The 60,948-nt window shown below is 32.7% G+C and overlaps 1 protein-coding gene across 1 annotated transcript; it reads right to left on the bottom strand.

Moving 5' to 3' along the window:
• Nucleotides 1–28,554: 28,554 nt before the first annotated feature.
• On the bottom strand, nt 28,555–60,556 carry LOC127737984 (uncharacterized). Its single transcript, XM_052248961.1, has 19 exons — nt 60,536–60,556; nt 58,058–58,188; nt 57,310–57,475; nt 56,269–56,395; nt 55,596–55,666; nt 54,197–54,377; nt 53,511–53,672; nt 52,155–52,318; nt 47,742–47,862; nt 44,252–44,339; nt 42,845–42,928; nt 41,889–41,999; nt 41,208–41,301; nt 39,031–39,083; nt 38,508–38,616; nt 37,179–37,379; nt 35,031–35,193; nt 29,752–29,830; nt 28,555–29,017 (listed from the first exon to the last, which is right to left on the bottom strand). Exons 1-19 carry the CDS (start codon nt 60,554–60,556, stop codon nt 28,555–28,557), a joined length of 2,589 nt encoding a protein of 862 aa, XP_052104921.1.
• Nucleotides 60,557–60,948: the final 392 nt, after the last annotated feature.

A 60,948-nucleotide genomic window follows, 5' to 3' on the forward strand; every position in this document is an offset into this window, starting at 1 on the left:
TTAACTTGCGCCATCACTTGTTGTATGTCGTAAACTATTTCAAGAAACATCTCTGAAACTACCCGGGGTAATACTTCTTTTAACTGAATGTTCCTTAGGGTAACTGGTTTATAAATTGTATCAGAAGTTTTGATCCATTAACAAACATGGCCGCCATGGCTAAAACTAAAACATAGGGGTCAAATGCAGTTTTTGGCTTTTATCTAAAAAATTATAGCAGTTAGAGCAAAAGTGACATGTAGTTAAAGTGATGAATAAGTCTAGATCTATCTGCTATGAAATTTTCAGACCAATTGGACCACCCATTGTAGGGTTACTGTCCGAAATAGTTTATTTTTATGAAAAAAGTTTCAGCTAAGTAGGATCTACAAATAAGTCAAATGATCAAAATAGTCAATTGACTCTTTAAGGAGTTATTGCCCTTGAAACGTTTATTTTTTTACATTTTTTCGTGCAAGTCTCATTACTTTTTCAAAAATCTTCTCTGAAACTACTCGGCCAAATATCCAAACTTAAATTGAATGTTCCTTAGGGCATCTAGTTTATAGATTGTATTCGGCGATTTGATCCATTCAAAAACATGGCAGCAGTTTCTAAAAATAGAACATAGGGGTCAAATGAAGTTTTTTGCCTTCATCTCAAAAACTGAAGCAGTGAGAGAAAAACTGACGTAGGTGAAAGTGTTTAAACAGGTTTAGATCTACCTGTCCAGTAATCTTCATACCAATAGGAAAACTTATTGTTGGGTTACTGTGCAGAAATAGTTAATTTTTTGGAAATTTTAGTTTTATACGACCGCAAAAAATTGGTTTTCGCACAATAATTTTAGTTTAGGTGAATGCATCTCTATGAAATTTTACCATAAGGTTCAATACCACAAAAGGAAGGTTGGGATTGATTTTGGGGGTTAAGGTACCAACAGTTGAGGAATTACGGGCCAAAAATAAGCATTAAAAAATTTGTAACTTCCAGACAATAACTTCTGTGTTAGTGTATAGATCTCTCTGACATTGTACCACAAGGTTCCATATCACAAAGGGAATGATGGGATTGATTTTGGGGGTAATTGCCTCGAAATAATAGGAAAAAGGGGCCAAAAAACAAGCATTTTTCTAGTTTCACGACAATAACTTGTGTGTAAGTGTATGGATCTTTCTGAAAGTTCCATATCAAAAAGGAATAGCTGGAATTGAGTTTGTGGGTATTGCCCAAAACGTTTAGGAATAAGGGGTCAAAAATAAGCATTTTTCTAGTTTCCAGACAATAACTTGTGTTTAAGTGTATGGATCTCTCTGAAATTGTACTGCAAGGTACCATACCACAAAGGGAAGGCTGGGGGTAATTGCCTTAAAAGTTTAGGAATTGGGAGCAAAGAACAAGCATTTTTCTAGTTTCAGGACAATAACTTGTGTGTAAGTGTATGGATCTTTATGGCTTGCAAAGGGTATTTCATTTCATTTGTTTTCTATACTGAAATGGGGTCACTTTTCATGGGGTTCAAACCACTAATGATAAGTGAAATGATATTTGGTATGCAATAGTTGTAACATTTGCACACACCTACATGGAGATTATTACTCCCTAGCATTGCTCTAGAAATATTACATTTCAATTTTTTCCACGAACTAGTATGTTTCATACAAGGAAATTTTTGATTTATATTGGGACTGAAATCCAACAACAAAAATGAGACCTTTAGCATTCATGTTAAATAATTATAAAATCAGTGTCTCGAAAGCTAAATAAGGGACTCATTGTAAATCGTACCACATCTTATTTTTCGAAAATTGTTAACCGACACCTTTTAGGAGATTGGTGACGATTTTTACCCGTTTTGTCTGAATCCGATATCCATGGATGTGTTTACCTCAATTTCAGGGTTAATGTGTTAATAGTTCTGTTGGGTCTATATTATTGGGTATTGGAAGGAGTTCGTGTCTGCCTGACAAAAATTTGACATCGACATATTTTTGTCTCGCCTGCGACGGAAGGCGAGACGGAGATGTTGCGTTTCCGTCGGCGTCAACGATTGTTGAGGTTTCCGCTTAAGTTATTTTGATAGGAACGACGTGATGGATCAAATGAAATTTCTATTAGTTTGACGACTATTTCGAGGCACTGCCCCCGTAGGTTGTGGTCCAGTGACTCAATTATTTACCAATTTTCAATGTAAGTTTTCGGCTTGACTTGGCGAGACCTATCTCGGTGTTGATAGTTAATAAGGAGTTATTGGTCGATGTTCAGTTTTATTTGGTGTATGTGTTTGTTTATGGTTTTGTGGATTGGTCTCTTTCTCGGATGCTATAAGCAGTATGTGAACTTTATGGTGGTATACAAGTTCGTCTTTTTGCGTTCATCTAAGACCTATCTAACCTAGACCGTTACTTTAGTCATTGATACTGTTTTCAGTTTATATGATACTTGAAATTGAAAGCCTTTATCTTTTAGACCTTCAATATACCTTCCACCAGCAATGCAGGCGACACATTCTAGCGTGTGCACTCTTGAATTTTGTCAAAGGTTTCTTTTATATACATGAAACAAAAAGAATTGTATTTTATTTTTTTATTTAAATCGTAGCTAATGCCCGTTTATTGCAATAACTACGAGTTGTCCGCAGGTGGTCTGTTGCAAGACAGCATTTCTGTACTCGTCCAGCATACCGGAATTTGCCCTTCATCATGATAACTTTTACCTTGCATAACCTTTCTTTTGTGGTAATTTTACATTTCCTCTCGTTCTAAATTAGCACGAGATGATTGCCACTGGACGTTAAGCAAGTGAGCTCAAATTATTAATTGCCAATTGAACTTTGAACAGATTTTTTGCTGCCAATTTGCAGTGTTGTGTCATTTATATAACAAATCATACCACCACCCCTCGCGGCCTATTAATCGCTAATGGTTTCCCCTTGATTTAAGTCTTTATATCTGGACCATTTGTTCGGTGATATTGCTTTTCTTTAATTTGTACGTCCAATTTTTTTTTATGTAGGTGTGTGTTGGGCTGTTGTGACATGCTGTACTGTCCAATTTTTGTAATTTTCATATAAAACAGCAACGTTTTGCCAGTTGAGCGATCCAAGATCCTTTCGATTTATTTTTCATGATGAATCCAATGGTTGTAGTCGAAAACGTGGAAATTTAAGTTAGAATTTATACCTATGAATAGGGTATCATGACTCAAAACTCTTAAATGAATAAAAAGCAATGCCATACAGGCAGGGAAGCTCGTTCGTTCGTCAAGTAAGACGGACTTAGTCCGCCGGTTCATGTACAGGTGAACGAAATTTAAAACCAGACTTGTAGGAGTGCATTGGTAATAAATATCCCTTAAATACCCCTTAAAGTAACAACAAGTGCTTGTCAATACATATTTATGACGTAATTATAACTATGGCCTTGACTTTTAGCGTTGCAGTTTGTAAACAATGCGTACGTTGCAATTCTCAGATGTGCATATGGTGTACGACCTGAATAGGCAGTTTGGCTTATGGATCTAAGATTGAAACTTTTGAATATCAAAATGTAAGTCAAAATATTTTATTAATAAAACCTCAATTCTGGAAGGAAAAAGCTTATTGGTGTCATAAAATGTTGTGCAGTGATATGAAATGTGTAGAATCTAGGATGTAGTTAATTTTAGAAGGGTATATTTTAATGTCTTCAATCCGAATGTTATTTTATGGGTACAAACATACAAAATGATACTCCAGAGATCATTATCAAGTAGAGGCAACCCCAAAATACGGCCACAAAAAGCAATATACAACGTTAATCCGCAACCATTTTGACATCGCAGGTCATTATTAGCCAAAATGGCGCTCAATGGGATTCGAAGATGACATCAGTTCTTATAAAATATATTTGTATTCCATATCGTGAAATGACTGGCTAAAATGATTTCCAAACGATGGACAGGGTTCTAGAGAATATGTAAACAAACCTTTTTTAGGCCAGTTTTTATTCATTTTTGCTACATAGGATTCCCCCGCCTGAACATGAGATGCGGGGGTTGTAAAAAAAGAGTTTTTTAACAATTAAATTACCAAGACCTGATACTTACTGAACTAAATTTAGTCAACAACTTCTTGATGCTTGTCCGTTAAAAACTCACGATGACGTCATACGATAGACCACGACGTTTCGCGGAAAAAATGCAATTGACGGTAACTGGTAACTGACGGTAACTGGTCGTCGACCAGTATAGGTAATAAATGAAAACATGTATGTGATAATTAAATGACAAATTTTGACATTTTCTCAAAACATTTTTTTTAATGTCCGTTAAAACATATGAAAACATATGAAAATCATATGTTTTTCATATGTTTACAAACATATGTAAACATATTTTATAAAACATATGAAAACATATGTTTGCTTCCATATGTTTTCATATGTTTCAAAACATATGTAAACATATGTTTGTAAACATATGTTTTTCATATGTTTGGGACAAACATATGAAAAACATATGAAAATCATATGAAAATCATATGTTTTGAAAACATATGAAAAACATATGTTACAATTTTTCCTGTGTAGTAATCACATGTCAGTAACGCCACCATGTTTAGCATTGTATTATCTGCCATATTGTTGTAGCCAAACAAAACAAAACCAGGTTCAACCCACCATTTTCTTCTTAAAATGTCCTGTACCAAGTCAGGAAAATGACCATTGTTATATTATAGTTCGTTTCTGTGTGTGTGTTACATTTTAATGTTGTGTTTTTGTTATGTCGTTGTTCTCCTCTTATATTTGATGCGTTTCCCTCAGTTTTAGTTTGTAACCCGGATTTGTTTTTATCTCTATCGATTTATGAGTTTTCGAACAGCGGTATACTACTGTTGCCTTTATTTGCTTCGTTTCCCGAATTCATAACTATCTTTCTTTCTGTAAATTGGTTTTAATCGACAGTAGGATAAACTTTTAGGCTTTTTAGTCTGATTCAATAACAATGTGTTTCCTCGGATATATGTTAATTCTTTCCTATCGTCACACGTATCGGCTTCTTTGTTTAACTTTAAGAGATGCTTGATGCTTATATGAAACGGATTCACATTTAGAATTTTACATTTTTCAGAATCGACTAGAAATTTCCCTGTTTTAGAGGACCATTTTTTCAAAGAAACAGTTTCAGCCGCCGCCGGCACGGTAAACAATTTACCGCTCCCATTAAATGAGATTTGTCTGTTCACATTAGAATGGAAAAGACTACGATAACCATAGTTATCATATAGCAGTATAACAGAGAGACAAAGAACAAATACTAGTACTGTAACGCGTTTTAACATCCTCGTACATGACGCTCTAAAAACAGGGAGCATTTTGTATTCAATGTACAGTCCTTTTGAATTTCCTTCAGATTTAAACCTTATATATGTAAAAGCTGACCCAAATCAGATCTCGCACTCTGCTCCGTTGATTTTTATGTTTATGTTACTCACAGTAGTAACGTTGATATCTGAACACATCTCATTAGGGGTCATGTGCAGTGACTTTTCAGCAGCCAATCAAATGTCTCCCATAAAAAAGGTTTCGGTATTTTTTTTATACTGTGGTCTATCAAAAATATTGTCGGGTAAAATGCGCAATATTTCCGAATATAGTCTGGAAACTCTGTTCTAACCATTTAATTTCATGAATTAGTTCTGATCGTATGCACAAACCTGTTGTAAACATTTCTCAACCTAAGAAAACAATAATGATTCATCGTTTTATTCAACTTTATAAATATCTCATCATCAATATAATGGTGAAATCTGTTAATCTTTGATGCGGTGAAAATTTTACCGACCATGAAAAACAAATCCAACGGAGCAAACTGACAAATCTGAGTGATATTGGTTTGAAATTTATATAACTTTGTGACATAATGTTTTCAATTGATTTGTAGATAAAAGTCAAGATCTTTAACTGTAGTATTCTTTATTTCAAGTTTGAAAGAATAGATGTGATCAACATAGTCGCCAAACAAAAGTTAGAGGATAATGGTAGCTCATTTTCATTTATCTTGAGAAACATGAATAAATATCCGTCAAAAGAGATTATATTTTTTCAGTGTATCAATACTCTATACCAAATATAACACCTATTGTTATAAACTGATGAAGTCTTAAACTGAAACTCGTATACAGGTAAAAGTGCCACGCATGATATACGCACGAAGGTCAATACATGCGTGAAGCATACATTACTTGCCATACGAATTTACACACAATCAAAATGTCACAATAAGGAATAGGACACAAACATTACAAATCAGACGGCTATATTGGTATCTAATGATCCAAGACCACAAACACATGTTGCTAGCTAGTTGAGATACCAAAACATCTTATCGCTCAACCAATAATTCGTGATGGTGACTGTAAAAATTGTGTAGTGTCGATTGCAGTTGTTCTTCTTCATAAGTCTGTTGGGGCAATTTTTATGTAAGAAGCACATCCCTGTTTATGAAGTCCGTTAAGTGTGAACTCGTAATATATAGCATAACGTATTAACTGGGATATGTAAACGCCATACGATGGAGCTATGCATTTCAAATGGAAGTTGACAACTTGTCACATTTGTCATAGATCATAGTTTGAAGTCGTCGATCTGTGTCAATATTGGGAAAATGATAAATATATGAAGCAGACCTCCTGTGATATATGAAATTAGAAGCACTCATTGAAATGTGGGTTATTGAGCGACAGAACATCATCAATATATCTGAAAGTGAAATTTAAGAACTTAGCAAGATGGTCTTTATTTTTGTCCTTTAGAAGATTCTGTGTGAATTCTTCTTCATATGAATACAAAAACAAGTCGGCCAGTAGTTGTGGAAAAGTAGTAACCATTGGAATATCGACTATCTACTGAAATATCAATCCACTAAATTCAACAAATATGTTGTCGATCATAAGTCCAGCATTTTGATGATATCATCTTGGGTGTATTTGATTTAGGAATCAGTTTGGTTCTTTACAAAGTCAGATTTTTCATGACTTATACAAGGAATTTGTATCTACGTTTCTCATTTTTGTTGAAGAAGTTCTGTTAAATGAGGTAATACAGTCGAACTTTCAATTGAGCTTAGGGAATAGAAGTGTAAAGCGTAGTAAAATCAAACGTTTTGGTATTACTGCAAAAATAGAAAGGTTGTAAAGTAGATTGCAAAATTGGACTCTTTATGGTTAATTTGTTCAAATTTGGTTAAAATCACAAATATAAGAAAATTTTAACACAACGTTTTAAAAGATTAATTTCATATACTAGTAATTGCATATGGATAATGTTGAAGATATACGAAATATAAAAAATATAACAAATGTAAAATATAATCACATGTATCATTTTGGTAAATCTCTATTTAATACAGTTGTTCTTTCGTTTTCTTGTTCTCTGTAACTGTTTTTGGAAAGCTGCCATGCACTTGCTTTCATAGCAAGGTTAATAAAATATAAATAAATGAGACCATATATTTGTTCTTTGTTACTGCATACAGTTGAGCCATTAGTGATTAAACAATTCAAAAAATGAAAACAAAACTTTATAAATTTCATGCGCCCGAAGCGCTTTTCTGGATTTATCTTCATCAGGAATGCTCAAAGCCGAATATTTCACAGCCAAGGATGTATAAGAACCGAAACAGTTGAAGAGCTAAACGACCAAAATAATAGCTAAATTCATCTAAAGTCAACTTTGCCTGAGGGATTTGAAACCTTAGTCAACTGTTTTACTCTCTCGTTGTAAAAATAGTCTTATAAATATGCTCTCCCTAATAACTGAACAGGTAACTACGTACCACCCACTACTTTCATATCAGTATATAAACAGCCTGCAGATCAATACATTGCAGGTGGCTAAAAATTCAAGGAATGTAGTTTTTATTGATTGTAAGATTAAATGGTATAAAGTGGATTGCTGTCTTATTGGTGTACTTCCGTTGTAACCCTTTTATTCAGAAATAAACAGACCTTTGTGCAAGACCCTACGACTTTCTTATAATTATACATAGTAAGTGAACTTTCGTAAAAACAATTATAATTTTTCTCAATGCTGATTGTGTTTCTGTTCAAATTTATCAGCTGACATCTGGTTTACTAATCCACAACCATAATGCCTTATAAGTAAGGTACCAGTCTAAGAAAAATGAAACTTTGTATTAAACAATGACAAGCCTAACATTAATATAAAGATGTTACTTACACAAGTAAATGACAATATTATTCAATTGGTTCCTTCTCCAGGGAGTCATACATCATCATGTCGAACAATTCTGAGGTTAAGTTTGTCCAATTCAAGTCCTTCCAATACTCTTACTTTATTGACTTAATTGATTCAATGATCCTGCTAAATCTATCATCACTTACACAAATTCCAAAGTTTCTTTAAATATGTTTGCAATCCTTTACCCTTATCACAAAAAAAACTTATATGGTCTGTACTTTCAAACAAGGCCTCTCCACACAATTGGAACAAGCCTAGATGATAACCATTAAACTAATGTGATCATCGAATTTTGAATTTGTGTGAAATACAACACTACATCCTGGTTTTTGTTTGTGAGGTGAATGTAAGAAGGTCAGAGTTTTTATTTTGCTGAGAAATACATTAAAAGCCACTTTCAGGAGGTTTCTTAAAGTCTAGTCATGCTGATGCAATTTTAAAATTGATTAATAGGAGTCATTGAAAGCTTGCCATCACTAACATCATAGCGTTTTCGATACTTGATAAAGCAATGATTTTTTTTAAGTTAAACTCTTCATTTAATGCTGCAATATGACCTGATCTGAGTGATTTCCATATTATGTGCACCTACTATGTTTTGACAGGTCATTAACATATCAATAACTTAGCTATAATTTAGGTTGTATCAAAATATATTTAAGCATCTTGGGATTCAAAAAAGTCCTATATTTTGTCATTAACACTAAAAACGAAAGAAAAATAATGCAATACTTATCTTTTAATGTTAAAAAGCATGTTATTGTACAGTCACTGGTGCAAAACTACAATTTTATTGTTGCATAACTATTTATGTGTTTGTGTGTGTGTTTGTTTGATGTATTGTCTATGTGTTTATTTGTTTAAAATGTCATTCTTTTTAATAACTTATTTCAACTTTTCTTCACTATACTTGAAGAAAATCCTAATACTTGTGATCAATTGGATAACATTTTAACATTTTCTTATGTTATATTATTCATAATTATTTGAAAGACATTATTCCTGCCGATAGGATTTGAGCTATTTATAGTATTTTGAAAAATCAAACAGTGTCCAAATATAGCTTAAAATCTGTGCTTTCACTTACAGAGGTTTACCTTTATTTTCAATTGTGTGTCCGTCTGTCAGTACGTCTCGCTTGATGTCCGACGCATAACTATGTTTTAGCATTAAGAAAGAGCCTTACAAACACAGACTTCCAATTCCATGGATAAACAACAAGCTAAGGAAACTCTTGTAATCTATCAAAATAACAGAAACGGAAACAAACAGTGCAAAAGGAACAAATAAAAGCATACTGAGACTTTATCAAACAAATTATAAGTGATTTACCAATCAGCCCGACCAACACCAGTTTTCTACCACAAAACCAAAGAAACTATTCCATTACATCAAAAGCACTAAAACATGCTAGAAACAATGGTTCCTGAAGTCACATTCATGAAAAGCAGACGTATTAATCAAATCACTTCAGTCAGTATTCACAAGTAAAGTACCGACCAATATTCCAGATAAAGGTCCAAACCAATATACAAAAATGACAGATCACAGGTTCAAACACTTGCGTTTCAATTTTATTTTTAAAATTACTTATTTAAGTGATTTAAAAAAATTATGTTGCAAATCTTATTACCATTTTCAATTTTTAAATGTGATACTAACTCAAATACGTGATCCTGAAATCTCATGTTTAAGCAATTCCACTGACTGCTAGCTAGTGGACCTGATAACATTAGTTGACAGTATTTAACGAACTTAGAACACAGGTTGCACCAATTATTACCATCATTTTGATTAATTCATTTTGATTAAATCATTAAAAACTGGAAAAACATTAAAAGACTAGACACAACCAAACCTATGGCATATAAAACAAAGTGAACTCTAAAACTCCAGCAAAATGGGATTTTTCTTTTTGGTTTGCTGACCTCGTGTACTCTTTACATTGTACATAGTTTACATATTGTTATGGCTGTCAAGGTCTATACATACATTTAAGTTTACTAAAGGTTGAGTGGGATATAGAGAAATTGTCAACTCAGCATCACGTCAGCATGAAAATTTGTGCCAAGGAGCAACTGTTTGAATATGCTGAAGTTAAATGTATAAATACATTTGTATGCAGTCATTACAAAAATAAGGAGATATGTAGTGATTGCAGATAAGACAACTCTATCAACCATAGCGCAAATAATGAGCTTTCTACGGTAACCAAAAGCATATTTTGGTTGGAAACAGGATGATTATGGCATGTAGAGAGAATGTGAGGCCATCTTCATGTTAAAGAACCTTAGCTTGCAAGATAAATTCATAAATATGCAACTTTACCAGTGGCAGTCCAAAATTTACACCCTTTATTCTAGTCAACCTACCAATTGATTTTTTGTTGAATATGACTTGTCTCACACTTATAACATGTATGATATGAGAATCATCATAATGAACCTTTTTTTAGCTGATTATTTCTCATGATTCAGGTGTTGATTTACAAAAACATAATAATAATGTCCACATATATTGTCTATTACCAGTAATAACAGCAAGAATTTAATGACAGTATGAGAAGCAAAGAATGAAGCAGGGATTCAGGCATTGCTATCATTTGTTTAATAACTTTCACCTTCATGTGATTAATGAAAGATTTGCACCGGTTGATTTTAAAATTTGACCTTCATGCAAGAAGGAAAACTATATTTGGGTATATATAAAATCATTGCAAATATAAATAAGAAGATGTGGTATGAGTGCCAATGAGACAACTCTCTATCCAGGTCACAATGTTTAAGCGTGGATGAGTATTTATACATTCCAACACCATAATATTGAATTAACAAATAAAGATCAAAGATATAATAAACATGTGAAAGCTCTCTCACAGGCAAACAACCCATAATTGTAAAATATAAGAGTATACACCACAAGCATGGGGACACATTATACTGCATCCAAACAGCACAAGCAACAAACCCTGCAGTCAATATACATAAGAAGATGTGGTATGAGTGCCAAAGTATACATGTTGGTCAGACAGGTAACCAGATCTTTATCTTATTGCATGGTTAAGTGTTAATTGTTCTTTGATACTATAAGAAATATGGTAACTCTATAACATGTATATCCATGCTCGGAAAGGAGTAAGACACAGCTCACATTTCAGTTTGTGTATAAAGCAAAATTGAAGTATATAATATAAGATAACCTGAGATAATGTAGTAAGGATTCTGATGTTCTGTGGTTAGAACATGCTGTATACTTCAGAGGATATAAATATGTTTTATAGTTTATAAGACCATGACCTGAATGTTGGAACAATTGTTTTTATATGGTTGGTATTAAGTTTTCAAAACCAAGCTAATGAAGACGAATACTATCATAGTGAAAAGGTCCTCCTTTCAGAAAAAAGTACCTAATGAGGTATTGTCAGTCTTAATGCATCAACTGTATACACCTTTGCAAATGAAAGGAGAACCATCAGAACCACCACCTACTACAACATTGGGTGTAAGACTATTAAAATCAAATTATGCCGAAAGTTTACTGGAGAGGCTGGATAGCTTGGACTCCAGATTTTTTTAACACGTACCCGTAACTCAACAGGTGTGATCTGTCATTCTTTCCTTACAAGATATTTTTTCACCTCAATCAAGTTTAAGCAAAATTGAAGTACATAAGATATCCACATTTGATTCTTAGGAACCGATTGACAAAGAAGAGTGTAATTCAGTGTGTAGATGTAGTTGTATATATATAATCAAAGATAGAATTAGTGTATTCTATTGTCTTTCCGCCTGTTTGAACATGCCTCACCATGACTTAAGGATGTACATATAGTTAGGTGAAATAAAAAAAATCTAGAATTTAAAATTGATACTATAAGTCAGAAGAGCATTATGAAAGGAACAAAATTAGCTAAAAATATTGATAGGTTATGGAACTCCTTTTTGCGATATTTGATTTTTTTTAAATGGCGGGAAAATGCTGATTCGGACTTTTACCTTATATTTAGCACTGGCATTATTTGGGTCTCAAATCGTAAGAAAACAAATCTAGAATCTGCTTAAATTTTGGTAATGACCTTTTTATGAGCTATTGAAGTCTTCTATGAAAAGAAAAGTGGGTGATATGGGGAAAAATATTTTACTCTGTATCGTATGAAAAAACCCAAGAAGTCCGAACATCTGAAAAAAATTCATTAACCTGACCTGAGTACATCCTAAAGTGACTTAATAATCTTGCCACACGGTAAACATCAGTGAAAACTGTTGTTTTCTTTTTTTTGTTGGAATGACATGAAAATTGTATTTGTCTGGACTTATATTGTAATAAAACAAATAAAAGGATAACAGGAATTATCAAAACAAATATCTGATTGTACAACAGAACACATCAACCACTTGCCTCCCGATCTTTAGCTAATTTTTTGGTACATTTGTGTATTATTATGTTGACTATCGAGCACGAAAATTTAGATACGATCCCGGTAAACTTATTCTAAAAGGTTACCAATTCAATACTCTGTAATCAGATCTTCGAATATTGTTTTTATTGGTATAAATATTGATTTTGTTATCAATAAATTAAAACCATACTAAATGTTATAGTTGATTCCTTTGGCATTGCACAAGGTCATGTTTTTCTCTGACTATTTATGACGTCTTTACACTTAATCCATTGGATGTTGGATGTGTACTGATTGATGTTTTAGTCCTAGATACACGATTTTTTTATTAGTTGTTTTTGGTTTTGAACTAGCTGTCAGTAAATGCGAGCACTCTCAGATCTATACTTTGTGTCTTTTTTTGCTGTGAGTGATGTATAAATACCTTGCCACGTCCGGTCTGTGTTTTTGAGAAATTTTGTTCTGCTTTGTGATGTGTTAAGCTCTTTTTAACTGTTTTTTATAGTTTGTTCATATGTTGCACTGTTACACCACTGTTCCAGGCTAGGGGGAGGGTTTGCGCCTTCAAACATGTTTAACCCCGCCACATTCTTTATGTGCCTGTCCCAAGTTAGGAGCCTGTAGTTCAATGGTTGTTGCTGGTTCGTGTCTGCCATATTTGTTCTTCGTAAATTGTTTTGTGATAAAGTAGGCCGTTAGATTTATTCAATTCAATTGGTTCACATTTTTCATGTCGGGGCATTTTATAGCCGACTATACGGTATTGGTTTTTCTCATTGTTGAAGGCCGTAAGGTTGCCTATAATTGCTTACATCCACTTCATTTGAACTTTGGTGGATAGTTGTCTCATTGGCAATCATACCACATCTCCTTATTTTTATATCAACACATCGAATAGGGCTTTGTTCCAGTTGAATGAATTTTGACGGAATTACGACCGTTGAAAAATAAAACATAAATGATTTCATGTTTTATATAAATATTTTTCATGACATGTATGTGTTTTACCTGAGCTGAAGTTGAACACCAATGGACAAGGGGAAAATTGAATAGTGTAGTCAGAATGTTCTACCAAAGCTTTTCTCACTTGCAACTACAATATTCCATAAGTCTTGGTTGTAAGCAAAGACAGTAAGCTAAAAAAAGAAACAAAAGTAAGCCTTCATTAATTATCAGTCAAACAGGATTGATTTCAAGAATACAACATGTATATATGAATTGTCCGATTCGGCAATTGCATGCCTTGTCTGTCTCGCTGATATATGGATTTGGTGTTCGAGTCCAACTTTAGAGGTTTTTTTCTGATTCAAGTTGTTCATTAAGGCTGGCCTTTTAATACAAATACAAGCTCGTCTGTACCATGCTTGTTAGTGGCCAAACATCTGTAGTGACCATCGTGTTCCGTTCCAAAACTACTCACAGTTAATCCAGTTTTCGCTAGTTCAATATTGTGGTATGTAGTCTGAAAATTATAAATGCATTTAGGAAATAATTTAGGAATGCAATTATTTTAGAAAATTTCAAATATTGATTAACAGTGATAAAAGCTCTACTTGCACAAGTTGAAACCACATCTGGCATCCTTCTAAAATTCTACTAGCAGTTCATTTCATTAATCGTGTTTATGGGAAAGAAGACTGTTTCAATTATTATGTTAGGGCAAAATAAGATCTAAACAAAGTAGCTTATCTTTGTCCTAAGGACATGTCTATGTCTCTTTTCCGGATTCTCGTCAGATGCTGGTTTTTTGTTATTTATTAATGTGTTTGTCAATTAATGATTTCAATGATTGTTCTACAAGAAATGGGTCTATTTAGAGCTTAACATATTGTTCAATCACTTTTTCTAGTGTAGACCTTTATTTGTCCTTAGGGTTTTTGTGTTGGATTGCTGTCTTATGTATATTCCAACAATCCCTTTTGTATATGTAGGACTCTAAAGTGCGATGGGGACGCTAAAACGCGATGGTCACGCTAACGTGCGATGGCCCACGCTAAAGTGCGATGGTTTGATACGCTATAAAGTGCGATGGTCTGTGCTATTTAATGGAACACGCTAATGTCCGATGCCGCGATGCCGCGATACGCTGAAGTGTGTTTTTCCGCGAAAGTGCGTTTGTATCGAAAGTTAGGACCTTTGCAAAAGAGGGACGAAAGATACCAGAGGGACAGTCAAACTCATAGATCGAAAACAAACTGACAACGCCATGGCCAAAAATAAAAAGACAAACAGACAAATAATAGTACAGATGACACAACATAGAAAACCAAAGATTAAGCAACACGAACCCCACCAAAAACTGGGGGTGATCTCAGGTGCTCCGGAAGGGTAAGCAGATCCTGCTCCACATGTGGCACCCGTCGTGTTGCTTATGTTATTACAAATCCGGTAAATAGTCTAATTCGGTAAGTCACATTCGTGAAACGGGAGGGTATTGTAGTTACGACATAAGGAACATATCCGATATCATCTGTGAAACGGTTATTCCATAACGGTCAACCAACTCGTGATGGCGTCCGTAAAATTTACGAAGGGATGACTTCAACTTCACCATTTGAAACTCTTGGTTTAATAGCTTCCTTGTGAGCAGCAATCCTCTATCAAGGAAATCATGATAGAAAACACAAGCCCCGGAATATCGTATTGCAACGATAGCAATATGACGCTACAAGCCGTTTGTACAAACAAAAACGGACATGCCGGTAAACGAGAATGTTTGTGCAGATGAAGGGTTTTTACTAAACAAGAAAAGAGAAACAAATGAGCCCAATCCGGAACATTTTTGATCGGTGCTAGTAGAGTTTGTATGCGGAGGAATTATTTCCCAAAAAAATCATCCACAGTAATAGAAATGCAAACCTTTGATCCCGTTGTGTCGGCGGGGACAAACGTGTTTCTGTCAAGATATTGGAAAAGGGACTTCTCATAAACATAGAAACTGACGATAGTAAGGGGAAAGTGTATACCGTAAAAGAGGGCGAAAATGGCAAAATACACCAAGGGTCAAAGTATTTTTAAAATTCGTCCAAATTTAATTTAGAAACTCCTTCTATATTTTTAATCCCATTTCATTTACTTGCGTGAAATAAAAGCTACTTTTTAACTTTCTATTTGAATTATTTTATAATACAATTTTTTTACAATATGATTCGTCATGTCTGTGAAAGAGATGATTACTCGTCAACAAGACAGTAACATAACGACCAGAGGTGCAGTATCATAATATGATTGCCAATGAGACAAGTTTCTATCCAAGGCTATTAACTATAGGTTACCATATGGCTAACCCCGCAGATAGTATTATATAACGACCAAATGGTATCAAAACGACCAGTGTAAAACAATTCAAACGAGAAAAACAACGAACTGATCTATATATAAAGCAAAAAAAAAAAAAATATATGTGGTGTATTTTGTCAACGAAACAACTATCCACCATAGACCAAATGTCGCTGATGTATGCACCTAATAACATTATGACCTTCAACGTGGAGCCTTGGCTTACGTCGCATAGCAAGCTATATAGGTCCACGAAATGACTAGTGTAAAACAATTCAAAAGAGAAAGACAACGGCATAATTTATAAACAATACAATAGACGACAAAGCAAAAAACAAATACCATTGCCTGAACCCCATTCCCGTTACACCATCGCACTTTAGAGTGTCAAACCAACGCACTTTAGCGTGTCATATAAAATCGCACTTTAGCGTGTCATACCATCGCACTTTAGCGTGTCATCTGATCGCACTTAAAAATACAAACAACCATCGCACTTTAGCGTCTGACACCATCGCACTTTAGCGTAGACCATCGCACTTTAGCGTGACCATCGCACTTTAGAGTACCATCGCACTTTAGAGTCCTACATATATAACTAAAGTTCAGTTGCAAAATTTACAATGATATATTTTGACTTAATTTAAGTTTGAACTGTAATAAAGGCTAAAGTAAATTTTATTCATACCGTAGTCATCATATCAAAAATATATGTGGTGTATTTTGTCAACGAAACAACTATTCACCATTAACCAAATGTCGTTGATGTATGCACCTAATAACATTATGACCTTCAACGTGGAGCCTTGGATTACGTCGCATTGCAAGCTATATAGGTCCACGAAATGACTAGTGTAAAACAATTCAAAAGAGAAAGACAACGGCATAATTTATAAACAATACAATAGACGACAAAGCAAAAAACAAAAACCATTGCCTGAACCCCATTCCCGTTATACCATCGCACTTTAGAGCGTCAAACCAACGCACTTTAGCGTGTCATATGAAATCGCACTTTAGCGTGTCATATGAAATCGCACTTTAGCGTGTCATACCATCGCACTTTAGCGAGTCATCTGATCGCACTTAAAAATACAAACAACCATCGCACTTTAGCGTCTGACACCATCGCACTTTAGCGTAGACCATCGCACTTTAGCGTGACCATCGCACTTTAGAGTACCATCGCACTTTAGAGTCCTACATATATAACTAAAGTTCAGTTGCAAAATTTAAAATGATATATTTTGACTTAATTTAAGTTTGAACTGTAATAAAGGCTAAAGTAAATTTTATTCATACCGTAGTCATCATATCAATTCTTGGATATGGATTTCCTATGACTATACAGCTAACATTAACTCTGTGATTGTAAGTAATTTTTACTGGTGCAGTATAATAATTTAATACTTTAGGTGCAAATTCAACTGAAATGAAAACAAAAACTTGATGGTACTATAAGCATGATGAACTTCCATAGAAATTTTCAGTTCAAGGATTGCAGGTAAATTTTTGGCATGTTATGTTGTGGTATTTGATAAAATTTTGATGGATAAATCCAAGTTATTTGCAACACTTCTTATTTGAGAGAAAACTTTATTTATTATACGGTTATAGACTTTTTTCACAGATACAGACAAACTTGATTATGCTGATTATTTTTAAAAAAAGGGACTTGGTTAAACATTATAGAAAGTGATATAGATAAGTTAAATTATCTGGTAGATAAATATGTATTTTAATAAGAAGCAAAGAAAAAAATGCAATAAAAAATATTTAAAAGAAAAATAAGGGATGAAAAGAATATGGTATCTCATTTTTAATTTTTACTTTTAGAAAGTATTTACAAAAAGCAATCTTTCCATATTTTGTTTTAAAATTGTATCATTCTTTGTAGGGTCTTAAATATTCTTTCGCCTGTGAAAACCTACCAACATATTAAAATGTGTATTCTATGTAGCTGGTACAAAAACCCAGACCTTTACAATTTCTTTATATAGTTTTGAAAATACCATGCTATATAGTTCATTTTCGAAGGTTTAGATAAAACAAAATATCTTTCCATACTATATACCATAAAAAGCTTTATATTGTTAAAGATATCATGGTATATCAAACTTCAATCAATTAAACTCTGAAGACTCGATACAGTCTTTATTTAGTGTTAACATTGAATTATTTGCGGATTATACAAATTCAGTACCGAGGAATTCTCATTCATAAAAAAAGTGTTCCAGCAAGTTCTTCATTTTTTTTCTTGAATGAAAGACCCCCATCACCAAAAATCAAACATCTTTGAAATGCCTTACCTGTGCCAGGGTACAATATTTCCCAGTTGTTGTCTCTTTCTATCTTGTCCACATGTCTAACGGGGTCAATGTTATGTTTCCAACACATTTTTAATACTTTGTTATAGCTAATCGATACACAAGCATTGTCAGACAAACAGAAATTGACACATGATATTCTGCTTACTTGAAAAGGTCCTTCAGCATCTACAGACTGGACATACTTAAACGTATCAATGGTATTGTAATAATTTGAATGAATGTCTAATGAATTGGTTAATAAGTACTGCAGCTCAAGTAAAATTAAGATCATACTAATAATCCTCCAAAAGCTTTTATCTAATTTCATTGTTTTTTTTTTTTTAATATCAGAACTGAAATCTGAAACTGATGCCTTACAGAATATTATATGTTTGGATCATGTTCCCAGGATGCAGTTCATTTTCTGGATTGGTTCATTGATAAAAAGTTTTCTGACGTTAAATGTGTCTAATTATTTCAAATATGATTTATTAAGTTTGTGTTGTTTTAATTAAGATACTATTATACAAATAAGATTTGGTTGTAACAGCTAACAACTAAAATATTTGTAAATAATATTCAATATGTAATCCTGCATTTCATTAGTTTGGGGTTCAAATATGAAGTCAAATAATAGGTCAATATATACATACAAAATAATTAAAAATTGAGCAGTTTGAACCTCATTAAAAAAATCCAGGATGAACAAGTTTGTCTTAAAGGTAGAGCAATTCTGCTTCTCTCCTGGCGCCAGCTGTTCTGCTTGTGTTTTGAAAATTTAACGATATTATTTCTAATGCATACTACAATCAGTTTGTAGCATGAAGTAAGATAAGAAAATGAAACAAAGAAATATTCAGCTAGAACAATGAATTAGCCGCATAAGAGAGGTGGTGTAAGGAGTTAATTCAGTACCTTTACTCGAATAACTGTAAGGTAAACATGTTTGTCAGACAGGGTTCATCTGACCTTAACATCGTTTTCATCGTGCACTGTTTAATGATTTTGTCTGTTTTTTCTGATACTTTAAGTCATTATAGCCGGTCAACTTAATTCTAGATATTTTGAATTGAATCATCGTAAGGTAAACTTGTCAGTATGGCAGGGTTTATTTGACCTTGAACCCGTTCTCGTCGTTGATTGGTCAACATTATTTTTTTTTTTTTGTGGTGTGGTCCATTCCCAAGATAATTCGAGTCAACTATACTTGATGCAAACATGTCCATCTGAAAGGGTTTATCTTACCTTGACCTCACTTTCACGGATTATTGAAATCTCCATTTGAAATATCTGTAATCATCTTTCAAAAGAATATTATCTTGAGGCAAGCCCAATTTTTAATTAAATTTCCAAGTCATCAAAACTACTCGCCTGTCTCACCAACTAAGATTTTTCTACATTGTACAAAAAATTGAACCAAGAAGTGTGGCCATAGCAACAAAGCAACATTATCAATATGAATAATTGAAAAAGAATGTTTATAAAGTGCCAAACTGAATAGAAACCAAACGAAACAAACGTAACCAAAACAGAACGGAATCATCGAAAGACAAAACGAAAAGAAAAAAAAATAAAACGAAACGAAATTGTGTTAAAAGGAGACATAGGCTAATAAAAATGAATAAAAAATTACAGTTTGATTACGAAAACAAAAAACATATTCGCTCTTTGATGACAAAGACACCATGTTAATGCTAACTGAGACTCCCACAACGTTGAAAAAAAGTATTGACAGATTTATTTCATTAAGAAGCTTCCTTCATGTACACTCATTCAAAAATATAAGACGTTTGAGCGCATTGAAATAAAAGAGCCTGAATAACTGAATTTTACAAAATCGACTAAAAGCTTTGCCTGATAGTATTGCAACTTTGGCCCTTTCTGTACAATTAAAAAATGGGCAAGTGGAAATTTACAAAATCATGTGAATGTCAGTAATTAGGCATATTTTGTTTCTATGGAAAGTTAATAAAAAAAAGTTATTAAGTTGATTTCAAAACAAAATGTTCTGTATGCTATTAATCGAGAAAATGGTGTCTTTATCATCATAGACTACTTTAATGTTGTGGTAGTCTCAGTTAGCATTCAAATGGTGTCTTTGTCATCACAGACTACTGAAACGTTGTGGTAGTCTCAGTTAGCATTCAAATGGTGTCTTTGTCATCACAGACTACTGAAACGTTGTGGTAGTCTCAGTTAGCATTCAAATAGTGTCTTTGTCATCACAGACTACTGAAACGTTGTGGTAGTCTCAGTTAACATTCAAATGGTGTCTTTGTCATCACAGACTACTGAAACGTTGTGGTAGTCTCAGTTAGCATTCAAATGGTGTCTTTGTCATCACAGACTACTGAAACGTTGTGGTAGTCTCAGTTAGCATTCAGATGATGTCTTTGTCATCACAGACTACTGAAACGTTGTGGTAGTCACAGACTACTGTAACGTTGTGGGAGTCTCAGTTAGCATTAACATGGTGTCTTTGTCATCACAGACTACTGAAACGTTGTGGGAGTCTCAGTTAGCATTAACATGGTGTCTTTGTCATCACAGACTACTGAAACGTTGTGGGAGTCTCAGTTAGCATTAAAATGGTGTCTTTGTCATCACAGACTACTGTAACGTTGTGGGAGTCTCAGTTAGCATTACTATGGTGTCTTTGTCATCACAGACTACTGTAACGTTGTGGGAGTCTCAGTTAGCATTAAAATGGTGTCTTTGTCATCATAGACTACTTTAACGTTGTGGTCGTCTCAGTTAGCATTAAAATGGTGTCTTTGTCATCATAGACTACTATTGTAAATGCTCTTTTGTTCCGATGTTGGAAAGTTCCGGGCGGAAAGAACTAACTAGCCGAAAAGTTCCGGAGGAACTTATTAACTAGTTACTTTGTTCTTCCTCTGGTTTAAAAGTTCCACCGGAACAAAGTGACTAGTTGAAAAGTTCCAACGGAACATATCAACTAGTTAGAAAGTTCCTTTTTGACAAATTAGTCAAAACCGTAACTAATAAACTAGCCCAAAAGTTCCAACGGAACTTATCAACCAGGCAGAAAGTTCCATTTGGAGAATTGATGCAAAGTAAAAGCGCAACATATTATATTTGAACCTTTCAAAGGGAAACCAAGATACTGAATATACCATATTTCGTCCTTTTTGTATAAAGAGGGAGAAGAATGAGTATCAGTATATATAAGAGCAAATCATTAATTTACAAGAATACCCAACGCACTGAAAGGGGTTTCTTTGGGGACAAATATGCAAAATTTAAGTTGTATTTCATAGCTCACATAAAACGGATTAAGTTGCATTATCATGCAAATTTAGTATTCATAGTACCCTCAAGAGAGGGAAGAATACCCCCCTCCTCATGTGGTTCTTTGCATCAATTCTCCAAATGGAACTTTGTGACTGGTTGATAAGTTCCGTTGGAACTTTTGGGCTAGTTTGTAAGTTCCGGTTTTGACTTATTTGCCAAAGAGGAACTTTGTGGCTAGTTGATAAGTTCCGTTTTCCGGAACTTTTCGACTGCAAACTCGGAATAAATCAACTAGTTGGAAAGTTCCATCGGAACGAAATAACTAGTTGAAAAGTTCCGCCGGAACAAAGTAACTGACGGAACATAGTGGCTGTTACACTTTAACGTTGTAGTAGTCTCAGTTAGCATTAAAATTGTTTGTATAGAGGAAAAAACCCACAAAAGATGTCGGTGCTGATCGAGAGGAACTTATTGGATGATTATATTCAAGTATTCAAATAACTTCAAATAATCTGTCAGCCGTTGAGATTTAGAGTATTTTTAAGACGAAAACCAAGGATGATATGCATAAAACTACTTAACTTAAGATTTGTTCCGAACGGACGGATTTTTCTACATGTCCCACGCAAAATTAGTACTACGATTGGATATCTTAACTGAAATGGTTTTATGCATATCAGCCCAAGTCACTAGACGTTAAGCAAACTACAATCAATCTATCAAATGTTTAAAACTTTTATCAAAGGTTAAATTTCGAGCTCCCATCATCAATGCGGTAGTTTCTATGTGTTTATACGGTAGTTTTTCTTGTTAAACATATCGTTACAATATTTCTTTCTACCGTTGAACTCTCCAAGTTTGGGCAGATTTATGACATGTTTTAAGTTTCGAGTTGTATTGAATAACGCTCAGACACAGCTGTGTTATATGAGGCAATACATAACATACACATGTTAATGAGAAAAATAAACAAATACAACACAAGGTAACTAAGAAGTACATATACGAATCTTCGATGTAGGAAAAGCCCATTGTGCGCAATAAATCATATCTTGTTTTTAATAAGTTTTGAATACGGTTTATTCAGAAATTATTGCGTGCATTTATTATTGCGATTTTGTCATTTTAGACTAAAATGCGATTTGAATTTTTGCGATATCGAGAAAAACCTGTTTAATAGCTATACAAAAGATTAATAATGCGAGTTTAAATTATTGCGATTAAAACCCTGTCGCATTTTTCGCAATAATAAAAACATCGCAATAATTTCTAAATTTACAGTATATTATCAGTGGAGATAGCCTCATATGCTTGTGTTTACTTTGAATTTACTTTCAAATAATGAATATTTAAATACAAGCATAATACCTTTGAACAGATGTCACACTGGTAATTTGATTTCTATCTTTAAAATTTATTGTCGACGCGGAAAAATTAGCAACTTGTTCTTAAACCAATAACAGCGGTCTATAACTAGGACTTGTTCTAAAGATCAATACATACAAACTGAAACAAACACGTTCTCAATAAAGAGTATTACAACCACTGAACCAGCATGACCGACATGGCTTAAAAACTGAGCTATGGGTAAATAGCGAGTTTTGTCCTTTATCTTGAAAACTGCTACAGATAAAAAAAAGTCTGACAAACACATCAGAATGTTGAGATCTACCTACTGTTCATTTAGCATCAAAGCTGTCAGACGACTTTATGAGTAATTGCCCTTAAATGACGAATTTTACCAGCAATACAAGATGGAATCTGATGTTCAGTAGTTGTCGTTTGTTGATGTGGTTCATAAGTGTTTCTCGTTTTTTATATAGATTAGACCGTTGGTTTTCCCGTATGAATGGTTTTACACTAGTAATTTTTGGGGCCCTTTATAGCTTGCTGTTCGGTGTGAGCCAAGGCTCCGTGTTGAAGACCGTACTTTGACCTATAATGATTTACTTTTATAAATTTTGACTTGGATGGAGAGTCGTCTCATTGGCACTCATACCATTTATATATATATATTTATATAAGATCAACAAAAAAGAAATTTAGCAATGAATTATATTCAAACCTACAATGTCTGAAAGTAGTTATTGTTGCAGATGCAAATAGATCCAGGCGAACGATACCGGCTCTATATTTCTATATCAATATTAGATGTCTTAAAATAATACAATACCCATAGTACAGATGACTTATTACACATGTTACATTTGTAATTAAAATTTGTTTTAACAAATGACCAATTTAGCCTTTTTATTAACTAGTCAGGAAAATTTCAAAACTGAACAAATTATATATATATGCCATGGAGTGCGACCCAACTCTCCCATGACCGCTAAATAAAAGTCATGTTTTGTCAACGGCTACGACAAATATTCATAAGTTAACCTTAAGATACAACTTGGCCTTTACCGGTAAAATTCGTTTGGTCCAATAGATTCCTTGTAAGCTGTGCAATCCATCGATGGAATCTTGGTGAGGAAAAACAAGCTCTGGAACATCGTATCAACTGGTCGGGATATATCATTTACTTTATATGCAGTGGCTGCTTGAAGGTTTTCCAAAATAAATTGGAAAATTCACATGTACAAAAAAAACAGTTGAGTCTTCCGTTTTGTTTAAAGTTAAGTTTTCAGCTGACCCTCCACGTCCTGAATATGCATTAAAGGTTTGCCACTAGACGTTGTGAAAGAAAAATACAAACAATCAATCGACAGTCGCTATCGATTTCTAGGTTTAATTTCCGACACAAAGCAGGCCTATATGTACCCCGTATTCAAAGCTACGGTCAAATGAAAGAAGCGATAAACAAAGACACAATCCATTAAATATTCAGAGAAAAGACATTTTGAATATTGCGCACATGGACTTAAGGGACAATGCTCGCTTCTGTTAATACTTCTTTATAAACCATTGGTTGGAAAACTACTTAATATGTTAAAGAACAGAAAACAGGAGCACAAGTGGCTCACCTATGCATGTCGACTTTCTTCTAAAAACCCATATCCAGCAATAGCAAGTGTGTTGTCAATAAAACAAAATCTAGCGTTTTGATAAGCCAGTTTACGTTTTGGTTTTTGTATTGCCCCAATGAGATGACTTGTGTAACAAAAAATCCAATAGGAGACGAATTTCATTATTTTTTTTTAAATGTACATATTTTTAGAAGAAGGAATGAATGTATAGTCATATAGTCATAAAATACCTTTCCAACATTAACCATATCAAATTTAAAGCAGTTATGCATTTGTCAAAAGAATCGAACTAAAAAAGTTGTGGAAACTCCATGGTTCATCAGAATCATAAATAAAAACATGAAATCCCTCTGATACAAAAGTATGCCTTCAACAATATATCCATCCATTTCCTCTCTGGTAAGACTTCATCTGCTCCTACCTCATCACATGTATCATATGTATAATAATATCATGGTGTGTGTCTCTGTGTTTCTGTATAACATTGTATCAACAAAAGTTTTTCATAATAAAATATTTACATTGATGCAACCAGGACAACATAGTTAAACTCTTGCAGATACGTCCTGGAATTGTGTTTACACGATGATTTATTCAGTAAGACTTAACCAAATCATTTAAAATTTAGACCTTGCGTGAATGACTACAAAACACAAGTCCAGTTCGAATTTGACGGATTTCACTATTGTCATTTTAAAGTTATATCCATTTTTTGAAATGGGAAAATTTGGAGGTTTTCGGATGATAAATCAAGTAAAGCTTCATCAAATCATTTCAATTTGACAGATTTGACTTATGAGGGTTATTGCTTATAAAATTTAATTTATTTGGTCACACTATTTGGTTTTAAGTATCACTGAATGCGTACATTTTGTCATACATTAGCCTTTTTTATTTAGCTTACCATACAGTATGGGTTTCGTTCAATTATTGAAGTCCGTACGGTACGTGACCTGTCATTGTTCACATCATTGTCTTATATTTTGTGGATAGTTGTCTCATTGACAAACATACAAGATATATGGTCATACATTGACTTCTCCCTTCTGGCAGTAAAACCCTTGCTTTAGTGGGGCGTCGTTTGTTTGAAAGAGTGGGATGTATAAATACACAGCTACACCCGACCTGAATGAGGGTGTTAAAAAATGCCGCGTATCTGTTGAGTGCCATACTCTATGAACCCTCAAACAACTCTTTTGAGGGGCCATACGTGGCTTGCTCTAGAGCAAATTTCTTCCCCTATCCAGCATATGATCAGCTTCCAGTTACAGTCCATATTAAAATCCCCTCTTCATCCCGGTCGATGTTCTAACAAAACCTATACGTATTGTTAAATGTTAATTTGCTTTTGTCCCAAATATGCATTAAATATTTGCAACTGGAATTTTAAATTTTATACAGTTGTCTGATTTTAAAGTCATTATACTGAATTAAACATTATCAACACATTTCTGTAACTTCCTTTTTCATGCTTATAAATATATAAAAAAAAAAATCATAATTGTACATGTGCACCTTTTACTTTGTTACGAAAAGTCTGTTACAGGAAGTCTGTTACAGGAATTCGAAAAATTATAAATAAAGTTAAAAATAAATAAAATATTTGTTCTGGTCAGTTTAAGAGTGACGATGTCTATAATTAACAGACAAGCTTATTATATAATAAGGTAATTCTATATTCAATTTTGTGTCTGTTTATCACATGTTCAATCCATTTGTCCATATGGAACAGATGTAGCTGCCGGACCTTTTGATGTTATTATTTCCTCATTGACTTTGCTGAACATGACTCGATCGACCACACTGTTCCGTCGGACATATTTGCCTGCGGTAGCTGAAATAAACAAAAGAGTCATTTTGTCAGTTGTGTTTTATGCCAAAAACATTACGGCGAAGGCGAATTTTATTTAAAGGTTTAAATATTGAGTAAAAAAACATTGGTTTATATTCAAGTATGCTAGTGGAAATGCATGTACGAAGAATTATGAAAATGCAGGTGATATTTCAGTATGCAATAAAAAAAATCGGTATGTAAATCCCCTTTTATATACAAAGTTAATTCTTCTTTTGTGTGCAACTTTTGAAATATAAAAAATATTTAAGTAAATTTGGTATCAAACGTTATCTGAAGATGTGGGAATAATTTTCAAACACAACCTAATTGGACAATACGTATATGAATGCAAATTTCTGGGCTTACAGGAGGTGTTTTGTTAATAGTGGAAATGTCTTCCAGTTTCAACATCTAAGTTCTAAGAAACTACTATCGTTTAATGCAGGTAGATGTATGCTGATTTATTAAGTGGTAGGTCAGCAAGGATATATAGCTGATAAATGAACTTTAAATGAAAAGATAAAAAAAAAGCTTGAAATAGCAGAACTTGTGGTTTTAACAATTTTAGGATATTAATGAAACTTGACTGGAAATTCAGATAAATTTAAAAAGACTTGGTGTTTTGCATAGCGCTTTAATTGCCGTTTACATGTTTGAGTTTTGAACGTTCTTGATGAAGGTAAATCCAGCTTCAAAAGCACGAAATTATACAGAGTGTTATTTTCATTGACTGCCTTCTACTGTTCGCTTATCATTTGCTTAAAAATGTCAGAAGTTATGAAAATTTAATTCTCAAGTTTAGATGAATACACGTTTTTACGTTCGGTATTCAGTGCAAACATATTATGCCTTTGTTTTCGTTTGAAAGAGAATCAGTGTTTGTTCGACTTCCTATTATTTTTAAACAAAATCTCCGCGTTCGTTTGAGTTAATGGCATTGACAGAATTCCCTTCTTTAACAAAGGTTTATTTTGATGACTTGTATTAGTGGTTTATCTTTATAAAAAATCATTCAAAAATGAAAGTGACCAAAGTGTAACTGTTGTGAAATACATATTTTTACTTACTATTTCCTAGAGCTTTCTGAATATTCTTTCCATAAAATCTCCAAGCAATAAACACAATAAGAGCTGTCAGTATTATAACTGCCAGAACAAGTCCAACTATAAGACCTGTATTATCTCTCCTTCAAAAAAATCAAATTATTTTTGATTATTGACAGAATATTACAGACTAGCAGTAATTATTGCAAAATGAAAATGAACCGAGGAATATTTGTCAGTGTCAAAGCTAGGGGCTGGGACATCAAAAAGATCAAATTTATACACTTCTTTTTTCATGGATTCCAGTGTTATTTATGTATCAATATTACGCGTGGAAGATCGACATCCTCCTCTTTTATATTTATACCAAAGGAGAAAAGAACAACCTTATGATTTTCTAAAACTTTTTCCATGGTAAGGACAGTAAGTTTGTTTAAGGAATACCAGATGAATTTCACTGTTAAGTTAAAACTCTTCAAAAAAAAAGGCGAAGGATACCAAAGGGACATTTAATCTCACAAGTCGAAAATAAACTGACAACACCATGCCTAAAAAAGAAAAAAGACAAACAGACAAACAACAAAACACAAAACAAAACATAGAAAACCAAAGACTGAGCAACACAAACCCCACCAAAAAACATTTTTACTTGTATTCAAAATAAGGATTTTTCATATTAAAATAATGTTTCCTAATTGTTTTAATGGCTACCACAACAGCTTTTTTCGGACAGTTTTATCAAAGCATATACAAAATCTGCATAACTGAAAGAAAATCTTTGAACGTTTCGTACATATAATATGTTTTAGTCTACGAATTTATCTTTGCAGACATTCCGTATTGTCTATTAAGTAGATGATAGTCCTCAACCGAGTCCATCAATAGTCTGAAACTAACTACTTTACCATTTCATGAGCATGTTGCTATATTCTGCCTATTGATCAACTCTTAACGACAATTATGATTTTTGATAATGCAAATAACATGTGTCACATGTTTATATGTATATTCGGACGATGAACAAGAGGATAAGGAACTAAACTTTACAGTAAATTATGCAAACTTGATCAATGCTCAAAGCAATTTGCGGCTATTACATTTGTATATTGTTTAACGAAAGGAGTTGTGGCTAATAAGACTTTAACCCCAAATCAAGGACAAATTAGGTCTATCGGAGAGACGGTATAAAGATTAGAAATTTGATTTTACATGGATATTTTCATTACAAAACATGACATAATTAATTATAACATATAGACACATGATACATACCCTGATTTAGTTTCTTTTACTATATTCATGGTTGGTGAAATGACCAACGTGGAAGAACCAGCTATCGATGTTCCTAAGGGTGTCGGTGGTTTAATTGTTTCAATCTTTTTGGTTGGACCTGGTGGTATCTTGTGTGTATGTATTGGTTTTGGAGGTACTTTATGTGTATGACTTGGTATCGAATTGCTTGAAATGCTTGGTAAGTTAGATGTCTTTGAAGGTATGTTTGGCTTCTTGGTTGGTAAGCCTAGTTTCTTTGTTGGGATGTTTGGCTTCTTTGTAGGTAGGTTGGGCTTTTTAGTTGGTAAGTTTAGTTTCCTGGTGGTTCGTGTCGGTGTAGCTGTTGTTGTTACTTCGTCATATACACATAAGGGAAATTGAATAGTTGTATCCCATTTACAATGTACCAAGGTTCTACATTTCGTCTTCTCCTCTCTACAATTGTAAGAATTTAAAACAGTGAAGCATAACATCAATAAAACAATAGAAATTTTTCCATTTCCTTACCCGTTTGTGGTAAAAATCAAAGGTCTTCGATTTACTTTTACCTTAGTTTTATTGCTCTAAGCTCCCTGGAGCATCTATAGTTTTGACGTGTTTTTTTTTTAATTGCCAGTGTTAGTTTTGAAGTTTTTGTGTTTCTACTGTATTCTGTTTTCAATAATTTGACATTGATCCTAACGAATTTTTAACACCTAGCAAATTTATAATTTAGCAACAACTTTAGATATTCTTTAAATGAGATGCTTGTGTGTGTGTGTGTGTTTAAGCACTTTCGTGTTTTCGTTTGAATTGTTTCCCATTTTGTCATGTCAGGCCTTTTGTAACTGACTAAATGGCCTGGGTTTTGCTAATTGTTGAAGATGATGTAATTGCTTAAATCCACGTTTTTTTTTGGACTCTGTTTGACACTTTTTTTCATTGGCTAACATACCTGATCTCTTTATTTTTACATTGATCAACTAAGGTTCAAGAAATGTGAGATTTCTGCCATTGTTTTCTCTCTTTTTGTTTTAATAATATGCCATTATACCTTATTTTTCATATTAAATAGTAGAAGGAGGTTATCAAACAAAAAAGCTAAATGCCATAAATGGTGCTTAATGTTGTTCCGATTAACCCTATTATGTTTGACTATGTTACATCAAAATTATTCTATATAAACTCACATTGCTTGGCACGGCACTTTACAGGAAATTACAGGTTTTGGTTGGTTGAATTCTGTTAGTTTTCTATATAACGGTTCGTCTAAAAAGAAAAAGTTATTTTGCGATTATTGATGTCTTCGTTATTCTTAACCACGTGTAAGTTAGAAAAAAATATCAGTTTTTTATTTGAAAATTATTTTTGTTTATTTTTAAAGATTCATTGTTTACTGTTAAAGGACCGTTACAACATGTAGTACTGTTCTATGACATCCTCGTCATAAATGATGCAGTAATCATTTTCATAAATTATTTAATTCACTTGTTGCGTGAACCCCTGAGGGTTCACGCATATTTATTAGTTAGTTTCCTGCAACTAAGAACACCTCCATACGGAGCATTTAAGATATCTAAAACTTGGCAATAAAGAACTTTACACAGATCGATAACTCACTTATATGCTATATGGTAATAAAAGATATAGTTGATAATCTATGTAGAAAAAAAAGAAATAGATTCCCATACGTATAATTCTTAAAGAATAATAATGATTCAAAACATGGACACATGTACCTCAGTCTTTCAAACATTCATTAAATTAATCTAAAATAATTAATGAGGCATTGCGAAATGGTCAACTAGTAGGAGACATTAATTAATGTTCCTTACGACTGATCATCAATAAGTGTAACTCTCCCACGAGACGCATTGAGAGATAAATGATCTAATATCAAAGTACTGAATTACTGAACATCGGATGACCGCAGGTTCTTGTGGATGGTCAAAAGCACATGTCACAGAAACAGATCACATCTCTATACCTGAAACTGAGGTTAATTTACAGAGATTTTTTTTTCTTATACAAGTTCGTGCTTGGATGATGAATAAATGACAGGAAATTCAACCTCACCGTAATAACTATTATATTGTAGTGATACAAATCAGTATACCTTAGACTATTATACTAATATAATAATAGTTCCAGAGAATACACTGGTTTGTTGTTATATATTATATTAATATTACGGTTGCATGTATATATAATTTTCATCTATTTGTATATCATACTATTCTACTATTATTATAGTGTAATGCAAGTGCATGGTGGACACTCTTCTGTAAAAAAAAAGTCAAAGTCTTAAAGGCTGTAAAAGCAATTGCTGCCATGTTAATGTTTTGTGGACTTTTATTTTTCATCCATATATATACGAATTAAACCTGACAGGACAGGAGTGTTGACTAGTGAGAAGCAAGACGGTTTTAACTTTATATCAATATAAGACTTTAGCAGGAAATCATTTTAAATATGTTTTATATTTTACAAGGAGACAACAAGTTTACCAGGCTAAAGTTGGGGTTAATTATACATGTGCTGAAACATATAACTGAAAAAAAAATCATTATGGATTATCCCCTGGTAGTGTTTGTAACTGGGCAATAATTTCCTTTATTGATTTAATTTTAACCATTTTCATAATTAATTTAAATTAACCATTCAGTTAAAACATTTCAACTTTCCAGACGCAAATGTTGAAAAACGGGACAGAAATAAAATATCTTACAAGACATAAACATGTAAAAAATAAATATATATTTCAGCTTACTAAAAATATTTTCATAATGTTACTTTGACATCATTTCTTAAAACTACGTCCCAAACATAATTGCTCAGTTGACATGTGTCATCCTCATGCGATACGAGATAACTATAATTCTGATGCAATCCCGAAAAGGGGGGTCATCACAAACAAACATGACATTAAACGAACTAGAACAAACAGCTCTATGTTGCTTTGATATTTATCAATTTTCAGGAAACATGTGAAATAAATTTCAGGTCCATTTCATTATAGTGCCTAACAAGATTGTGTGAGGTAGACGAAATTGACCTTAAAACGATCGTATTGTCTTTTGATGCCAAAAATAGGCAGATCGGACATATAAGGACTTTATCTAATGACTACATAAATTTGGGATTTATTATTATTATAATATTCTAATGAAACTGAAAATTGTATTTTTTTTTTTTAGGATAAACAACAATTTTACCTGGCGTAGCCGTTCATAAATGTTTTTCTGCATTTATCTTCGAAAAATGGCGTATTTAATGGAATAGAACGTTAATACAGTAAACTTTCTCTTTTTTCTCCGCAATAGGCTATCAAAAATAATTTATCTAATGTGTATGTGGAAAATTATGTGAAAAGATAAAAAGTGGCAGTTGTTACCTTTCATACCTTAAGTTTCGTTCATCTGATTCTGACCAATGCTTATATACTAAATATCTATTTATATGCCGCTATTATTGTTGTTGTTACCAATTATGTAAATCAATTGTATCTGATTTTATGCCCTTTATGGGCCCTGTAATTTGGGAAATAAAAAAAAAATCTATTCATTGATAAAACGTAATATGGACTGGTCCAGTGTCCAGTTTGCAGGTCATTTAATTTTCTGTACACATTCATGCACGCTCTGATTTAATCAATATACTCGTACGAAAAAGCATGAACAGTTTGAAGGTAATCTAATAATAACTTAATCCAATCAAATTGCATAAGATTCAATAACAATGTCAAGTCCACATCATAATGAGTAATAGAGGTAAACTGGGTAGGGAGAAAATGACAGATATTTCAAGTTAATATTTATGCAATAACGAATTAAAATTTGTCAACCAAAAGTTTTGCTACAATTTCAAAAACATGTCGTTCTGCATGGGTATAGTTTTCGGATCTTTCATTAGCGTATTTAAGGCTGTAAAAAGTTTGGGCTTCAAAAGTTCACACAATTATTGACTTTATACAGAAAATTCGTCCTTGTAAAACATTTAATAGTTCACAAATGATACGCGATTTTAAAGTAAAATTATTTCTTAAAACACTGCAAAAAATTTCATTCATATTGATAAAGTGGTATCGTCATAAAGTGCGTTGAAATGAACATGTAGTGGTATAGCAAACATCGAATTCCCTCACAAAATGTTATCACACACTACAGTAAGGGGAGTCAGTTAAGTTTGTCTATTTTTAGATACTAAACAGGTAATCTTTTGACACTACGTATACAACCTGTGTGACCTGTGTAGTGATTTTGATTTTACGATAAATTCATGAATGAACGATAATTTTATGAATGAACATGAGCACCTGACCTCTTTCTTAAACACCTTTTAAACATATAAAACCGTATTTAATAAGGAGATAATTCAGTCAAATTTTCAGTACTAAATCAACAACTGAAATGATTCCATTTTTTGATGAAACATCGTACGAACGGAGAACGGAATCGCAGGTATAAAAATGCACTTTTTTCCCTTGTAATAACCGCGGATCTATAATTTTTATAGATCGGTTGAAATCCCAAAACTAATTTGCATAATGGAAATTTAGGCGATAGCAATACATCGGAATGACCTCAAGGTCATCCTCTGTAATAAAACCATTTTTGAAGAGGCATAACTTTTAAGTTCAAGATACAAAAGATTTCATTAATAAAACACACGAGGTAAAAAGGGAATGCATTCTTATTGCCTATGATGAAACGTAAATGTACACAAATATGATCATTGATAATTTAAAAGAAACAGTTATCAATGCAGAAGAATTAATTGACACAAAAGAATATCCTTTAAAGATTCTCAACGAAAAAGATTAGACTGCATTTGTTTAATTATTCTAAAAAACAATAAATTTGAGTTTAATGGAAAGTTATACAAACAAGTTATAGGAGCGCCCCCTCCATAGGTGGTATATTTTCACCATCATGCACATATCTGCATCTGTCTGTCCTATTACAACCGATTTCAATCAGTTTCACGTTAGGAAAAGGTAATATCTTTGGTAAGCTTGCTTGCTAGCTGAACCGTGAAGTAATTATTAGATTAGGTAAACTACCCTCCTTTATGAGTAGACTAGTCCGACAGACTGATAGAATTTGTTATCTGTGGGACTAGTCTACTCATATAGGAGGGTGGTTTACCTAACCTAATAATGACTTCACGGTTCAGCTAGCAAGCAAGCAAGCTAACCAAAGATATTACCTTTTCCTACACACTCAATGAAATCGGCTGTAATAATTACGGCCTTCAACAATGAGAAAAGCAAAACCCATACCGTATAGTAAGCTATACAAGGCCTCAAAATGACAATGTAAAACAACTCATACTTGAAAACTAACTACCTGATTTCATCGCGGTCATTTATTATAATTATTGCTTTTGTTTCCTTATTTATATTTAAGTTTGATAAAAATTTAGAGCCTTAATTACTATCAATAGAAATTCATTATCTTAACTCTGAATGTATCTATCATCACTCAGTCTCTATAAAAGACATTCGTTATTTTATTTCTGACTCTGTATTAGTTTTTCACCACTGCTGCATGACATATGCATAATCATTTTTTCTGTTATACGACATCACAAACATCAAGCCCAAACATTTAATTTTTCTTTCAGAATCGTCAACATACCGCTAAAATATATTACAAAATATAAATTTTGTTGTAGCATCTTTTTTCTGCATTTTACACACCATCCAGAAATGAACTATTGAAATAAAAACATTCCTTATCTCCCTACTTTATATATAACACCACTCTCAACATGCCATAATTGTCCTGATTTACAAAAAAAAGAAAATATCATCCTCCACACACATGGTAATGAAAATACTGAGATATAATTTACAATTCAGTTGAAATAATAATTAGCATAAAAAAAGTTCTAAGGTTCACGTATTGACTTTTTTTTTTTAAAAAGCAACTTGTTTCCGCTTTTGTTAGTAATTGAGGCTCAAGCTTACTTAATGACTACCCGCGCGAGCCAATCGAAAATATAAGGAAGACAAGATTATCAAGAATTCTCCCTCGTGGTACTAGTAGTATGAACTGGTTGACTTATTTTCTCGTCACGACCTCATTGAAAATGTAAGACTGTGAAGAATACGTCCTCACTAAAGTGTTGACGGTTTGAAATTTTCGGGATATCTGCGAGATTAACTAAAGAACACAAAAGCCTTAGATTCTAGTTAATTGAAAACAGAAACAATTCCTAGTTTATTGGACACACGCACAGAACATTGTTTGTCAGCACCATTTTCAAGACTTTTAAAGAATCGATAAATTCATAAATTTTTATGAAAATCAATTTTCTGAAATTTTTGGATAACAAAAAAAAGTGCAAATAATTTAAATAAACAGCCAAACCGAAATGAATTTAATTATTCCAAAGCCCGATTTTGCATGAGGCGCAAAGTTTTGACCGGGATCATGTTAAATACATATATGAAAATAACACGTACAGTAGCATGCTGAATGTGGGAAGGTAGTAGAGTTGGTGTCATTAAACTGACTTGAACACTGGTCAAAATCTACTTCACAGTAACAGGGACATTGACATGTGAGTTGGTTCCCGTTAATACACTGGCTACATTTAGCATATGTAGCTCCACACGACTCGCATACCTGTAAAAAATAAAATAGGCATGAAATGTGTAACCAAACAAAATGGTCGTTTGTTAAGCATTTGAAGCTAATAGATCTAGTTGTTTAAAAAGGGATTACCTTATGATCTAATTTTCTACTTTTAACGAAATTTTTGTCTGATTCTTTGATGAGCAATATTATTTTAATGGTAAAATGCCGCATTTAAGTTCATATTTAAAACGAATCATTATTCTTTAATCTGTACAAAAGAGGCAGAAAACAACAAAGGACAAAAAAAATCACAATTGAAAAAACTCGCCAGCAAAATGATACCAAACGATGGTCTACAAAACGCTACATAGAACACTAATGACCTAGTTTGATGAACCCCACCAAAACAAGGTGATCTTAGGTGTTTCGAAAGGGTTATAATATCTTACTTCACATGTGACAACCACCGTGTTGCTTAGGGATGGTGAAGTCACAATCGAGGCAAAAGGTTCCGTTTTACTGGGTACGACAATCCGTGGTAATCCGTGACGCAGATAATTCATAACGTTCATCCAAATCATGATCGAATCCTCATAACCTTCCACGAGATGAATTCATACTTGCAACAAGGAACTATGGTTCAATATCTTCCTTGTAAGCAGTAATCCTCTATCAAGAAATGATAGGAAACGCAAGTTTTGGAGTATCGTATTAACTGGGAGATATATATTTCATATCCAGCGGAAATGTTACTACCAAGAAATGGCAAGTACACAATGAAAAGCATCTCTTTTGTCGTAAAGTTTAGTTTTTAACCGATATTCATTGTCGATTTCTAGATTCCAGTCAAGTTAGGAGACATACTTTACTTTTCTGTGGTATCTTACATTTAAATTAAATAATAGTAACTAGCTCTGAATGGGGAACAAACTATTATAAAAGCGTACTTATCCGCACTCATGATTCTGAAATGGTTATCATATCCTAGGATATCCTGATCAGAATATACGATTTATTTCATAACTCATATCCGTATTATTCACAGAAGTATTTCATTTAGAATTATATAACAGCATGCTGTTTTGTGTCTGCAAAATACATATGCCATTGATTTGGCCAAATGATGAATTCAAACTGTATGCCTACTTTTTATAACCAAGATATAAACATATGAAGCATATACTTCAGAACTGACATAAAGTATTTTTATATAAAGCGATAAGAGTAAAGATGACATGTTGAAAAAATAAAATTATTGATACAAACATAAAAGATAGCAGAAGGTCATCAAATTCAGCTAAAGAAAGACAAATAACACCATGGACGACAGAAAAAGATAAACAGACAAAAAAAGTCTACAAAACTCCTAATTATCACAAAGACTAAAGATTGAAAACAAAAACCTAACTTAAAACGTGACAACTTGGGTGTTATGAAAATATCAACAGTAAATGTTGATATTAAACAGTTTATATAAAATTCCAACATGTGCAATAATCTGTATAGGCATTGAAGAAATTTAATATAAATCATCATCAGATCATTAGCCAGTGCTAAGGTGATGACATGGACCATAACATACTTTTTTTTAAATTCCTCGTTTATGAATTAATTAATCATTAAGCAACTAAAGTTCTAACTCAATCATTCAAATTTGACTTTGAAGAATTCGGGCATTTTTTTGAAGTCCTGTTTAAAGCTCCGAACGTTTCTACGTTTGTATACATCCCTGGCATTCATATGTTTGGATTTTTAAGCGTTCCTGATGAATAATAATCAAAGAAAGCGGTTCTGACGCACGGTTCATTTTGATAAAATTTTGATTGAGAAAACTTTTAAGAACCTCTTGTTTTGCTGAACGGTGCCAGTCTCTTTTTTCTTTTAACTGTCGATTGCCAGTTATTCTCCGATTTATGATTTCTATTGTTTCCTTGTCACCTTCTAAATATATCAAGTTGTCTAACCAAATAATGTGCATGTCGGCATGTCAGTCTCGTTTTCTGAAAATTCGGAAAAAAACAACATATAAGTACCTCCGTTTGATCTTTTGATTCTGTACATTTATTTTCACCACGCCCATTTACTACCAATATAAACAAGTTTGTGCCATTTACTGCACCAATCACATATCTTCTACATACATCGGCAGCTCCTACGTCATGTTCTATAACTGGTATTTGTATCGAGTAAGATAACTCGTGGTTACCTTCAGACATGCTGGTACACCAAACGTGCTAAATTTTACGAAAAAGGAGAAATGATTTATATGTCTATGAAACAGTAACACAACCAAACATATAAAAACTATAGCAATTTGGCTATTTTTATGTCCCTTTTGACCAAATAACTCATAAAGTAATGAGGTCTTGTACATCCTTAGCTTTCAAATGTTTTGGTTTTAGCGTTCCTTATTAAGGATAATCGAGAAAAAAGATTCGGACGCACGAAATTCAAAGTGTTATTTCATTCACAAGCACTGGGTCGATACTTATGCTGATGATGATGAACTGTTAGTCACCGAGGGTATCATCAACTCAGTAATCCGTGCTTTGATACGGACATGATTTGTAACAAACATTTCTGTAATTTTTCGTTGATAACTTAAGAAATTCTTAACAAACTTAGGTTCCAACTACATTAGGCAAAGTTGACCTTAGATGAATTTGGCTATTTGTTTAGGACCCTTTTGGTTATAAACTCATCACGTGTTTATGTCTTATACATCCTTGGCTTTCCAGTGTTTTGGTTGATCGTTCCTGATAAAGGTTAATTCACAAAAGAGCTTCGCATGCACAAAATTAATAGTGTTATTACATCTACAGCACACTAGTTATGATTTACTGATACTTAATATTGAATATATATTTGCTCATTCATAGTAGAGTTATACTTTCTTTCCTTTATTCTAACAAACTTGTCGATAGCAGTCATTTACAATGTATTTATTGTATTTTAAAATTCTACTTTACTAAAATTTCGGTTCACCCAAGAAATTATTCGAAGGAAGCACTTCCGAGTACCTCATAAGGCAAGGTGTAATATATCTTGAAATCCGAACAAGAATTGATGGATTTATGTTACGAATTTCAGATGGTCTTTGTGTTAGAATTTCATTTCAGTTCAAAATTCATTTAGCACACATTACAATGACTTCACATATCTGTTAAATTTCACCGTATACTCGATAATTATCATGCTATACGACGATGCACTAACTAAGTTTATGGATATATTTTACATTGGTAAAATTTTCATAAAACATTCACAGTGACGCAATCCTTAATTTATTTGTTTAAGGATTGGACCATATAATGCGAGTATAACCCGTTGACGTGAACCGCAAAATTCCTAATATATTTTACCTTAAGAAGATTTTTTCTTATAAGTTGTGAAGCTAACCAAGGAAATTTCTGTGTCAGATGGGATTTATATTTTCCATTTTGTCTCTCTGTTCCAAAGGTTAGAAAATATCTAAAATTTAGAATAATATTTGTTTAAACACATGCAATTTTAAATGTTAAGATATGCATTAAATGATACGAGCAATTTAAAATGAAACCAACAAGGGCTTAAGATAAAGCTTTCTGTGGCTTATATACAAAATTCTTTTTAATATTTTTTCCTATTTTTTCATAACCATTTAGATTTAAAAAAATAGTAAAACACTTATCCGTTGCTGAAATCCTTTTGATTTCCGCCAAGTCTTGCTATCCTCGTGTTGGGTTGCTGTCTCATCGCCATAAGGTTTAATTTTTATTAATTTCGTAGTAAGTATTTGATTTAAAAAAAAAGAGCACATTTAACTGTCCAATAAAAACAAGTTATTGTGGGTTTGATTATAGGTAACTTAAGAAAAAACACTTTTCAAGAATGATATTTATTTACCCATTATTATCAATAATATGACACTCTAAACCGTTCATCGTACAATCGTCTACCTACAAAAATTCATCAGCAGAAACTTTAAGAACAACAAAGAGTAATGTATAGTATTTGCGATGAGGAACATTAATAATAAAACAATTGTACATTTGCTTTTTGGTTTTGTCAAGTGAGTTAAGGGATTTTATATATACAAAATTAGCGTTGTTTTCCTTTTCATTAAATGTTAATAGAAGATTTGTCTTTATATTAATTTAACGATTTATAAAACAATTCACATCGCCTTATGATCACATTTTATGTCTATGAAACACTAATGTTTTTCTATCTATAAACACATGTCTTTAACCGGATTTAGTATAGCTTTTTATATTTTTTTGTTTTTCAGTGCTCTTCAACCTTGGCATTGATTTGACATTCCTACTGATTCGGGCGCCACTGATGGAGTCTTTGTGTAAACGAAACGCGCGTCTGGCGTTATTAATCATAAGCCTGATATCTAAAGAAATTTTCCAATAACTGGGTCGATGCCACTGGTGGTAGACGCATCCCAGACGACATCATCTGCTTAATACTTAGTACGCCTGTGCTGACATAAAACTTCATTGATACGGGCATTTTCTGTAAAAATTACGGTTCATGACACATTGGAAAACAAATGTTATCTATCCAAATGCATAGATGACCTTAGCAAAATGTGGCACGACTGTCAGAAATTTTTGGATTTCAATCATATCGAAACATGCGTCTGATGTACTGAAATTATAGCCCTAGTATTATTTAAACTGATTTACTTTTACAAATTGTGACTTGGATGGAGAGTTGTCTCATTGTCACTCATACCACATCTTCTTATATCTAGTATTATTCATGAGTATTCTTCAGTTGAAGGTTTCTGGTGGGGTACGTGTTGCTCAGTCTTTGGTTTCTATGTTGTGTTTTTGTATACTGTTTTTGTCTTTTGATCGTTTTAGTTTTTTGCTATTGCGTTGTCAGTTTTTTTCGACTAATGAGTTGTAATATCCCTTTGGTATATTTTGCCTCTCTCTTTGAAATACAGCCATCAGCTCATCAACGATATGTTAAAAGCAGCTACATTGCCCGGGTGATGCATCCTTCAAAATCTTAGTTGTCACCGTAAAAATATTGATTAATAATATATGTTTTGATTTCTAATTACCAATAAATTCGGTTTGCTTGATATTGAGATAATGATGAAGGTACTTTGTAGATAGTGTCCGAGTGTATCATCAGCTCAGTAGTCAGTGTTTTGAAAATATATTTTTCTTAAATTCCCCATCGATAAAGTTAAAAATGATTAAGAAAATTAGTTTTCCATTCCTTCAGGTAAAAGTGACCTTACATCGATTTGGCAATCCTTTGTATGTCCCTTTTTAGTCACGTAGCTCCTCGAGTGTTAAAAAACTTCTACATCTTTGGCTTTCAAATGTTTCGGGGTTTAAAATTCATAATGGTAAATCCAGAAAAGCGCTTCGAACGTGCATACTTCATAAATTGTTATCCTTATTTGCTAGCACTGGGTCGATACCGTTGCTGGTGAATTAATAGTCCTATGTATGTGGTATCTTCAGTAAGTGTCGGCGCTTTGGACTGACATGATTTATAACATACTTCTTTAATTCCTCGTTGATAAATTTAGAAACTATTAAGAAGTTTCAAACACCCTCAAGTAAAGTTGACCTTTGATGGATTTGGCTATTTAAGTCTGTTTTTGGTCATATAGGTCCTCAATTGTTCAAGTATATATACATCATATAGGCTTTCAAATATTTGTGTACGAGTGTTCCTGATAAAGGTTAATCCAGAAAGGCTTTTCGGAAGGCACCAAACGTATAAAGGACTATTATCATTGTGTGGATCGTTTGGTTGATATTACTAATTTATAAGATCAATCATCTGGCTAAATTAGGCAAATGTCTAAAAAATGTCCAATAATTTTGATTGGCATAATACTTTTACTGATTTAATTATTGTTTTATATTAGTATATTATAAATTAAACTGCTAATACTAATATGTCACCAATGTTGCTTTTATTATTGGACTAGAAAATGAAATGTTAAGAAACTGCATACATCTTAATTACAAATTATATTTCAATTGGTAAAGATTCGATAAATGTCCCTATACACTGCGGTACGTTTCCCTATATATACATACGTTGTTAATTAACATAGCTGTAAGTTGACTATGTGTTAAAGTAGCTCCAACAACTCCTTGTAATGAAGTAACTGTCCCTGGGTCTTTACTATCCCTGAAACAAATGTAACATTTACAGACAATATACCAACTTGAGAATGATAATTAGAGGCAAAATGTTAGAAAGTGTTTTTTGAATTCAATTTCCATTTACTAAAGTATTAGAAAGTCTTTTATCTCCTTTCTAGCATGGATTATCTAACAATAGTAACGGTCGCGATGATCTCGTGGTAGCGCGGTTGTCTCGATTGTGGGAGGTCGTATGTTTGATCACCGACCTGGTAAGACCAAAGACTTGAACAGTGGTGTTTGCTGCTTCACCGCAAACCACGCCGTATTATGGAGAAAGACAAAAGACTGATCGACCTGGAGTTAGAATATTGTGTCTGGCTAGGCTGACATGTCTTCAAGTGGACATTTATTTTGTGAATTACCACGTTAAAATCCGGATCAGCGTGTCGGTCCAGTAGCAGGGTAAATATCCATATCCTGTTAACGTATTATCAAACTGAATTACCATTTTACTTGCCACTGGAAGTAAAACAGTCATTGATCCATCCATTTAGCAATAGTAATATACAGTTGCATGGTAACCTTTGAAGAAGAAAGCTTACAATTAAACAATAATATTTATAGTCTTACATATTTTCTGAAAGAGCTCTGCTTAAAATCATAACATCTTTAGTTGTAAATTCGCTGATTCTGCCAGATGTAAACACAAGGTCTTGATTTCTTGCTACACTTTTCTTGTACCTGAAAATATATTTCTTTCGCATTTAGTGACTTGTTTTTTTTATATATGTATTTTATTAATGAAAAGTATACATTGGATTTTATCATGTAAGATAGAAAAATCCTTGTTGTCTTAATATCACTACGAATTCATTTTTCATCAAATCATTAAATTTTTTATAAATTTAAAGTTGTAAACTCTTTATATTTGTTTTGATCAATGTATCATTTGTTATTCTTCTACCATGTATCAACTGTTGATTATATTAAACGAACTTTTCGATATCCTGAAAGAACATTTTTTCAAGAGATTTCTGAATCTGTCAATAAATATATACCTGAATTAGATTGAAAACGACAGAAATATAACTAACCAGCCAGTGACTACGGGGATTCAATAGACTATTTTCATATTATATACTTTTGACACCGGAGTTTATAATTTTTTCGACAGGTTACCTACACTGCGGTAGGACATTCTGGTACTTGGGCAAGTGAGATCAACCAAAAGAAGTAAAATCAAACTTACAATTGGTGCATTTTGGGAAAAATTCAACTGTTTTAGGTTTTCTTTACACGACTAAATCATCGGCAAACAGTTAATTTTTCCCCAAATTGCAACCATTGTAAGGTTGATTCTACTTTTTTTAGTTGCTTGTACTTGACCGAGTACCAGAATATCCTACCACAGAGTAGGTTACCTGTCGAAAAATTATATACTAATTTGTCAAAAGTCGATAATATGAAAAAAGTCTATTCACGAACAGCGGTATACTACTGTTGCCTTTATTTACCAGGAAAAAATTAACTTAGTAGACTCACTACTGGACGTTTATAACAGCTGTACATTATCAAAGAATTATTACCATTTGTACTGAATGTGATCAAATGTGTTGCTTAAGGCTACCCCTGGATACATTTTGAAGACTCCAGATGGTGAGCCAAAAAATCTGAAAAACAGTGTAAGAAGCGGATTAAACAGCTATTTATGTTGTTTTTATTTTTCATGATGAATTTTTAAACATTAATTGCTTACAATAAAGTATGGTTATAATTTATAATTATATATCTATGAAATGATTGTGCTTGTCAATAAAAAAAATAACAGTTTTATGCATTGTTTTATATATTTCCCGTTACTCTGTAATTTTTTAACTGTTATCATATAGTTAGTCTTGTTACTGCGATTTAGAATATTTGATAAATATGGAAACTCCAGACCTGTATAGCATACCCTGTATGACACCTCCGTATCGCATACCCAGTATTACACCTCCGTATCGCATACCCTGTATCACACCTCCGTATCGCATACCCTGTATCGCACCCCTTTTGGAACATATCGAGACTTTTTCCGGAACTCAGTGTTGTCCGCTTGAAATTTCAGCAGACGGCAATGTCGGAAATGTTAACCCTCTTGCTTCCGGAGGGACACGTGTGCCAATATATTTAATTTATGCAAGCACTCACCGCATCTCTTTCAAATGAAACCTAATATTAGATAGTGTAATCTTTTTCTTCAATAGGTCTTCAATGTAACATCATTACATTACGTGACGTCATATATCGAATGACGCGTCAAAGTTGGACATATGACGTCCAGTTGCTGTATTTCCTGGCATGATACGAAATGTAACCACATTTAATTAGCGACTACAAGAGGTTTAAGACGCAGTCTGCGAACACTGGAAATGGGAGAAAAACAGAATTTACTTCAACCATGCCTGAAAATTTGTTCATATCGGACTTCGTTTTTCTGATTGTGTTTGTATAAACTAAGAACAAAATCATCCCAGAGTTAGAAAGACGTTCTTCTTTTTCCTCTAAAGCACATAACATGGACGAATTCTAGACACTTTGGCGCCGAGACAAATCGGCGCCAGGACAATTCGGCATCCTTGAAAGACACTTCGGCCCTCTGGACGATATTGTTTACTCGGGTTGATACCGCATGTGATACGGATTTTACCATGTATTATTCTCTATTCATCATTTACATTCAAGTAAAGGCATACTTATTACTTGACTCATCTAGCAAATTGTGTTATCTTTATTGAGTAAATGTGTATCTCAATTGGTAATACATATTAGTACTAGAAAACTCTGAAGCTTGCTGATACTTTCAATTCTACACTGCTTGAATACAAAAAATTGAAAATACTTTAGTAAACGATTTTGTAAAATTAAACAAAGTTATTCTGATTTTCTAAACATTTGTTGCATCCTTATAAATACACTACTATTGTTTAAAATATTCAATATAAGTGATTTACCTTTCTATGGCTTTATTTCTAGAATTTCTCCAATAGTCGATCAAACTTTGAGTTTCAATCAAGGAATGCCATATTTCTTTTTTAATCCCTATCAAATAAATAAGGAAACACTTTTTGTAGAGTTAATGGTGATTTGATGTAAGAAAGTTGTTCCCTGTTTGGTAAAGAAATATACGTACGGTGGTACTAGTCGTCTATACTTTTCTATGTAGTGAAGTGTAGACTTGTTTGTCTTTTCGTCGTCTTCCATATTTTTAAATGGCGTTGTCAGTTTCTCTACGACTTCGACTTCTGGATACCTTTTTGATATCATCCGCCTCTTTTCATAATCATTTATCCAACTTTGCTGTCTAAATACTGAATATCAAAGCTTAGCTAGAATCCGTATATAGCTGGCTTGTTTCAATGTTCAACGGAACATCTGTTTAAAATTCTTAATATCATTCTTTGAACACTAAAATTAATAAAATTAAGGATGGGATTTAATAATATTGTGATGAAGTATACGCAAACCTGGTGTCAAATAGATGTGGATTCCTAAATATTCAAAAGATCTATTCTTGGTTCAGGTCACGAAAAATCTTACTTTGTGAAGAACCACACCGATTAAAAATCAGATCGACGGAGATATAACAAAATTCCTGGAATTGTTTATATTGTATCAGATTAATATTTCAACAAACAACTACTTGAGCATCACACTTGATTAACTTGTTAAACTCATGTATAACAGAATTATTCATACACAACCGATTGAACGACAAAAAAAAAACATCTTGGCAAATTCTTTAATTCCTTTTTTAGGTATAGGTTTGGTATACTGTCACCATATAACCAACGTTTAAGTTAGGGCTTACGTCTAGTATTTCCTAGTAAACTTGAAATGATGAATTCTACCGCAACTACAAAGTCTGCTTTTGATTTTTATCTTTTTCTTGGTATTAACACAGAATAGCGACTACAAATTAGAATTTATGACAAACATGATGATTTCAGCTATCCCATTTTCAGTATCAACTTTGATCCCACCGTATGGCGTTCACATATATCAACTAATACGTTATACGCGTTTATGTACACATTAAACAGACTTAATTAACAGGGATGTGCTTCTGATTAAAATGCCGTTCTAAAAAAGGTTACGTGGAAGGATAACTGAAATCAAGAACTCACAAGGTTTATGGTCACTTTTACTAATTGATTGTCCGATTCGATGTGTCTGTGACATAACTCACAATAGACGTTTTTTCGCGTTCTTAGATTTCTTGATACCAGAATAGTTATGTAAGTTTAGCAATTGCCATCTATTCCCTGTTTTGAAATTTTGACAGCGTAGGAATTCATATAGTGGGTAATGCATACAAAGCAGGAAACCTTTATCATATCGACGCATTAATTCTCGGTTCGTTTACCTCAAGTTTTGTCTTTTATCTTTATTTGTATATTTTAAATGGTTTAACGTGATTTCAACACCTGTAAACTACTGTTACCGATAAGCTCATTTTATTCGATGTTTATAAACCTTGACAATTGTTGACGATTCTTGATAACATTTTAAATGACTGCAATAATGAGAAGAATATCTTCAATATAGAAAAAAAATGTCTAAAAAAAGAGATAAAAGATCCAAAGGGGCAAAGGGACAATCACAATTCCAACAGACAAATGCATAGTCAAAAAGAAACATGACAAAATCAATAATTAATACTATACACAAATTAACGATTGAACAACATGAACCACGTCAAAAACCTAGATGCACTCATGTGCTTCTAAAAGATAAGCAGTTCCTGTTCAAATATTTGCACCTTCATATTAATACTTGGAATTAAAAAATGAAACAGTGATAAGTCGCAATTGGTAAAGTCACAATCGAGAAAAAAGGCCGGGATAGATGTTACTACAAGTAGTACATATCCGTGGTCATCTGTGACACAGGTTTTACATAACGGTCAACTAAATGATGATTGCGTTCGTAAAATCTCGGATGGATGACTTCAACTTACCATTTGGAACCCTTGGTGAAATAGTTTCCTTGTTACCATGATTTGCAAAACAAACTTTTCTTAGACAGACATCATTACAATGTGTTATTTTTTTTTATTGACAACATATCGAGTATATGTTTGTAACACTTAAGCGATGGGCTTATTCAAGAAACGGTTTCCTCTGCATCCACCTGAGCCCCTTTTGTTGCTGACTTTCCTTTTATTCGTATGAGGCTGACCGCATTCGCATTTTGATTTCTCAACAAAAAAAACTATGTCCTTCCACTGAATACTTTTGATGACTATATTGATCAATCCAATTTATCTTTAAAATACACAGTACCGATCCATTTAGATCTGCTTCACACATTGATTAACATTTAGAATTTTAACGTCATACAAAAGCGATAATCTTCCCTATTAAAACATCGATTTTCCCATGTTCATGTCATATCATTCAAGCATATGGAGTAGGATCTTCCATTTGAAACTAGAGCTCCTTTTCAAGCAGAATTGTCTTTATAAGGTAATTGCTGCTTTCAAGGACTTTATTGAAAAAAGGTATTCTTAATTGTAGTGAAAATGTCAACTCTTCGAAGGTTTAATGTACGCTATTGTGACAAGATACACTGTAAAAACCTAAATGTAACGTATGACAATTAATTTGTTACGTTTCAGTCCATCCATCTTCCATTTTAGGTCTTATTATCTTAATTTTCAAGACGGTTCAAGTAGTTTGTAGGAACTGAGTACCGTTTTGAAGCACATCAGGTCACTCCCAGTCTTCGATATGTTACTTATAGTTTTATATTTAGTATCTGTATGAATAAAATGATATGTGAGGAATAGGTAAATGACACAGCAATTAAACGACAAATATAACTGATAACATCTAAAGGGCAACATAAAGTAATCACAAATAGATAGGTGTATATACATCATCTTTAAATGATCTCGAGTTTAAACAAAACTGTAAATGATCTCGAGTTTAAACAAAACTGTAAACAAAGTTAAAAGAAACAATGAAATATCCGCCATTTACCCTTCCGGAGCACCTGAGATCACCCCCAGTTTTTGGTGGGGTTCGTGTTGCTTAGTCTTTAGTTTTCTATGTTGTGTCATCTGTACTATTATTTGTCTGTTTGTCTTTTTATTTTTGGCAATGGCGTTGTCAGTTTGTTTTCGATCTATGAGTTTGACTGTCCCTCTGGTATCTTTCGTCCCTCTTTTACATTAGTATCTTCTCTCTCTTTTTACTGCCGAGGTTTTTAATTTGGGACAGGCATACGAAACTGTGACGAGGCTGAATTAAATTTTTTGAGATCTTAACCCTTCCGTTTTTAAATCGTGATCAAGAGATTTACAAAAAGAACAGAAACGAGCATACCACGAAAATCCGTTCAAGAAAAGCACATAACTATGCAATAACGATATAACGAGGTAATCATTACACAATTCTCATAGATTTCTATAAATTTATACTCCATGGGAGAGTGTCTTACCTTCTTTGATAATGTTTGTATTATTTCTACCAGACAAAAAATCAGATAAAGTTCCAACTTTAGGTAGATTTTCCTCTGTAAACTTATATACTTCTGAATCAACAAATACAGATGGTGAAAGCTGTAATTAAAATATAGGCATCAATATCATCGACCGGTAATCGTTGGTAATATACATGTTTATGCATAAATACAAAAAAAAAACAATAAATACAATGTGAATCTTCTTCAGACTTTTCTCATCTTTCGTTTACCACTTTCATCCAATAAGGTACTAGATTCAAACTATAAAATACTGATACTAAAATCAATTTACTATAAGTGTGTCACAAATGTTTTTGGTTATTTTAAACCAATCTTCGTATGTGTTGAATATTTAAACTTTCTTCAAAATTAAGTGATATTATAGCATTTAAAAAAAGGATAAGAAAGAACGTGAACTGTTTTTGCTTACAACATCTCGTCTTTTGCAAAAATAATATATTTTCAAATATCAGATTTACAAACTTATTAATTAATCAGGTAATCTATTATTTGATTATGGGGAAAAATCTTTTGCTCGAATGTAATGAATTCAAAAAGAATTATTAAAACCGGATACTGTCGCAAATCATTATGCTTAAGGCACTCTGATAACATAATGAAAACAACAAACACTTCGAATATTTAAAGGGGATAAAATAAAAAAAAACATAGATAGATGAAAGAAAAACCGACAACACTATGACCAATTGAAAAGATAAACAATACTTCACTATCCCCATCTTGGATTGCCTTAGCCGAAGTAGGCACAACGTTTCGAATTTTTCGGTTTTAATGTTCCTCAACTCTACCCTTCCATCTGTTTTGAATCAAGCGCCACTGATTAGTCTAATGGAGACAAAATGCTCGTCTGGCAAACCAAATAACAAGCGTGGGAATTTTGCTAAGTTTTCACAAAACACTACCCAGAAAATTTTATGATTGAGCATCATGAACCACACGTAAGACCAAGGTCGTGTGAGCTTATATCAAGTGCTCCGAAATTGTACACAATTCCTGTCCCACTCATAGCATGTTGCTAGGCGTGTTGTTCTTAGCAAGTAAAGGTTCGGGGATAAGTCGCATCCCGGTATGTGGTCACAATAGAAAAAAAAGAGAATAGGATCGTGGCTACGACAAGTGGTACAATTTCGTCTCTATAATAATCTGTGCATAACTGGGAACCACATCATTATGATTTCCATAATAAAACTTTCGATTGGTATACTTAAACTTTAACATTAGGAACACTTGGTTAAAAGCTTCCTTGTAAGTAGCAACCTTCTATCAAGTAAAACATGATAGAATATCCACGAATATCAATTGAAAGTTAAATACTTGATCACTGTGCAGACGCTGTGGTATGTTATTTAACAGAACTTGAAAGTTTTTAACGGGAAAATGAAATCCCCTCATTTGCAATAAAGTTTTTGTTGTCGACTCTTATTGTCAATTTCTAAATATAAGTCAAGATATGAAACAGATTTAACTATGCATGTGATATCCTTTAAATCAAGTTCCGTGGAATAGATGCAATCAACCTAGTCACCAAATATTGAACTATTCAGTGAGAACAAAAAAAATCTTATATAGCAGAACTTGAAGTTAAAGGATAATGCTAGCTTCTTTAAAGTCTTCTTTGGAAACTCTTATTTGAAATTAGCCTGGTACGAATAAAGATTGCAATACGAGTTGGTTCACATATGTATTCGGACTATCTTTTGAAAAGTCCATCAAACTTAACAAATATGTTATCTATCTAAATAACTACGCACTTTTGTGAAAGTTTTTGATCTAAATAATTCTTTTGTTTTTACTTTTAGAACACAATTTATAAAAAAAAAATATGGAAGTTAGAACTTCATGTATCTCGCAAAAAGTACGATGTAGAGGGAAATATAACATATATTAGTATATCTACGAAAAATGACGACTTTGTAACTATGAAAAAGAGAATATTTAAACAGCAAAGAAACAAGAGTATTCTAAAGGTCAACATACAGTCTTCTTCAATAAATAGACAGGTTTCTATACAATATGACAAGCTGTAAACCCCGAGAGTCTATTCTAATTACTGTTACCTTAACTGTTGTAGCAGCTGGTGCTACAATGTGACCATCTATAGAACATACTTGAAAGCTGTGACTGATATCTACTCTATGGTATGGTGCGTTTTTTATGTGGTTACCCTTAAATAACAAATGATCATGTAGCCGTCTTTGTATATATAGAAATGACAATTGAATACAAGAGCGTGTTGGTACTTGGCCTTATAAACGAGACTATGGCATTACGTGCCACCTTTGTGTGTCATAAAAACGACAATATATAGTCGTCAATGAATGATGTGTATGTTGTGTACAAGTTGTTATTTTGTAAAAGAAATAATGATTTGTATACACTTTTTGTATAAACCATCCGCATGTTCACACCCACCATCTTTCACCAGTGATACGACTTTGTAGGCATTAATTGGCTTTGTATGTTACTCACAAATTTATATGATTCAGCCTAACACTAAGCACTGTCATAAAACTAAAATTAAGGAAATCTAATTTCGTAAGTTTCTATTCATATCAGATTATAAGCCCTAAAATATGTATACATTATAATCATAAATTACATAAACAAAAACATGTACATAACATAAATTAAGTGTTTTATAAACCTCAATTAAGCAGAAAGCTTTTCAGTAAGAATTCTAAAATAAAACTAACTCACTTTAAAATTTAAAACACAGATTTAACTGAATGTTTTATTAGTAAGACTGTATTATCATTACCGGTGGGATTGCATTCATTTTTGGAACTACACTATCTGAATGAAACATAACCATGACCATAACAAACTGTGTACCATCTAGATGTTGATACATAATAGTTGAATCTTGGAGTGGCATGTCTATATTACTCATAAACGTACTCCTTCCTGGTTTTATCTGCAACAAAATACTACGAAATGTGGTTTACTGTCGTTACTATAATCCTGTACATCAATGATTTTTATTATCTCTTGATAAAAAAGTCTAAAGGTATACTTTGTAATTGCATAAACCCCTAAATTCTTCAACTAGACAAAATAAAGCCTATTTCGCTTCGGCTCCTTTTTGCGGGTTTTTTTCTGTAATTTCTTTGACTTTGTTTGGCTTTCTGAATTTGAATCAACAATCGTACCTGAAATTGAAGCATCGTAAGAAGTTATCTTTGACTTTTATCATGATATAACCATAGTTTTAGATACATAAAATGTATATCTATATAAAAATAAGGACATGTGGTATGATTGAAAATGAGACGACTATCTACCAAAGTTCAGATGAAGTGGATGTAAACAATTATAGGCAACCGTACGGTCTTCAACAATGAGAAAACCCATACCATATAGTCGGCTATAAAATGCTCCGACATGACAAATATGACACAATTCAATTGAGAAAACTGATAACGGCCTAATGTATAACAAAACAATTTGCAAAGAACAAATATGACAGACATGAACCAACGATAGTAACTGAACTACGGGCTCCTGACTTGAGACAAGCACATAAAGAATGTGGTGGGTTTAAACATGTTTGAAGTCACCAACCCTCCCCTAACCTGGAACAGTGGTGTAACAGTACAACATAAGAACAAACTATAAAAATCAGTTGAAAAGGGCTTAAGTCATCAGATCGATACAAAGCAGAAAAACCAATAACAAAAACACAGACCGGATGTGGCAGGGTATTTATACATTCCTCACAATAAAAAAGACACAGAATATAGATCTGAGAGTACGAAACCATTAACAACTAATGAAAACAATAATGTATTCTAAGACTAAATAATCAATCCGCACACATTCAATATCCAATGGATTTGGTTTAAAGATGTCACTAACAGTCAGAGATAAACATGACCTTGTGTAATGCCAAATTATTGGTATCGACAGATAACAGAACCGTGAATGTGCATATGTATATGTGTATAACAATAATATTTAATATGGTTTAAATTTACTGATAACAAAATCTTTATTTATACCAATAAAAACAATATTCAAAGATCTAATTACAGTATTTTCGGTAAGCAACATCACCGTAAAAATTAGGATGTGCTTTTCCGTTTGAAATAAGTTTTCTTTTTACCTTTTTCAAAACGGTATAACTCGCTTACCCAATTGAAGATAAATAAGTACTAAAAGAGGGACGAAAGATACCAGAGGGACAGTCAAACTCACAGATCGAAAACAAACTGACAACGACATGGCCAAAAATAAAAAGACAAACAGACAAATAATAGTACAGATGACACAACATAGAAAACTAAAGACTAAGCAACACGAGCCCCACCAAAAACATACTAACATATTCTTACAAATTATCTTTAAATCAAAGTACAATTTATACACTACCTTAGCAGAGAAAGATCCGATTTTTCCTTCAGTTGTAATCTTCTTGATTTGTTCTTGACTTAAATTTGGTTCCAGTGTTTGAATTGATGGGAAGATATCATCCTCTCCTTTATCATGTATAGTGTTAGCTGGATCTTTCAGTTTCGGATGAAGTAAAACGTGTGCTGTGAAAAATAAACAGAAACTATTGATTGATAATGCATTGGGTTAAAATCATGATTTTAAAACCCACTGGAATTCGAATATTACAAATAGATATAAGAAGATGTGGTATGAGTGCCAACTCTCCATCCAAGTCACAATTTGTAAGGGTAAAACTTCATAGGTCAAAGTACGGCCTTCAACACGGAGCCTTGGCTCACACCGAACAACAAGCTATAAAGGGCCCCAAAAATTACTAGTGTAAAACCGTTTAAACAGGAAACCATCGGTCTAATCGATATAAGAGAAACGAGAAACACTTATGAACCACATCAACAAACGACAACCACTGAACATCAGGTTCCTGATTTAGGACAGATACAAACAAATGCAACGGGTTTAAACGTTTTAATGGGCGCCAACCTTCACCCTAACCTGAAACAATAGTGTAACATCACAACAAAGAAAGACACACTATATATATATAAAATATCAATTAAAATGGCTTAACTCAATCAAAAGACATTAACAAAAACAAGTGAACATACACTGAACGAATAAAGCCTATATAACAAATTTTAAAATATATCTAGAATTTTACATATTTCTAAAGAATCACAATGCTTTTCAGTGCAACATAGTGCTGTTGAATAAAATATTGCTAATTGTTGCATGTTTTGGGAAATTTTGCATCGAATAACGTCATTAAATAAAATGAAATAATTTGTATTAAAAGAAAATATATAAAATAATTCCTTTAGAAAATTGGTTTGGTTAATAACGTCCTTCTTGCGTATATTTTTGGGATATGTACTTCTTGTTTTTCCAAATCTAACTAAATAGTCAGAAGTTAGCGAAAATGTTAAAAACTCAAGTGTACACAAATGAATCTATCATATTGTGAATATTGAAGAACTTTTAACAGTGGCCATGGTGTGAAATTAATTTATGAGAAACTGGCATTATCTCATTAACTTATCAAACTTTTAAACTACTAGTATTTCATATTAGAATCTCTACAACAGTATGTATTGTTTTTATGTATCTATTCTTATTTTGGTATCTATATTTATCCATCTTTTTTTCATCTCTATTCTTATGTAAAAATTTCATTATCTTGTTGACTCTTCAAAAAATGTGTATATATAGATCTATAATTATGTCGAATTTTGTAAAGATGGTTGAATTGATAATACAAAAAGATATATATATAACCGTGTCTTTTCTCCAATAAAAATGCATAGCTGTGAACACCAAGCTCAAAATCTTCTATCTCTGTAAACATTGTTGCCATGGAAACATCAACGGCAGCAGTTCCAGTTACTGAATTATTTGATAATTTATCAATCACAGGTACACTTATTGTCATTTTCAGCCCTTCAAAAGAAATTATATTTGCTTACAAAAGTACGAACATAGACATATCTTATGTAGATCAATCATAATATTTAATATAAATTAACATTTGATTCGATTGCAGCATGCGGCATGTATTTCTGGAGTAAACCTCGTCAGGTAAGTTATAAATCAAAAGTGAAAGGGGCCAAATGCACAATTCACGAAAGAGCATTAAAGACAAATACGCCTAAACAGAAGAGACAATGTCGTCTAAGGTCAGTTTTGTCTAAGTGATTTGTAAACTTAAGTTTATTAATGAACCCCATATGCCTCAATGTTTCATGATTTAAATAGTTTTTCTATCGTGCATGTTTATTCAATCAAAAGCAAATACATTTACTTGGGTTATCTATCTGTAAATAAATAACTATGGTATACCGTTCATTTGGTGTGTTTGAGCTTTTGATTTTGCCATTTGATATAGGACTTTCCGTTTTGAATTTTCCGTGGAGTTCGGTACTTTTGTTATTTTACTTTATACAATATATTTTTTACGTTTGTACCTAGTTTGTCCTCAATAACAGGAGCTATGACTGTATATTCTTTGTCAGTGTTTACAGTGAACGGTATACTTGATGTAAACTCTTTTGCTACACCTGTCGGAAATCCTTTCAAATCAGGAAAGAAGTAAACAATTCCATTTTGATTACTGACTCCTGTTGGTCTAATTGTTATATTCAAGCCCTGCAAACATATAAAGCATTGTTTAAAAAACTAGTGTATTTTTATTGAAGATTAATCTACTACATTTGAAAGACCATAGTTAGATAACTATTTTTACCAATACCTGGCAGTGATACATTTACAGTATACCGTTTTCATCTGAAACGTTACCATGAATCAATTTCAGCATTTGTATTTTCATATTTTTTGCTTTTGTAATTAACCATTGACAAGGAGTTAATGAACATGGAACTTAGGCTTTCTATTAGCAAAAATAAAGGACATTAACGAAAATAAAGGATCAGGTATAAAATTAAAACAACACTTTATGAATTTCATGCGTCCGAAGTGTTTATCTGGATTTACTTTCATCAGGAACGATCAAAGCCGAATATTTTAAAGCCAAGGATGTATAAGAACCGAAACAGTTGAAGAGCTATATGACCAAAAAGGACCTAAGAATAATAACAACACTTTTGGTATAAGGTATATGACTTAAAACATTATATATGTCGAATTTCAAACTGCACTTTGCTCATCAACTGACTGAATTTGTCAATAACATTACAAAATAACTTACTACAGGCCAATTTGGTACATGCTGTTCTGCAATGTTAGTGAGAATCTGTTTCACTTGTTTGCTGCTGGAGTCAAGTGAAAACACAGCATGTGACACGTTCCTACCAATCGCTTTCTGGTGATTTTCTATTACTGTAAACAACTTAGTTGTGTTTACAGTCGGTGTTTTACCATCGGTTATAAACATAATCATGTCTGATACATAAGTGGGATTATTCTGAAATGGACAAAAACGTGAAAACTTATATGGCGTCAGGTAGATTAATACTAAAATAGAACATTGAGTTCAGGGTAGTTAGCATTGGCTCTAAAGATACATGAAATGGCATTTCAGTTAAGAATTTTTTAATAAACAAGAGGCTAAGTTGTTGGATTTTCGTGGAGTCAACTATCAGCCAATCAGCTAAGATTCTAATAACCTACGGTCAATTTTGCCTACTTGAGGACAAAATTTTGGCTTATATATTTTGGTAAAATTGTTTTTGAAAAACACTTATCATGCACTTCGAATGGGAGAGATTAGGTCACAACAAACAAAAGAAATCTTCTAAGTAAAAGTCAAATGACTTGAATGCATTTAAGAATTATTTACGGACATTTATAAATTTGATAAAAAGCAATAAATCTCAAAAAACAAAATCTTCATTACTTATTAACTACCTGTTTGTCCGCATTTTCTGTTTCTAATATTTTGTATGCAGCTTCCAATCCAACACTGTAGTCTGATCTTCCTGAATAAAAGTTGCATATTGAATGTATAAAGCTGAGTTGTTAGATAAACATTATAACGGTATTATTAGAAAAGAGGGATGGAAAGGCAATTATACGACATCTTCTCATTTTTTACAACGACCACAAAGAAGCAGACACATTTACATTAAGAGAAATAGTATAGCTCCCTTTATCGCTATTTTACGAAATTTTCCTTTGATCTTACTGACTGATAATTTCCTTTCTCAGCACAGTAGAGTGATATGAAAAATTATCGCTAGAAACTAAGGGAGCACGTGCCCGTTATCAATGAAATTAACAACGTCGTCATAGGTAAAATAGCGATAAACAGATTTTCATTGGTCATCTCAACTCGATTGCTTTTCTCACTTTCGCCGTACCGGCTCAAGCGAGAAAATCAATCTAGTTGAGATGATCAACGATACTCTATAAATATTGACGTGTTTAAACATAAATGTTAAAATTTAAAAATTATAATAAGTATTTTAAACTCTTTATAAAGGGTAACGTGTGATCAAGGCGGTCTTGATATCTTCCGACAATGGTCCATTTTTTTAGGATTATAGAGATGGTTATATACATAACAGTAAATAATAGTTACCTCCAGGTTTGCCCATTGTTGTTACAAATTGTGATAGGATATCTTTATTTCTTTGATTAGCGATGAATAACTTATTCTTACACATGTTTGTTATCTGAGCTGTTCCATTGAAGGCGATAATGTTAACCTGTAAAATGGAATAGTTTGACAAATTGGACAAATGAGAAGCAGCTAAATCAAAAGAGTAATTGTCAATAGTAGCATCAGCAGCAATATTCGGACAAGTATATCTATGAACAATTAAACCTTATTGAGACAAATACAGGCATCTAAAAGGCAAGCCGACAATGCTTTGTGTAATGTATCATGTACGAGTAGATTTTCTGTTAAACTCCATCGATCAAAATAAGGTTAAAATGCCCTATGTATTTGAAAACTTGTTGAAAAAAGAACATTTACAGTTGTGTGCACATCTTGTATAAAAATTATGTAATTTGAACAACAAATCTTGTAGTTACTGTAACTTATAGTATCAAAATGGTTACGCAGGGTTTTTGTCACCTTTTTGTTACCTGTCTCGTGTTCTATTGGCTAGTGATAAATATTGTAACTGTTTAAATATAGAATATAACTGTTTTTTGAAAATGTATACGAAATGAAAGCAAGTCACCTCCACATTTTGAATGAAGTGCGGAAGAGATTCTTGTTAAACAAGTGATGGTCAATTGCTTTCATTTCGTATATGTTTATTGACATTTTGAACCTGAAAATAAAACTTTTAAACACAAACTTCGGCAGAAATTGTCTAGTGTGATGAAAGAAATACCATTCCACGTAATTTTACGTCATATAGCTGAAATTGACAAATGAAAATGTCGGATTCACAGTAAAAACCTAGAAAAATATTTTCAACTTTCAATCCTTAATATAGGGGTATATCACAAGTTTGATATGTATTGTTTTATTTTTATATCAATAATCCATATTTACAAGATACATGTATATTGTCAACTACTTTTACTTTTAATTTATCTGCAAATTAGTAAATCTAGAAACAGTAAGTTTTAAAAAATATTTTTGAAGAAAATTAGTATTTTGTACCTTATCATTAGGTGTTAGCGTTTGTAAAGTTTGTTTGATAGCTTCTTTAACAACTTCACTAAATTTTCTCCCCTGACTATCTACAGTACTTTCTATGTTTGATCCTACATCGTATACAATCACAAGGTTTTTCTCTGTTTTGGTATGCTTTACGGCAAACCAGTCTCTGAAATATAAACCAATACCTTGGATCAATATTTCATTCTTATCTTGCTTCGCTTCATTTCGCTGAAAGATTGAAGTGATGTACAATACTTTTAGAGTTTGTTCCCGTTGTATTATATTTAATTAATGGCAAAATTTGTCTTAGTTATAAATATACCAAAAACAACATAGTGATTCTTCATTCATTTCCTCAGTTGCACTGCTTTAAGCTTAAAAACTGCGACGTTTTGGTTTACAAAATGGCTGTTTTCTTACACATTACAGATCTATTTCCTTTGTTTTTACATTGACCACATACTTCGACTAAACAATAATGATAGAATAATTTAAAAAGCAGAATTTTCATGTGACCAATGATTGTTTTAACTAAAAATAACCAAAATATCAAAATACAGTTTTCAAAATCGACACTTTTATAATGTTTTTGATAAACCAATAAGCACAAATTTTATTTTATATTAATCATAATCGAAACTGGCCTTCCAAATGGCTACTCCTGGGTCAATCACTTCTAAAATTGTTTTAATTTGTGTCAACCAATTTCCGAACAGGCATTTGGAAAAAGTACCACAATAATACTTACTCCGTTAATGGACTGATAATATTGCCATTCTTGTCGCATTGATGACTGTTACTATCAGGATATTCAACAAAATCACCATCTATATCAGCATAATACTGCCATAATACACTGGGTACTGTTTGGTAATTATCCTAAAAATCGTTAAAATAAAAATATCTGATACTTGATAAAGCCGCTATTCATCGCATACTGCACTATATATTGTTTTGTAGTTAAGAGAATTTAAAATTATAAACAGTTTTACTAATAGAGAATGTTTCTTTTTGGTTCAAAATACAATCACAAGATGTTGACAATTCTAAGGTTTACTTTGACATTCGAAATATTATTATTATCTACACATGTTTAAGTCGATTGACATCCAGAACAGAGAGTTGTTTTCCTTCATGTTAAACCTGGATGTTAAACTTCAAAGAAGGACATATAGCACCCGTCGTGTTGCTTATGTTAGTACAAAGTTTGGTGATAAGTCTCATTTGATGATTTCACATTCGTGGAAAAGAAGACGGGATTGTGGTTATGACAATTGGAACATATCCGTCGTCAACTGTGCAACAAGATATTCCATAACTGTAAACCAAGTCGTGATGGCGTCCTTAAAATTTTCAAAGGGGTGACTTCAACTTCATCACTTGTAATCCTTGGTGTAATAGCTTCGTTGTAAGAAGAAAACCTCTATCAAAGAAATAATGTTAGGAATTGGAAGCTTTGGAATATCGTACCAACTGGGAGATATATGCTCCACATGCAGGCGCTGATGAAATGTTGGTCCATAAAAATTGAAATTTCACCACAGTTGGGAAACTTAAATCATCTCTTTTGTTGTAAAGTTTTGTTCTCAACCGACAGCCTCATTGTCAATTTTTAGACGTAAGTCAAGATATGAGGCAGTCTTAACCGTACCAGTAGTATCCTTTATTTCAAGTTGGGTCAATGGATAGATACGTTCAACATATCACCAAACTTTAAATTATTTGGTGACAGGCCATCATCTATATAGCTTACTATATAGGTTTTTCTCAGTGTTGAGGGCCGTGCGGTGACCTGGATTTGTTCACATCTTTTTCCTTTGGTCTTATTGAATAGTTGCGTCATTGGCAATCATACCACATCTCTTAATTTTTATATTTTAAACGGACGTAGGTGTTGGAAATAAAATAAATCAAACCTAACTATATTTTTGATATGAATTATTCAAGGAATTGTCAAATAAGCATCACAAAATGTGCACGCATTTTAAATATTTTATATTAGAATGAGGTCACTTTCCTGTTATGTATTCGACTAACAGAGGCAACGTCGGAAAACTTTGATGAAAAAGAGTGGACCCTGCTTATGAAAAAATATATTTTTAGTAATAGCTATTTTTTCTTAAATTGTCAACACTATTGTAGTTTTTGAGCCATTAAGGAGCCTAAGAGATGTCAAGAAATGTGACATTGATAATGTTTTCAGAACTTGGACCTCGTTTTACACATATACCACTTTAATATTGTATATTCTATTAAAATACCGATTAACTTTGGGTAAAGTACCCTGCTGGCGAAACAAATACGATGAAAACATACGAGAATTATCAAATATTTTTAGACAAGTGCATCTGATTAAAAACCAGAATACAACAAATAAAATTTGCAATAAAAGACATGTACATGTCAGCCAACAGTACTACATATATAAGACTAGCACAAACTAAATAAAACTTTGTTCATACGGGTTTTAGATGATGCTACCTTTACTTGTGCATATCTAATAACTGAGTAATTGATGCATACTTTTAGAATAAATTACAATTTCAATTCATTTATCAAAGCTTCATTAAATGAAAAATAATAAATTGAATTACCTGTATGTTGCATTGTAAGATAATTTTAGAATTTGAATAAGAATTCACAATTTATAACAGTAGCTATCATATACCAATATTATTTAAAACAGTTTATCTGTAACAGTTTGTTTAAAACGGGCTGTCAGTGATGAGCAATTGAATAATGGATGGTAATAAAACTTTTAAATTGATTATTTAGTGTTGCCCCCGGAATGCTTTACATATTTGTGATGTCGGCATAGGTTGCAATAACCGCAATTTCCTATAAAAACGAGGATATCGGATACATGTATACGATCAACATCAATAAATATCTTTCATTTGGACTTTTGTTTCTTACTTCATTAAAATTACTGAATATATCTTATGACAAAAAAGTCCATTGTTCACCACAGAATAATAGTAAAATTATGTAGCGTTTATAAATAGAAGATTTGCCTTTCGTTAACATAAGAAACATTTTGTAAGGTAGTCAAATGAATCATATACTAATGTTAAAAATTATATTTTTGAGTGTATACATGTATGGATGTAGAAATCAACAGTTTCACCAGTCTTCTCCTAAATATGTTACTGTGATATGGAGTTTAACCTTAGAAGCCCCTGAACAATGGCCGTTATCGCAAATAGAGCCCTGTTAATACACATACTATATAAACTTCGACTTCCATCGCTTTAAGCATGATTAACAACCAGAGAGAATCAAGATACGTGTATATGTTGCCTTTAAGTCCAACACCGTATGTACTAATTGGTCCTCGTGATTGTAAAATGTTTTTTCCTATGTTAAGTTTTGACCATCGGGCTAGTCAAGCTTTTGTGAAACCCAACTCATCTGTTCTAATTGATTAAGCAAGGATTAATATTCATCATATTTTTCAAATGAAACCAAATTCCAGTGTTATGAGGAAATTCCTTAACTATCTTTATCGTCCATGGTGTATATAATAGGGTATGGATGGGGGGTTCTTCATTTCTTTATTCTTCAATTTTTCAGACCATTTGTCTCAATTCTTTATTCATTTTGCCCATTATTTTCTATTCTTTATAATTTAGAACCCCA

The sequence above is a fragment of the Mytilus californianus genome, unplaced genomic scaffold (assembly GCF_021869535.1).
Source record: "Mytilus californianus isolate M0D057914Y unplaced genomic scaffold, xbMytCali1.0.p SCAF_1, whole genome shotgun sequence".
Lineage (NCBI taxonomy): Eukaryota > Metazoa > Mollusca > Bivalvia > Mytilida > Mytilidae > Mytilus > Mytilus californianus.

Excerpts from the sequence above, each read along its gene's own strand:
- LOC127737984 (XM_052248961.1), bottom strand. The coding sequence starts at position 60,556 with ATGGAAGTCGAAGTTTATATA. Across the intron at positions 58,189-60,535 it reads TGGAAGTCGAAGTTTATATA|GATAATTACCAAACAGTACC; the intron begins GTATGTGTATTA and ends AACGATTTTTAG. Across the intron at positions 41,302-41,888 it reads AGAGCTCTTTCAGAAAATAT|GGATAGTAAAGACCCAGGGA; the intron begins GTAAGACTATAA and ends CATTTGTTTCAG.